The sequence below is a fragment of the Nicotiana sylvestris genome, chromosome 2 (assembly GCF_000393655.2).
Source record: "Nicotiana sylvestris chromosome 2, ASM39365v2, whole genome shotgun sequence".
Taxonomy (NCBI): Eukaryota; Viridiplantae; Streptophyta; class Magnoliopsida; order Solanales; family Solanaceae; genus Nicotiana; species Nicotiana sylvestris.
Genome location: NC_091058.1, coordinates 215760762 through 215832850, shown reverse-complemented (window position 1 = coordinate 215832850; position 72089 = coordinate 215760762). Strand labels below are relative to the sequence as shown.

General features: G+C 35.9%; 6 protein-coding genes across 6 annotated transcripts; 4 read left to right on the top strand and 2 right to left on the bottom strand.

Moving 5' to 3' along the window:
* Nucleotides 1-1001: 1001 nt before the first annotated feature.
* On the bottom strand, nt 1002-2074 carry LOC138886455 (branchpoint-bridging protein-like). Its single transcript, XM_070167568.1, has one exon. It carries the CDS (start codon nt 1900-1902, stop codon nt 1384-1386), a length of 519 nt encoding a protein of 172 aa, XP_070023669.1. The 5' UTR covers nt 1903-2074; the 3' UTR covers nt 1002-1383.
* A 24199-nt stretch (nt 2075-26273) lies between these two features.
* Nucleotides 26274-26927, top strand: LOC104213541 (uncharacterized). Its single transcript, XM_009763056.2, has one exon. The coding sequence runs from the start codon at nt 26398-26400 to the stop codon at nt 26860-26862; it is 465 nt and encodes a 154-aa protein (XP_009761358.1). The 5' UTR covers nt 26274-26397; the 3' UTR covers nt 26863-26927.
* Nucleotides 26928-44993: 18066 nt separating this feature from the next.
* Nucleotides 44994-46078, bottom strand: LOC104246552 (probable galacturonosyltransferase-like 7). Its single transcript, XM_009802363.2, has one exon. The coding sequence runs from the start codon at nt 46067-46069 to the stop codon at nt 45050-45052; it is 1020 nt and encodes a 339-aa protein (XP_009800665.2). The 5' UTR covers nt 46070-46078; the 3' UTR covers nt 44994-45049.
* A 4687-nt stretch (nt 46079-50765) lies between these two features.
* On the top strand, nt 50766-53925 carry LOC104246554 (uncharacterized). The gene is made up of 5 exons (XM_070167350.1): nt 50766-50799; nt 51265-51891; nt 52654-52795; nt 52885-52934; nt 53043-53925. Exons 1-5 carry the CDS (start codon nt 50766-50768, stop codon nt 53060-53062), a joined length of 873 nt encoding a protein of 290 aa, XP_070023451.1. The 3' UTR covers nt 53063-53925.
* Nucleotides 53926-58352: 4427 nt separating this feature from the next.
* Nucleotides 58353-59772, top strand: LOC104246553 (uncharacterized). Its single transcript, XM_009802364.1, has 3 exons — nt 58353-59000; nt 59143-59461; nt 59558-59772. The coding sequence occupies exons 1-3, from the start codon at nt 58353-58355 to the stop codon at nt 59770-59772; spliced, it is 1182 nt and encodes a 393-aa protein (XP_009800666.1).
* A 273-nt stretch (nt 59773-60045) lies between these two features.
* LOC138886281 (uncharacterized) lies at nt 60046-60804 on the top strand. The gene is made up of 2 exons (XM_070167349.1): nt 60046-60395; nt 60729-60804. Exons 1-2 carry the CDS (start codon nt 60046-60048, stop codon nt 60802-60804), a joined length of 426 nt encoding a protein of 141 aa, XP_070023450.1.
* The last annotated feature ends 11285 nt before the right edge of the window (nt 60805-72089 follow it).

The following is a 72089-nucleotide window of genomic DNA, read 5'->3' as shown; positions in this document are numbered from 1 at the left end:
TACAAATAAAAAACGAATTTCCATACTCAAGGGACCATACCTCACACTCCAAAATCATATCACTGCCAAATTTTCCAGCTTCTACTCATCAGTCACCACATGTCCCTAAACTGAATTCCCAGTTTAGTAACTTAATGTTGCCGACACAAACATTGTGGTAGGGCTGAATACCGAATTATCGTATCGAAACCGATAATTTTGGTATTTGGTAATCGATATTTTGATGTTCGGTATAATATTTGATTTAAGTTTTAAAACAAATTGGTATTAGATATGGTATTTGATATTTTAAAATAAAATATCGAAATACCAATACGGTATCAAAATATATATTATATTAGACAATACACATATTATTAATTAACTCTAAGCAAGTAACAAGACATTTCGAATGATCAAATTTATTTCTTTCATCTGCAATTTTCTCTCTTAGGGTTGATACTTGCTGATTTTGGACAAACTTTTTGTCAACAAATGTTTTTGGTTTTGTAAATTTTTAAAATTTTAATTAGAATATTAAAGTCTATGACTCTATGCACCAGTTGGCATTCAAACCGAATAAACCGAATGAATAAACCAAAACCGAAAGAAGAAAAACCAAACAATACCGAATTTAATTAGGTAACGGTATTGGTATAACATTTTAAGAAACCGAATACTGAAAATATCGAACAAAATGTCTAAATATCGTACTGTACCGTACCAACCAACGAACACCATACATTGTGGTAAGATGAATAAACAGAGGTTTCTAGAGGTCTCGAGTTCGAATCTTAGAATTAAAAAAAAACTTCCGATAGGAAGTGCTTCCTCCTTTAATGAATCTTATAAGCACAATCTAAATTAGTTAAGGTCCCAAAATGGATATTTGACCGGGTGAGAAACCAAAAAAAAAAAAAAAAGTTTGCACATATGAACCTTTGGCTTCACAATAAAAAAGAAACAACAATATCATAAGTACATGAATATTAGAGAACTTGGTGTATATTTTGAAGAAATAATGGTGCAAAATAAAACATATATATAGAATGTTTTTCCATCATTAAGTTCATTCTAGATTACATGTATACAACTAAAGAATGTGGCTCAGGAATTCCATAATAATTCTCAAAGCCACTTTATTCTATCACCAACATTTGGAAAAGAAAATAGTAAAGATTACTGCTTTTTTTCAGAAAAATGTCATGTCATCAATCAAGATCCTCCCTTTATGGAAATAATTGGCACCCCAAATTATTACTCCACTACTTCTTGCTCCTCTTCTTTATCTTTTAGCCCTTTCTTCTTGCTATCTGCACATTGTACAAACCTGAAATATAAACTTTAATTTCATAAAAGAAATTATACAACAGTTAATTAGTTCTGACTTTTTTAAGTGTCAAATTAAAGGGAAAAGAAAAATGTAACAGCAAAAATGAGACAAGTGATAAAAGGGTGGTTGTTTAACTGAATGGATTTGGAGTTAGGTGGTGGAGGGCTATGAAAATAAAAAGGAAAATATGGTACAATTGGATTTGGAGGTGGTGGGGTGGGATATCCAAGATTATTGGTTGGTGGAGAATAATTTCCACCACCAATTCCACCGCCGCCACTATTGTCACCGCCATTATCAGGCGATGACACATAAACTGATGGCGGCGGTGGGCAAATATAGCCTGAAGATGAGGGTGGAGGAAGAGATGATGGGGGTGGGGGTGGGGGTGGAAATTTTTGAGGGGGAGGGGGTGGTGGGGATAAAATTGGCTGACAAGGGTTGTCACAAGAAGAGCACATTGTGCAAGAAATTTGGTCTTTGGCCATTGCTGTAATTGTTGACATGGCTTGAGAATTTTTGTTAAGTGAAAGGAAAAGGAGAGTGAAAATGCAGAAAATGAATTGAGTATGTGGGGAAATACTCCCCATTTTCAGAAAGTTATGGGATTTTTTGCTCAAATAAGAGAGTAAGGGAGAAAGAGTTTGGGATAAAGAGAAAGTAGAAGGAGAAGAGCAAAGAGAAGATTAGGTTATGGCTCTAAAAAATGAAGAGGTGAAGGGGTGGTAGAAACAAATCTATAACTTATAAAAGCTGTGGGTGTGCATGAGTGGGTAGAAGAGAATTCTGACTTAAAAAGGTCATGGATACATCAATATAAAAAAAAAATATTAAAAACTTATAATCTTATATTGCTATTACTAGTATATACCGTCAAACTTCTCAATAATAGGTTCGTTCGTTTCTAGTATATACCATCAAACTTCTCAATAATAAGTTCGTTTGTTTCGAATATTTTTGGAAATTAGAGAAAATATATTATAACATAACATAAAAATTGGTTCCGAAAAAGTTTGGCTTTTATAATGAAGTATTATTTTTTTGGTAATTAATCGCTTTTTATATTAATCACCAGTAAAACTGTACAAAACCACAGCATCGCGTTCACAGCTAGCTATCTCATTACAAGCTCTATCTGTTATGTCCTACACTCCTTTATACACTCAAAGAAAAATATAGCTATGAACTAAACTTTGAATACTAGCAGTAGCTCTAATTATTGGTTGAAATTAAAAAAAAAAAGTGAAATTAAAGTTGAAAAAAGTTTTTGGGAGTCAAATTAAAAAAAAAAGTGAAATTTGATGTCAAATTCTCTACTTCAAGTGAAAGTCGATACAATGCAAAAATAGTACAACAAATATTGCTTTGCAAATATTATGTATGTCGAATCGCCGTGGCGAAGCCACATGGGCATAATTGACCTATCTTTGTCAAAAATTACAATATATATATAAGTAAAATATTGCATTTTAGAGGTATATAACATATATTGAACACCCTTTGTCCGATTTTTTTTTAAAATTTTTTCGAATTTGATCACCCTTATCAAAATTCCAAGCTTCGCCACTATGAATCGCCTCTAAATGTGTGTACACTTACTGATTATATATTAGAATATACATTTAGAAACGAATTAACTTTTAAATACTGATAGCGTAAATAATTTTATTAAAATCAATATGTATTATACAACATATCTTATTTTCTAGATTACTAATTTCACTTTTTTATGGTGATCACTTGTAATTTGTTTATATAATTTGATACTCTACTATGAATTTATATTATTAGGGGTCAAAATGAACTCCTGCCTCCATCATATCTTCCAAATTTATGTTCCAATATTTTCTTGTCATTTCTCCCCACAACCTTAAACCCCCCCCCCCCTTTTTTTCTTTTTTTTTTAAAAGGACTCGTCCGCACCTCCTCTGTTGGCATTGGTTCATATTCGATATGGCTCCCGAGGATTTGATTCAATAGAGCGGACGAGGAAAATCCTTTCTCTTTACTTACGCAATTTCGAAAGAGCCTAGTTGATAGGATATTTGAAGACAAGTAATTGTGAGATTAGTTATCCTGGTATTATTTCTTATTGACTGTTTTGCATATCGTATTAATCTTGAGATTGTCAATTTTACTTCTTTATTCTGGGTTCCACCATCTAGCAGGTAATATAAGTTATCCTGATACTATTTTTAATCTTAAGATAACTTATCCTAATATTAGTAACCAAACAAGGGATACGACAGTACAAAAATCTTATCTCAAAGACAAGAGGGGTTGCTCTGATGGTAAGCAACCCCCACTTCCAACCGAGAGGTTGTGAGTTCGAGTCTCCCCAAGAGCAAGATGGGAAGTTCTTGGAGGGAAGGATGTCGGGGGTCTATTTGGAAACAGTCTCTCTACCCTAGGGTAGGGGTAAGGTCTGCGTACACACTACTCTCCTCAGACCCCACTAAATGAGATTGTACTGAGTTGTTGTTGTTGTTTGTTGTTGTTGTATCGTCAAACCACCACTTAATGTATAAAAGTAACCTCAAACAAAAAGTAAGGAGATTGGCAAGAGAAAGTAGTGAAGACAGGCTTTAAAAGGGGAGAACGAAGACAACGGGCGTGATGCATGTACATAGATAGATGACCGCACAATTCCTTGGAGTTTTTCTCTACGCTACCTTTATCAAGGTGACAAATAACAATGCACAGTACAAATTTACAGTTTAATATAGTGATAGGTTGGCAGTTTGTCTCAGGATTTAAAGTTTATGGGTTCAGGATTCTTGATCGTTTAAGTTAATGGGTTCTATATTAGTAATTCATACATATTCAATATCTCTTAAGACAAATATAGGGTTTGAACAAAAACTATTTCGGCTGAACCCGTAACTCGTGCTCTAGCTCCGCCCCTGATTGACACAGAAACTTAGAGTAGTTTATGGTACAGTCATACATCTTTATAGCAGCATCTTTATATAACAATACTTTATTATAAAAATCAAATCAAAACTAACTTTCATATTATTTTATAATATATGTTTTTCATAACAACCAAAAATATATTATAAAGAGATTTGATTGTATTATTAAATAATTACTTTATCAGCGGATAAGTAGTTTTGATCCACCACTTTTGCCTTACACTGGTCAGACAGTCAATAGGCAATGGCCACCTGTCATTGGCAGAATCTAATTTAAAATTTGAAGTATATAATCATATATTGCAATTTCAAATTAATACTTAGTAAATAATATTTATAGATACTTATGAACCCATAATTAATATCCGCCCTTGATTATCCGTCCCTTTTGTTCTGCGCATCATTATTTTTAAATTATTATAAAATAATAAAAGAAGAAGAATATATTGCAGAGAAAAGTAGAGAGAAAATTCTTATTGATTTGGGATGATTTACAATGGAATAAGACCTCTCTATTTATAGGAAAAGAGTGACTTAGACACCAAGTAAAATTCCTAAAATCTCTCTAAAATATAGACATTCACCTTAAATAAACACTCCCCCTTGAATGTCTATTCAACAGATAATGTGTCTCGTTAAAACCTTAATTAAAATAAAATCCAGTGGGAAAAAATTCTAGAGAAGAAAAAAGAGTACACATATCTAACAATACGCCTTTTGGTTGTCGCATTAAAAACCTTATAAGAAAAACCCAATGGGACAAAACCTTGTAAGAAAAAAAAAGTGAAACACGCATTAGCTCCCCCTGATGAGAACATCAATTCACATCCTTGAGCCTTTGCATCCCAATCTTGTACCCTAGCTTCTTGAAGGTTGACGTCGGTAGAGATTTGACGAACAAATCAGCCATATTAACTTGAATGAATATGTTGCACCTTGAAATCATTCCCGATAGTGATGAATTGTCTTCATATGATGTTGTTGGAATCATCATTTCAATATCATCACATAGGGGCAAAAACTCTTGCTATCATATTATCATGCGTGTAATTATAACAGGATATATTTGTGCACAAATTGCACTGAGGATGTGGTACTTAAAGATCAAGAATTGTATATGCTTTAAGCAATTTAAATCTTTTGAGGATTTTCATATAAGTATAGTCAAATAAGCCATTTAAATAGACTTTAGATGCATATCAACTTTTCATGTCATGCTAGACATATAAGATAAATAAAAGTGATTGCACACACCATTAACTTTATACTTTCAAGTGTTTAAACTACATGTACAAAACTACATGTCTTTTATACAAAACCAATTCTACTTGAATTGTTTCTTCAAACTTAAGATCCTCATATATATTTAACGCTATTATAGATGTCGTCAACAAACATTTTATATCGGTTCCAACCTCCTTATTTTTATATAGACATAACATAGAGATCTCTTCATTCATATATTCAGTTACCTGAATCTCTCATGAGATTTTATGAAATGTTATGTCATATGATCTTGTAGATCACTTGCCTCCTTATTAAACGTACTATAGACGTATCGTAAGAGTATTCTAATATGAGCATTTGTAATGAGAATATAGTTACTCCTTTTGGTCAACAAATGCGTCTGGCATTCTTTGCAATATATTGCAGATGAATTATCTTTTAATGAACTTCAAGTTCATATTGTTTTATTCGAGGATCTAGATACAAATGATAATTCATTGCACGTAACTTTTTCTTAATTGTTTATCCTGTCTCCCCCTCATGTTAGAAAAACTGACTTGCTTCCTCAATTTTAAGAACTCATCTTTGTGTGCTATGGTGTTAATCAAGATATACACTGCACATTAATAATAATAAGATGGAATTATTTGGTTCCTGGCCCTGAACCACTTGTGAGGGAAGAATGTAATATACTTTCGTATATAAAATATATCAAATTGATATAGATTGCTTTGTTCTTATAAGCAATAGTTTAGCTATTAAGTAGAGGCACTCAATAAATTATTTTGCTAAACCAACTGCGATATAACCAACTTATCAAGATGAACTGTCTTGAATAAAAAATCTGAAAATTACGCTCTAAGTTAAATTATTGAGCAAGTTACCTCGCAAACATCAGGTTGCGGGTTAATAATAATCGCACATGTAACCATCTCACAGATGCATCTTATGTGGTATACATGGCAGGTGAATGAGCCCATATCACCTTTGATATTTCCAGCATTCATGGGATTCAATCCCAATTTTAGTTGGTCTATTAATTAATGAGAACAAACAATATTAGAGAAATTGTAAAGAACTTTATAGTTCTTTAATATTTACCCATGTGAATTCTCTATTATTTTTGCACATCATACTTAAATTGATATGACTAAACCAATTATGCCAACTGAATAAATTATCAATATTGATAAACTTCAGGTTTACACATGACATGTGCAATTATCAATAAACTCCAAGTTTATTATGATATAAGTTTTTATATCAATAAACATTCACTTTATTATGATATTCTTTTATTTGTATAGTACAAACTAGAGAATAAAGCGGGTAACTTTTCGCATAAATATTACCCCGCTACAAGTTGTAGTAATAGAAGATATTAAATCTTTCCTTTATTTATAGTCTCAATATAACCAACCATTTTCGCAAATATTTTAGAAACTAAATAAGTTTCTTTGAGACGTACTACGACAATACCTTATTGGTAATCAATTTTATTTCTCCAAAATAGTACAATTGCTCTTCTTAGAGTTTTTAATTAATTTTGTACTGCCACATATTCATCAACATACATATGATGAATATCTCTTTCAAAGAGAAAGTTATACCATTATGTCATGGTCAGAATTCTATACAAGATTTGTTCCTTGCATTATTGTTGCCCTTTAATAATCACATCACCAAAATATTTTGGCGTACAATAGGTATGTGACCAATGACCATTGATGTCATAATAATGAAATTATTTTCTTATTTCCTCTCAAACCTCCTTCTAGAGGCGAGTGTGGTATATTCACTACCACTAGCACGTTCATATTCTTCCAAGAATGAATATGTATTCATAAATCACATGTTGTCACATTCACATCATGAATGGACCATAATCATCTATATGTGTTTTACAAAATCTCATGTCAAATCAACGACAAATATTACTTTCACAAAGTGAAGGATTATTTTGAGAATCCTTATTATTCTCACTATCACAATGATGACGATTATAATTTTGTCTATTGCCACGTCCACATCCACTGATACCTTCACGGTAATACTTTTATCTTCTTTCAGACTTATTATATATTGCTATCACATTCTCTTAAGGGGAATGAGAATGAAGCAAATTCAATGGGACGGATTTCCACTTCTTTGCCCACAATCATACATGAATTTGATCATGGCAAGACATAGAAATTTTACCATTTTGGGTGGCTATAATTTCTTACAAACTCCTCTAGAGTTACAATCAAAATTTATTGTTTTGGCTTGTATTTAGAATCAAATTATAGAATATCAAGAATTTAAAAGAGAAAAATAAAGTAAATTATTTACCTTAAATCCAGAATTTAAACATGAAGGAAGTTCATGGAACAATTGACAATTATTATGTCACGACCCTAAAACCGACCTGGTCGTGATGGCGCCTATCGTGAAACTAGGCTAGCCGACACAATTCCCGAATTAACTATTATTCAATAAAAGTCATTTTAAGCCTTTAATTAATCAAATATCTCATAATGTAAGTCTAGATGACAGTGCATAATAAATACACAAGCCCGACATCAGGGTATCACAAGTCACGAGCATCTACTAAGGTCTGAATACAACGAAGAGTCTGAAAATATACCAAAAACAATCTAAGGAAGACAAGAGGGAGAAGAGCAGGGCTACAAACGGCGGCAACTACCTTGCTAACTCCGATGACTCTGCCACTGAGCAATCAACACCCGCTACCGGGTTCAGAAAAACCTGAATCTGCACACAAGGTGCAGGGAGTAATGTGAGTACGCCAAGTCAGTAAGTAATAAAAGTAAATGAAAGCTGAGCAGTAAGAAAACACGTAAACCATGTCATAACGCTACAATAAATGCAGTACATTTCCAAAATAGTACTGAAATCATTTACTTTGTAAATCAAGCTCAGTTTCAGTAAAACCTTTTAAAACAACTTTCAATAGTTTCAAACGAGTGATAAAATAGTGAGTAAAATGACAAAAACGTAAACAACCTCTCGGGCAAAAACATGTACCATAAACTGCCCCTCGAGCATAATATCAACAAAACCAGCCCCTCGGGCTACCTCACAATCACTCGCAATCAGCCCCTCGGTCATAACATAAATCAAGAACCGCCCCTCGGGCAAACATGGATCAAGAACAGCCCCTCGGGCAACAACATGAAACAACAACAGCCCCTCGGGCAATATCATATCTCACACTGGGTACCCACGCTTACTGGGGGTGTGCAGACTTCGTAGGGGATCCTACAACCCAAGCGCTATAACAAGTAATCTCGTGGAATAATTAAACTGGCCTTTGGCCTCATAACAAGCCACCTCGTGGCGTAACAAATCAGGCCCTCTGCCTCATAATTATGAATCAGTACAACACTACTGCAGCGCGTAGCCCAATCTCATAATATCCTCACAACACTAGCCCTCAGTCTCACTCAGTCATAAATCTCTCAAGCTACTCGGGCAACAGTAAAACATGATGCTCGACCCAAAATATCATTTAAAATATCAAAACGGAGTAAATATGGCTGAGTTATGAAAATAATAGAATACAGCATGACCGAGTACAAATATGAAGTCAAAACAGTGAGGAATCATAGTAAAAATCCCCCTAAGGGTCCAAAATAGTTGGCACGAGGTCTAAATATGGCATTCAGCCCAAAACATGATAATACTTTCCAAAACACAATGATATTAAATAGTTTTCAATCAAATACACGACTTAATAGTCATACGGGATGGACTAAGTCACAATCCCCAATGGTGCACGACCCTACGCTCGTCATCTAGTGTGTGCGTCACCTTAAAGTAGCACAACGATGTGAAATCCGGGGTTTCATACCCTCAGGACAACATTTATAATCATTACTTACCTCAATCCGGTCCAAACTCTAGCCCGCGATGCCTTTGCATCACGACTCGACCTTTAAATGCTCCAAATCTAACCAAAAACAGATTCATACCATCAAAATATGCTAAAAAACAAAGCCCACTCGAAAATAACCAATTTACACCAAGAATCCCGAAATTGGCCAAACCCGACCATCGGGCCCACGTCTCGGAATCCAATAAAAATTACATCAATAGAATCCTTATCCTCCCACGAGTCTACCCATAACAAATTCATCAAAATCCGACCTCAATTGCCCATTCAAATCCCCAAAAGAATTCTCAAACATTTCTTCCATTTTTTCCCAATTTTCACTCTAATTCTCAAATTAAATGATGAAATTCAAGACTAAATCATGGAATTAAACCAAATTTGAGTGAAGAATACTTACCCCAATTACTCCAATGAAAATCTCCTCAAATTTCACCTTCTCCCGAGCTCTCTACAGGTTTTTGTGATATTGGACTTAAACCCTCGATTTTTAAATATAATCTGAATGCTCAGTTATTCCTTCTACGCGAATGCGGTGGTCCTCTCGCGTTCATGTAGGCTAATCTCGCCTGCCTCCAAAAATGCCCTTCGCGAACGCGAATCTTCACCAACTCACTCCTTCGCGAACGCGTTCCCTGACACACGAATGCATAGACCAAAGGGACCTGGGGTCCCCAGCTGCCACTACCCTTCACGAACGCGGCCCATTGAGCGCGAACGCATAGAACACTATATTCAACCTCCGCGTTCGCGTCCTTCTCCTCGCGAACGCATAGAATAAATTCCTCATCTTCCCCATTTAGTCTTTGCGAGTGCGGGACCCCCCCGCGAACACGATGAACAAGAATTTTCTACAATAACACCAGAAAATCTGCCAAGTTCAAAGTCCAAAAATTGATCCGTTAACCACCCGAAACATACCCGAGGACCTCAGGACCTCAACCAAACATGCCAACATATCCCATATCATCATTCAAATTTGTTTCAACCTTCAGAACCCTCAAAGCAACACTCAAATCAACCACAGATTCAAGCCTAAGAACTCCAAAACTTCTGAATTCTGATTTCGATCAAAAAGTCTATCAAACCTCGCCCGAGTGACTTGAAATTTTGCACACACGTCCCAAATGACACAACGGACCTACTCCAATTTCCAGAATTCTATTCTGACCCCTATATCAAAATCTCCGCTACCAACCGTAAAGTGCCAAAATTCCAATTTTACCAATTCAAGCATTAATCTACCACGGACCTCCAAAATGCATTCCGGACGCGCTTCTAAGTCCAAAATCACCTAATGGAGCTAACCAAGTCATAAAAATCCAAATCCAAGATTGAAAGTCAAAACTTGGTCAAACTTTTCAAATTTTAAGCTTCAAACTAAGAACTGTTCTTCCCAATCCATTCCAATTACCCTGAAAACCAAAACCGGCGATTTACATAAGTCATTATACATCACACGGGGCTAGTCATGCTTGAGAACTGGCGAGCTAAGTGCACATGCTCAAAACGACCGGCCGGATCATTACATCCTCCCCCACTTAAACATGCGTTCATTCTCGAACGTGCCCAGAATTGTTTCGAAAACTATCAAATAGCTATGTAACCTTACCATGCACATACCCGGGGGTGATCCCACATCACCCTATCTCATGTAGGTCCGACAACACAATGTAACTGAAATTTCGCAATCCAACCTAGCCCATAAACCTTAGAACCACATTTCCACTTCTGAAATCATCCACAAGATCAGAATCTCACATCTATACTCTAAATAAGCCCGAATGATCTGTAACAAACCATACCTGCAGACTCAGATGCAATTACATGATATACCACATAGCTCAAACTCTTGTAGTGATAACTTCTAATCACAGCAGTTGCTCAGAACAACCGAATATCGATAATAAACCTCTTATCAAATAAAGCCTCATTCCAACACTTTTGTATACTGCCAATGATAAATGAAACACGTAGAAAGTCATAACCATTCCTTAGATCAACCATTCGTGAAGCCACTTCTCCTTTGGCAAGGACCATAGCAAATTTCTAAGCCGAACATCGATATTATCCTTCCAACATGCTGAAATCGAATCCGTTTGTATTCATTCTATATCCCAACGATCCTATCTAGTCCAACACAACTACTATGGTGACATGACACATTAATACCATCTAAAGCCACAACTCGTGCAATCCACACACTAATAAGCAACAATCCGAACTTACTCAAATCATGAAAAATGACTCAAATGAGAGAGCTATACTGCAAGCTCACCAGTACCACCACAACACAATGATGAGAACCCATCACACGTTGTAGAACTAGAACACACAAATCTAACCTGAAGGATCATACCTCTACATTCGCTCCAATGCTCGACCTCATCCAAACACTGGTCCACATGAAACACCTCAAGTCACTATGCTCAAAACTGACAACCACGCACAATTTGATGTCTAGAACCACAATAAATTATCACAACCATGGCGAAGCAATTGACATAACATTACACAAACCTAAAAGGACACAACGATACGCCATCCACCGAGCAATACCCAATACTTTTCCCGCTCGAATTCCACTGAGAGACCCCAATAAAATCGTACCACATGTGCCTATAACCAACAAATCCTAATGCCTCGCAACACGGAAAGGTAATTCATAGATCTCCCCAGATCACTAATAAGCTCAATAACAATCGAATCAACACATCTCTCAATAATACAACTCGAAGTCAACCAAACCGACTCGATGTAGAACACACATACATATTGGCCTACCAATGAACCCCTTATCAAGGAGTTCCTGAAGTTGCTCCTTTATCTCCGCCGGTGCCATACGATACGGTATCCGGCACTAAATCAATACCAAAATCAATAACCTTGTCCGGTGACATACCCGGCAGTAAGAAATATATCTAGAAAATCCCTCACCACCGGAACTGAATCAATGGTAGGAGTTTCTGCACTGACATCCATCACGAAGGCCAATTAGAAAGACAACCCTTCCCATGCATCCGCTGGGAATTCAAAATGAAACCACCCTACTGGTAACATAATCCATCGAACCTCGCCACTCAATCCATGGCATTCCCAGCATAGCCAACGTCGCCGTCCTAGCGCAACAAGCCAGAATAACACGACACAGAGACAACTAGTCCATACCTAATATCACACCAAAATCTAGCATACTAAGCAACAAGGATCCACTCGGGTCTCTAAACCTTCAATAGTTACCACATAAGACCGATATACGCGGTCCACAACCATGACCTAACCTGTTTGTGAGAACTCCCAGTCTCCAAATCCATATAGCACATGAATTACCATATCTGATCCCAACTCTACCGTCCAAATATACAACACACCTCTAATACCCAATAATCCTACGAGAGGTACTCATATGATTCTTCTATGCCACCAAGCAAACTCGAATATCAGCAGTGAATCCAACAAGAGAGTGCCGCAATACTAATGACTATCCTCAACTCAAACACATCGCCCTTTCTAAAATGTATACCCTCATCAAGCCACACAAATCAATGATCTCATTTATCTAGTCATCTGAAATTGTTCATGCTACCTAAGAATTTGTGACCTTCCTTTCAAAACTGAATAGTGACCTTACACATGAAATTCTCAATCCTACTCAACATACCGCATATACTATACCATCCTAGGATAAACATGAGAACTTCATATCCATTCCGAGCCACAAGCAAATACGTACTCAACTAGCCAAGAACTTTCCATTGATCCCATCTAGAAGAAAATCACTATACATCCCATGCTCCTCATGCTTGTAGAAAATATACATCTCTAACCGTGGTAGAAACCATCAAGAACTCTCCGAATTCCATTTGCACAAAACTAAACTGTCAGGACTGAATCCTTCTAACACAACCAAGCTACGCAAGCCACTAAAACCCAAGAGCATTTTCGCGAAACACCTGTAGAAACTCATTACCTCGTAAGCACCCAAAGAACAAATCATAACCCTTCCATATCGATCCGACCTACTACCAAGCTGTCCTATTTATCCAAGTTCCTTCTAAATTACCTTCAAATTGATACTTCTCCTTGCCATAATACCGCATTCCTCAACCCAGACTCACCACACGAGACCCAAGCATAAAACCACACCGTCTAAGGCTCATAAGCCGTTGAACACTCTCTTAAATATTCCCAAAAGCACCACATTCAAAACACCTACCCTGAAGAGACTTCCTGCAAATCCAAAGCCATTACTTTCACCTTCCTGATACTGATATATAGAATCCCATAGTTGATGTAGAAATGCCACAAGTCTTGACACCCTACAATGTAAACCTTAGTTTCTAGCCAAATATACAACCTGAAAATCTCCAATTATTACATGTAAAATCTTGAACTCACTAGAACTAGTCTCGAGAGTCATCCACTCTACTCAAACCAAAATTAGACCGATCAAATGGACCGGATGACCTGTGCTCCATTTGCACTTCGACATCGCAGAATGTAACCTCACCTTAATGCAACCAAGCAACTTCCTGTTCTATGCACCGTACATCTTTCACCAATAACAACTCAAGTTATTCCGTGATTCTCACACACCCATAAAGCATAACATAACCTTTATTGAAATTTCCTTTAGTCGAGCCATCCTCGGTCTCAACCTTCGTAAGCCATAATTTATTCACCAGTACGCCTCAAACTAGAACCAACATAGCACATAACCGTGCAATCAACTAATCAATAGCATACTCCCCCAGTTGGCTTAAAGCCATAGACCAAAACACACAATAACTCATAATGCATATACTTTATTACTGCCATAATACCATAGTGAGATTAAACTCAATTCTTCATAAGCTCGTGCAACACAAACCATCTAGTACTTCAAGAAAAAGAAAGAAAAGAAAAGAAAGGAAGAAAAGGAAAGAAAGAAAAGCAAAAGAAAGAAAGAAGAGAAAAACAAAGGAAAAGGAAAAGAAAGAAAAGGAAAAGGAAAAAAGAAAGAGAAAGAAAAGGGAAGAAAGAAAAACACAACAACAAAAGTTAAATACAATGAACGACGTTTGACTTGATCCCGAAAGGGTACGTAGGCAGCCTTACTCCGAGGTTCAGTCATACCAAAATAGAAATCCAAAAATCCCCAAGCAAGAAACTGGGGCAGAAGTTGTGATTTTTGTGAAAATTGGATTCCGAAAGTTGTAATTTAAACCCATTCGAATTGTTTTGAGTCTTTTATACTTTTTTTTCTAACCCAATCCAAAAGTCTACATTACGGTCCAAAGAAAGACCTTTTGATCAATTTCTAAGAAATGCCAGGTCGAGCAGGTGACGGTAATTCGTATCAGTGGCGACACTATGGTTCAAGCAAGAAAGAACGAAAGTAAAATGAGAGAGTCTTATTGGTGAAAACCTTCACGGGCACCGTAAGGCGACGGGAGCTGAGAGAAAATAAATGAGAGAGTCTTATTGGTGAAAACCCTCGCGGGCACCTTGAGGCAAAAGTGAGTTGGAAAATGTTTGAATGGCAAAAGGTATGTGGGTGGAAAAATATTTTGATGTACCGTAGCAAAGCAAAGTTAAGATCTGGGTAATCCAAACAAGTGATGGGAGTTTTGGGCAACAAATTATGGCGATTGAAAGTCAGTTATTTGGACAAATTAGGCCGATCAAGTCAAAATGCATGTCATGACCATTGGTACCAGCTGTCTCGCTCAGATAAGTTTCTTTTCCTTCTCTTTTTGAAATAACCATCTGGTTTTGGATTGTTCTTATCCTTGACTCAAAAATCATCGCATTTCATTTTCTTGTGAGGGTTTTATCTAGTTGAGATGTTTCAGTACTAGTCTTGGTCAATGCAAGCAGAAAGGACTTCAGAGCTTACTACCGGTTTCTAGAATTGTAAAGAACAACGTGGTCAGAGCATGTCAAAAAATAAAGTGATGTCAAGTGGAACATAGGGAATTAACTGAAGTTTCATCGGTGAAATGATTGGGGAACGTCGTGGGAAAGGCAAAAGCTTAAACAAAAGGTCAGAAAATGAAATAACAGCATGGATGTAAAACATTTAGGTCGCCAGATGTTGGGAAATTTAAAAGTTGGTCAGAAAGCCAGGCAGTTCAGGGACAGTGCGTGGAAGGCAGTCAACACAAAGCAAGGCAGTGGTAGGATTTTTCAGCAAGAAGGCCATCAACTAACCACCATTTTAAACTGACGAAATTTTCTTTGATTGTAACAGGGGCAGAAAGTTAGCCGTTGAAAAGGAATTCTCCAAGAAGGAAAACAAACAGTAATCAGGTTTGATCGCAAAGTGCGGTTTGATTAAATACGAGATAATCTTGAAGTGCATAAGGGGAACGGAATTTGATTACAAAGTTGGCATGATTAGAATAAGTGCAAGTTGTCAGGACCTTCCTGGATAATAGGACGTAGTTCATATACCCGAAAGTCAGGAGTCCGCCTGGAAAATAGAGACATACCATTCAGATTTTTAAGCAGTCAGGGGCCCGCCTGAAGAACGGAGGTGATAAAATTCAAGTTTTTAGCTTCCCTTCAATCTCTCTGTTCATCTAGTAATCAGGAGTCCTCCTGAAGAATAGAGACATACAATTTAATTTTGGTAATCAGGAGTCCGCCTGGAGAATAGAGACATACAATTTAATTTTAGCAATCAGGAGTCCGCCTTGATAATAGAGGAGTAGTTTCAATTTTAGGTTCAAAAGTCAGGAGTCCTCCTGGAGAATGGAGACATACAATTTAATTTTAGAAATCAGGAGCCCGCCTGGATAATAGAGTAGTAGTTTCAATTTTAGGTTCAAAAGTCAGGAGCCCGTCTGGAAAATGGAGGTGTTAAATATTTTTAGCAGTCGAAATCAGGAGCCCGCCTGGAGAACAGAGGTGATATAATTCAATTTTAGTTTTCAATCAATCTCTTTGTTTATTTTGAAGACAGGGGCCCGCTTGAAGAATAGAGGCATGCGATTCAAGTTTCGGAGGTCAGGGAATCCGCCTGGAGAATAGAGTTCAAGTTTCAGAAGTCAGGAGCCCGCCTGTATAACAGAGGAATACATACAGTTCAAGTTTCAGAAGTCAGGAGCCCGCCTGTATAACAGAGGAATACATACAGTTCAAATTTCAGAAGTTGGGAGTCCGCCTAAGGGAATAGCGATATGGATTTTATCGAGAAAGAACAAGACAACAAGGCAACAAGGAAGTACAAGAGCAAGTTTGAAGAATTTAGATAGGATTTTTATGATTCATAGAGCATAGTTAGTTTAGCTTCTTTTATCTTTGACATGGTGTAATAAGGGAGGTCAGCAAGCAGTAACAGCAGCAGTAACAACGGCAAGTGTAACACAATCACAGTTCCTGGTAGTCCCAGCTACCAGACATTCCCGAACTACACTGACCTGATTCCTGTTTAGCCCAGGATATGTAGGCAACCTCCGAAGCAGGATGCGGTCAAACTTTTCAAAAATGCTTCACACGGAATTTTCAAACGGGCAAAAATCGCTCGTATTTGCTCACTTATCTTTGCCTGAAAACCCTTCATGTTTCCGAGCAAAGAGGGGCAGCTGTGAGCACGTGATTTTTGCCCTAAATATGATTATTCCCAAAATCCCAAATAAAATAATTTTCCTTTATTTTTACAATTTTTTGTGCATTTTGGTGTCATTTTTTGATAATTGTTGCATTCTATTTGCGCATGTTAATTCTATAAAGTACAAAAATATGCATTTTTGCGCTTAGGTTTTAGTATCAATTAAGGGTTAATTGTTTTAAAAAAACAAAACATGAAAATCACAAAAATTAGTCACTTTCACATTTTAATGATTTTTACTATGAACTTGTCATGAAATAGCTTTTGAACAATTTTAGTAATTAATTAGTCTTTATTTTGAAATATCTAGGATTTCATGTTAGTTTTACATTTCCATAAAAATTAGAAAAATTATAAAAATTGTAAAAGTGGGAAAAGAAAACAAAAAGGAAATAAGAACAGAAATTGGGTCTTAATAAAAGACCCAAATTTGGGCCAAATCAGAAGAATTGTTCAGGCCCAAACGTCTCAACCCATTGTAAATCAGCCCCAGCTCAAGTCCCTAACCCGGTCCGTCCCCCCTTCTAATCAAAACGACTTCGTTTCGTGGCCTCTAAATCAGGACCGCTGGATCTCATCAATCCAACGGTCCGGAACTAACGAGGTTCTTAATATAAAAGGGTCCGAAACTCTCCCCTACCCCTATTTGCCTCATCGTCCTTACCCTACCCCTCCTCAACAAACCCTAATCCGCGCCGCCATCAAACCCCTCGCCGGCGGTGAACACAAACTACGTCGTTCACTCCGAGATTAACACCACAGATCCCCCTCACTCTCCTCTTTCCATTTCACCCACTGGTTCACCTCGAACAAGGCCGGAACTCTTCGAATCTTAGTTTGAAGTTTTCCGGCCAAGTGACAAGTTCATCCAAATCGGCCCAAAATCACACCACATAATCCCCGTTCTTCCCTCAGCCCTAATCCATGGTTATTTTCTTTCAAATCTCTATGAAACGGCCCGAATCTTAGATCTGGGAATTTCTGGCCAAACCCTAAAACCAAATCCTTTTGATTTCGAACCGTAGTATCCTTAACCATGTGTTCTCTTGTAAGAACACATGGTTAGGGATGTTACGCGTCAAAAATCTGAAAGGATTCAGACGTTTCTGACTGGCCGGAGTCCCTTGTGCCTCTGTGAGTTTTTATTGTTTCCTTTTACTCGCATGTTGGAAGTTTTATTTACAGTTTTTGTTTCATTAATTTTTCTGTTAATTTTATGATTTAATTGTATTAGTTTAAGTTTTGTCAATTACTGTTGGTTCTGAGTTTGATATTTGTTTGAATGATTGTAAGTTCATGGTTTAAGAATTAGTTTAAGTTCACTTAATATTGATCATGTTAGCTTAAGCTCAGTTTAATTTCATTTAGCTTGATTGAATTGGTATAATTGACCAAATTGGTTTTGGTCAGTCTGATTAGTTAGTTTCTGAATGCTAATTAATTAATTTCAGTTAGTTTTAGATTAAATTAGGGGATTGGTCATAGTTGTTAAGGATGAGGTTAGGATCAATAACTTTGAGGGGCTTTCAGGGGTAATCTGGGTATGGAAAAGGGTAGTTCTGAGAAGAATAGTAATATCAGGGTATATGGAAGGGCAGTAAAGGTATTGTATGGGTAGAGGAATACCCTAGGGCCTTCTAGAATGGGGTACAAGTGTAGACTTTAATAATTGCAATGCATTTACTTGTTTAGCAAGTTAAGAATAGAGGGACCAAACTGAAAATAGGGAGGGACTGATTGGAAAATCAGAATCTGATCTATTCTCTTTGGGGTTGCCTATAAAAGGGCATGAAATGTCTTGGGAAAGAGGGTTCTTCTCTCGGCTTCTGCCTTCAGCTCTGAGTTTCAATTTCAGCTTTCTTTCCTGCTTTTGATTTCAGTTGGCATTTCAATTCCAAGTTTATTCAGAAAACAAAACATCAAAAAAAAATGAAGCAATCAACAACAATCTTATAGTTTCATTATTAGTTGGATTTCAGCTGGGTTTTGGGTCTAGCATTATCGCAGAGCTGCTTGGGTGCAGCTGTGAGGATTAGGAGTATATTTGAAGTATGTGTTGAATTAATCTGTGGAGACTGCCTGTATTTCTGATTTTCAAAAGTGTTTTCTGGCCTGTCTTGTGGTATATATTGCTGAGTTTGTTGTTGTTGCTGTTGCGAGTAGCTGACTCCTCTCCTTCTCTCTACTTACATTTCAATTTCCAGGTACTTGTTCTGTAGCTCTCAAGTCTATGGAGTTGAAGTAAACATGCTGTCTGAAGTTGATCTCTGAATTCTTCATGTTTTTGTCTAACTTAATGTATAAAACAATTAGCTTACTCATGTCATTTGGGTACTATACTAATACTGGTTTGTATAAATTGGACTGATAAACTGTCAAGCATGAGTTTGTTCATTTCGATTAGTAAGTGGGCATTTGGGTATTTAGATTCATGTATGTAATCAAGGTTGTGGACTGTTTAGACTGTGCATTTCATGTTTATGCAATTGTAGTTTTCAATTTGTTTAAGTTCCACAGTCTGCTGAAGTTAAATCTGCAAAGTTCTAATTGATTTTGAGTTCAATACACATGGCTGCTTTTAATTTTGGTCTAATATGAATTGTACATTTAACAGCTTCATACTGGGCCAGTTTTAGGCCTGGCGTATTAACAGTTGGCCCAGACTTTGGTTAGGTGATAATCGAATTAGGGCCTAGGTGCATCAAGGTTTAAGAATTTAGTTAAATAAAAGGGTGCCCCAAAGGGCTCGATCCCTGGGCTGTGCAACGGCCTGTCAATAAGTTAAAAGTCTGGCCTGCGTTAGGCCTGGTTCTTAGAGCTCTAAGAGCCTGCGCCTGCAGCGTATGTAATGACAATGATTTGGACCTTATGGGCTTAAAGCCCATTTTCTCAACATTTCTGCCTAAATGTTCAAAATTCAAATTTAACGAAATGTTGGCCTTAACCAATTAGGATCCTTAAGTAATTAATAGCATAATTATCTCGTTGTTTAGATTTGGAAAGGTTGTTTAGCGAATTTCACCACCTTCCTCAAAATAACAATACGTTAGAATCTTTAGGCACGATTTTAATTAAAGTACCTTCTTAAACTCGGGTGCGCATTGATGCGACCCAAATCCAAATCTCGATGAAGTCGAAATGTATTGGCAATCACGGGCGCATTGACTGCGACGGGGTTCGAAACGCGTTTTCACGACCTCGTAATTCTTATAAAATAAATAATGATAGAAAAGAGGTTCACGAATTGAGACGAGCCTCACCGAACAAATAAATAAATAAATGAGGGGCCCTCAATAAATGGTTATTAAAAATGATTAGAATTTGGGATGGTCATTTAGCGAACTCCGCGGTCTTTCCCAGAATAATATTGCGCGAGAACCTTTAGGCGCGATTTAATTAAATTACTTCCTTAAACTCGGGTGCGCATTGATGCGACCCAAATCCAAATCTCGACAAAGTCAAAATATGTTGACGACCATGAGTGCATTGATTGTGACGTGGTTTGAGACGTGTTTTCACGATGTTCCAATTCTTTTAAAATAAATAATAATAAAAAGCGGTTTACAAATAAGAAGCACATAAGTTAGCATGTATTAAAATCAAATACAACAGTTAAGCGACCGTGCTAGAACCACGGAGCCCGGGAATGCCTAACACCTTCTCCCGGGTTAACAGAATTCCTTACTCAGATTTCTGGTTCGCAGACTGTTAACAGAGTCATATTTTTCCTTGGTTCGGGATTCAATCGGTGACTTGGGACACCATTAATCTCCCAAGTGGCGACTCTGAATAATTAATAACTAAATCTCGTTCCGATTGTCCTTTAATTGGAAAAACTCCTTTACGCCCCTTCCGGGGGTGTAGGTAAAAAGGAGGTGTGACACCCGTCCAGAGATTAATGAGTTGGGCTAAAAATATTTTAGCTCATGGGTCAATTTGGGCTGAGCTCTATTTTTTATAGCTTATTCCGACCCATTAAGCAGCTCAAATACAACCCATGAAACTCACCCAAAACAAAAGGATCTCAACCTAATTTATCTAGAAATTTACTTAGTTGCCCCAATTTTATTTTATTTTTTCAATTTTCTGTTCTTTTGTTTTTTTGCACTACCCACCCACCTTATCCCCCGGCCTGGAAACCCCCTAAAATGATTTTTTTTACTTTTTTTTGTATTTTTAATTTTTTGTTTTTTTGTTTTTCTACACCATCCCCCCGCGCGCAAACCCCCTCAAAAAAAATTTACTTTTTTTTTTTGTATTTTTAAAATTTTCTATTTTTTTGTTTTTCTGCACCACCACCCACCCACACTACCCTCCTCCCTCTCCCTTCCCGCAAACCCCCTCAAAAAAAATTTACTTTTTTTTTTTAAATTTCTATTTTCTATTTTTTGTTTTTTTCATTTTTCTGCACCACCCACTCACCCCCACCCGCAAAATATTTTTCAACTTACACATTTTAAGGTAAAAGGTTTTTTAATGCAAGATGAGCATGATTCTAAAATATGGGACACGTTGGCGGGTTGGGTTATGACCCATTGTTTAGCTCATCTTAACTCAGCCTATCTTAGCCCAAGTACACTTTGGGTTGGATTGGGCAATGACTCATTTATTGACCCAAACCATCTTGACCCGCCCAAATTCAGCCCAACCTACCCATTTGCCACCCCTAGACACATTTAAGGAGAAATATTACCTATCAATTTTTTTTATATATTCACATGGTTTGGAACCTAAAATTTCAGACTAAAAGATAGAGAGATCTCATTCGTCCCAAAATTTCCAAAAGAAAATGAAAGTACTTTGCAATTTAGTAGTTACGCCCAAATAGTAGTTAATAGGCCTCCAAATCACTTAATATTTTCCTCCCATTCCCTCCATGTTCACTACTCCAAAAACAAATTGAATTTAAACCTTCCATTTTTAAGAGTAACTAACAGCAACAAATCACTCTCCTATTTTAAATCAAATTTGGGCCGTTCATAAAAAAGAAAGTTTACTTTTTACGTGCATGACTTATTACAAGATAGAACTTAAAACATAAGACAAGTTAGTACAGTCTCATATCCAAGGTAAATTGAAATTTATGAGAAATTTTTATTTGTTGACTTATAAAATAGAAATTAAGAATGTAAAATGACAGTGTCGCCTTTCTTTTTTTCGTAATGTAAGTTCATAGCTATAGAATTCTTACAAGACATGATGCCTCTGGCTTCACATGAAACATTTGTTAGTAATATTTAGTTATAATGAGAAAAAATATTTTAAGTTAACGAGATGTCAATCATGTGATTATATTACATTATCTTAAATCTTGTTGTCAAAAATTTTATGTACTATTATGAAGATTTGAATATTTTAATTCAAAGGTCCTAAAATCCAAAGCCATATAAAACTCAAGAAAGTGAAATAAACATCAGTTGCACGTACAACGGCGTCAATGCAGTTATTGAACACATAATTAAGTAAATAGAAGTGTGCTCCCTCTAGCAACTTAAGCTTTTAGATAAGATGATTACAAGCTTCAACAGCAGCGATAGCCGATAAGACAAAACAAGAAGGGAAAAAGGCCATTATTGCCCCTCTACTACTGGCATTTAAGCACGTTTCTCCCTCGGTATACTATACGTTCAATCCTCACCCTACCGTTAACAAAGTAAGCAAAAATACCCCTAACCCTAACGTTTTGACACTGTGGCACCCAGGACCCCAAATAAATTGCCACGTAATAATATATGTCAGCATTTTTGTAGATTCACTACCCAAAAAATTATTTTAATTCCTTTTTCCTTTTTTTCTTTTACTTTCTCTTTCTTCTTTTTTCAACATCAGTTCTTCTGCTTCTCTAACGCCAAATGGGAAAATTATCAACCCTAATTTTAAAGACCCTTCGCTTCTCCTCAATTTTCAGCTCCACAACTCGATTCAATCCGAACCAAATCAGTCCAAATGCTCTCAAACTTCAAAAATAAGTTCTTCTACTCAATACCAAGTATATTTAACAACACACAACTGATTTCAACTATAAAAATTGGAGCTCAATTCAAACCCACTTCAATACTTAAAAGCTGCTTAATAATGGTGGTTTATTCTTGCTCTGATTCGTTTCCCAACAACAACCAAGCATTAAGAACAACTTAGCCCCTCAATTCCAGCTTCAAATCACACAGAAAACCTCCAAATATTTTATGAAGCTCAGATTTCGAAGTTGACATAGTGAAAATGCTGAGGAACTCGATGTCTAAGTAAACTTGTTTTTTTTCTTTCAGATTCGTTGTCAATTTAGCTTCATAGCAACAAATAACGATTAATTCTAGATATACCCATGTTTTTCCCTCACCTTTATAGACATGATAAAAACAAAAGGATCTGAATTTGCTATAGAAATCAAAGTTGATTGGTTGAATTTTGAATTCGGCGGAGAAGATGATAACGCCGGAAACAGAGGAGAAAAGGAGAAGAAAAAGAAAGAGTTAAAAAGTTTAAAATAACACAAGATAAATTTAAGGATTATCTGATTTGGTCGTTGGGTTTGGGATTAAAGGTTAGTGGAAGTCTGAGTTGGCAGCTGACTTGGAAAAAAGAGAGAGGGTCAGCTGCCACATCGATGAGGCGTTAGGGTTAAGGGTATTTTTGCTTACTTTGTTAACAGTAGGGTGGGGATTGAACGTATAGTATTACGAGGGTGAAACGTGCTTAAATGCCAATAGTACAGGGGCGATAATGGCATTTTTCCCAAACAAGAATCATTAAAGACGAAGCGAATTTTATGCTTCTAATCTAAACCTCACAGAATATAATACGTTGATGACAAACTTGAAGAGTTCAATTGCATAATAAATGTTTTTTCAATTGGTGATCACAGAAGTAGTTAGGGAGAGGTTCAGAAATAAATTAAAGGAATTAAAAGTAAGACCCCACATTTAATATTTTATCTATGCTTCAAGATAAGGATATGTCGTTGAAATATTTACTTGCAAATCACATTATTCTGATCTATCTACTTGCAAGTCACCGACAAAATTATAATAGATAAATATATATTTTTAACTGTTTCAAAAAAATAGTTTATATATATACATATATATATATATATATATACTTTTCAGCTAGCAAATACAATTAATTTCAGCGACCGGGCAACATTGTATATTGTCTATCTATAACAAGATGACTTTCTATAGAGCAACTCTATAGTATTACTTTCGGACACCATTGTTATAAAATACATGTTTTGTCATGTGATGACATCAAATTCGTATAACACTATATCTAAGTTTCATTTACGTAATTAGGTAAGATAAATGTATATACTTTAATTGGAAGAAGAGTAATTGGTTTTTTGAACTCTTAGAAAATGTAACATGTAACAACTAGTCAAATTGTATCAATGTATCTCACTCCGGTGCCAAATGCTAATTATTTTGATAAACTAAAATTATTTTAAAATATTTGATATTTTAGGATATTTTTAGTTCTTTTTTTTTCACCCATGTCCAATTAGTGGAACATTCATTAACTACTATATTTACTAATTGTCCACTGTACTAAAAATATGTTTCTATTTGTTCATTTTAGCAAATCTAGAGATACATATCTGATATCCCCCTATTTTACCTTTATATCAAAAATTTATTTCCTATATGATTTCTCGAGACTTTTGAAATATTATCATTATTATGGGTACTATGCTAAAATATATATTTTATTTATTGTCTCTTAAAGGGAGTGCAAAGTCTATTATGGAAAAGTCTATTATGACCCTTGATAGAAAGGTATTAAGTTCGAGGATTAGAGTAGTAGAGTAGGTGTCTAGAGTGTTCATAATAGTAGTATTGGCACGCATCTCGCTTTCTATTGGTAGTAGGTTTTTAGGACTAACCGTTATTTTCTTTCATTGTTGTTCACCTTACTGTCTTGTTGTTTTTATTCTTCTTTTATATGGCTTTTTAGTATTATCCCTTCTTGTCTATATTTTTATTAATATGGTACTTATGCTTTCCTGAGCTGGGGGTCTATTGGAAACAATCTCTTTATCCTCACAAGGTAGAGATGAGGTTTGCGTACACACTATTCTCCCCAAACCCCACAATATAGGATAATACTAGGTATGTTGTTATTATTGTTGTCGCAGTAGTATACAAATATTTTGATGATTAGGGGTGTGTTTGGTATGAAGGAAAATATTTTTCAATTTTCCCATGTTTAGTTTTCCTTACCAATAGAAGGGAAAACATTTTCCAAAACTCCTTCTCAACTTTCCCCACCCTTTCTCTCCAAAAAAGGCTTTTTTCTTTCAAATTTCAGTTTTTCTGTTACCACCCACCCTACTACCCCTCCACCCTACCCCCACACGCTATTTTTTTAGCCTTAATTCTTTTTTTTTGCAATTTCAAATTTCTATTTTTTTATTTTTCTACATCACCCACCCCTACTCTAATTTAAATTTCTGTATTTTTTGTTTTACTGCCCACGAAAAAAAATATTTTTTAAATATATTTTTCAGTTTTAGGTTTTTTATTTATCGGTTTAATGGTTCAAAACTTTATAAGTTCCAAAGTTATGAGTTCAGAGGTTTATGTGTTTGGAAGTTTACGGGTTCGAAATTCCGCGATTTCGAAAGTTTAGCGGTTCAAAAGTTTATGAAATTTGTGGATTCGGAAAGTCGGTTTGAAAGTTTATGGCTTCATGTTTATTATATCTAAATTATTTATAAATACTCTTGAGAAGTCATTTTCCTTAATCTGCGTACCAAACACCTGAAAATAAATAAGATTACTACTTATTTTCCAAGAAAATATTTTCTTGGAAAACATTTTTCGTTATACCAAACACACCCTAGAAGTATCAAATATTTTTCATTTGGAGAGTATAAACGCATTAAAAGACTAATGATATAAACCGGAAGTAGTAATAATTTTCTTAATTTGTCAACAAGTATAATTTAAATCCATGAAACAATTGTAATCTACCTAGGATTATCATATATTAAGGACCATAATGAACTTTAGTTAAAGTAACAATCGAATTAAGGTGACAGTCACTATCTTCTCACAGTACACATAGAAACGAAACCAGAATTTGAAGTTTAACGGTTCAGTTTTCCAATCAGTTAAGGCTACCGGATTTTAAATTAATAATTTACATATATTCAATGAATTTTAAAAATAAATATAAGATTTAAACCAAAACTACTGAGTTCGACCGAACCCGCAACCACAAGGCTAGCTCCGCGTTGAGTACACACAACAATAATGTCTCGTGAAAAATACTGGTAACGGCTAAACCATATGCCTATCGTTACAATTAAAGATTCCCCATTTTTCTACTCACTACCTTCCAACTCCCTTTTATTATAAACCAAAATACAATACTCTTTTTGCTGTACGCATTCAATAAATCCCATTTTCTATCAAAAAACCAAAAAAAAAAAAAAAAAAAAAACAGAGAGAGAAGAAAAATGGAGGGATTATCAGTATCAAGGAATTTATATAGTGGATTAAAGGGGAAAGGCTACGAGAGGCTAAACGGAGCGGGTCGGAGAAGGAAGATCCGGGTCGAATATTTATCCGGCGAAAGTTCTAAATATAAGAGAGGAAGGTTCTGGAAGATAAATCTGAGGCCAAGGCTGAAACTGAAACTGAAACTGAAACGGTTTTCGCCGAAGAAATTGCTGTTAAACATGCGCGATGCGTACGTAAACATGATGTTAAAGATTGCTAATTCAAGGATTATGAGCAGCGGTGGATTAACAGGTGATTATGGAGTTAATGGATTTGGAATGAGGCAATTTAAAGAGTATGATGAGAAGATGATTGTGGAGATTTATAAATCTATGGTTATTGCACAGGGACAGTTGGTTAATCACGATGCTGCTGCTGCTGCTGCTACAAAATTTGGCACTGAGATTATGTGCCAACGGTAATTAATTCGATTAAAAAGTTGGATTACTATGTAAGAATCAATAAATAATTCTCTTTTGGTATCTTATATTTTGACGTCCGACTAATTTGGATTCTAGTTAGGAAGTCTCTTACTTTGAAGGTAAAATGCGCTCTACTTATTTTCAAGAATTTGAACCTGAAATATTTATAGCCAAGTTTCTCCGAGCTAAAAATATTTTTTTGAAAAAATAAATATTTTTTTTAAAGTTGAAGTTTTTCCCCAAACTTTTAGAAGTACAAAATATGTTTTTGAGCAGAAGCAGAAACAGTTTTGAAAAAGCAGAAAAAGTAACTTTTATCAGTAGCATTTTTGAGAAAAATTCACTTATAAGTATTTTTTTAAAAGTTTGGCAAAATATTAATTGTTACTTAGAAGTGCTTATCAAATTAATTAGCCAAACACAGAGTGTTTTTCACCAAAAGTACCTTTTAAAAATACCACTTTTGAAAAAAAAAATCTCAAAATAAGTTGATTTTCTCAGCGTGGCCAAACGGGCTATTAATTAAGGATTAAAAGCTACTTATCGCCTATGGGTAGAATCAATAAATCCTGTCTAAGTCATGTTTTGTTCCTTATTAATTTCCTTAAAAGGAGGGTCAATTTCCTTACTGTTCTAAAGGAAACTTAGTATAATTCCACAAATAAAATATAAAAAGGATAGTATATATATAGACTTTACCTCTATCTCAAAGTTAGAGAGGCAAATATAAGTTGTATAAGTAATAGTATGATTGTGCAAGGTTTTATCCACGAAGATGAAAAGAAAACCTAGTTTAATCTAAGAATTTAAGTATGCAAGAATTTTTTGTCACTCTATTCATTTCATTTCATTGGTGGTGTTTGATTAAGTACAAATTTTAAAAGAACAAAAAAATTCTAAAACTTGTTGTCTTTAACTCTTAAACGTGCCATGATTAAAAGTTTATTCAACATGTCATTTCAGATATTGATATCTTATACTTCCTCGGTTCACTTTTACTTAGATATATTTTGATTTTTCATGTCTCTTACAAAAATAATAAATGAAGTGTATAATTTACCTTGATACTCACATTAATTAATGCATATTTTATTGGATTTGAGAAAATAATTTGAAATGAGTAATAAATACTGTGGGTATAACAAGAAATTTTTTTGTCTTATCTTGATATGCATAAAGTAACAAGTAAAAATAAAAATCTATTTTTAGTATACATGCCAAGTAAAAGTGAACGGAGTACATTTTCAAAAGGGTTTGAAGCTATAAATAGGAAAATTACTGCTCATCTTAAGCTCTAAACTAGTAGAGAACATTCTAGAAAATGTTGTTCCTGTTATAAAATAAAAGCAATGCAGTAAAATATAAACAAAAAGAGATAGAGAGAATGAAGATGTGTTTTCTTCTTTCACTTTGGTGTAATTTTTCATTGCAATTACATGGCCTTTTATAGGCATAGAAAGTAAAGATGATGGACATAAAATAGGAAATTTAATCTTTAAGTTATTCACAACATGGACATCCAATGTAGCATCCAAAGTAGTATCCAATGTACAAACTATTCATAACACTCCCCCTTGGATGTTCATGTAAGATAATGTGCCTCATTAAAAACTTATAAAAAAAATATTAGGATGTACATAGTTATTTATAATATGCATTGTTTGCTGCCTCATTAAAAACCTTACCAGGAAAACCCAGTAGGACAAAACCTTGGCTAAAGAAAAGAGTGCAGCGTGTAGTTACTCCCCCTGATGAAAAATCACTTAATGTCTCGAAGACGACGCATTCCAATCTTATATATCAGCTTTTCAAATATTGAGGTTGGTAATGCCTTAGTGAACAGATCAGCCAAATTATCACTTGAACGAACTTGTTGTACATCTATTTCACCATTCTTCTGAAGATCATGAGTGAAAAAGAATTTCGGTGAAATGTGTTTTGTTCTATCTCCTTTGATATATCCTCCTTTCAATTGAGCTATGCATGCAGCATTGTCTTCATACAATATTGTTGGAATATTCTCTTTCGAAGAAAGACCACATGTTTGCTGAATGTGTTGAGTTATAGATCTTAACCAAACGCATTCTCGACTTGCTTCGTGAATGGCTATTATCTCTGCATGATTTGAAGAAGTAGCAACCATAGTTTGTTTTGTCGAACGCCATGATATGGCTGTACCTCCACTTGTAAATAAATAGCCTGTCTGAGATCGACCTTTGTGTGGATCAGACAAATATCCTGCATCTGCATAACCAATCAATGATGGCTTGGATTCATTTGAATAAAATAAACCCATATCAATGGTCTCTTGGAGGTATCTGAATATATGTTTAATACCATTCCAGTATCTTTGTGTTGGCGAAGTACTAAATCTTGCCAATAAGCTTACCGAGAAAGCTATATCTGGTCGGAAATTATTGGCAAGATACATTAATGCCCCAATTTCACTAAGATATGGTACTTCGGCACCAAGAAGCTCTTCATCATTTTCATGAAGTCGAAATGGATCTTTCTTTATATCAAGTGATCTCACAACCATCGGGGTACTCAATGGATGTGCTTTATCCATATAGAATCGCTTCAAAATCTTTTCGGTGTATGTCGATTGATGGACAAATATTCCATCTTTCATATACTCAATTTGTAGACCAAGACAAAATTTTGTCTTTCCAAGATCTTTTATTTCAAATTCTTTCTTCAAACAGTCTACTGTTTTTGGAAGCTCCCCAGGAGTTCCAATGATATTTAAATCATCAACATACACGATGATTATAACAAATTCAGATCCAGACCTTTTTATAAAGACACAGGGACAAATTGGATCATTCTTGTACCCTTCTTTCAACAGGTATTCACTCAGGCGATTGTACCACATACGTCCTGATTGTTTCAATCCGTATAAAGATTTCTGAAGCTTTATTGAACAAGTTTCTCGAAAATTTTTATATGCTTCTGGCACTTTAAATCCCTCAGGTACTTTCATAAAAATTTCGTTGTCTAATGATCCATACAAATAGGCTGTAACAACATCCATTAGATGCATATCAAGTTTTTCTTGCACTGCCATATTTATGAGATACCTGAAGGTGATAGCATCCACTACAGGAGAATATGTCTCCATATAATCAATTCCAGGCCTTTGGGAAAACCCTTGTGCCACAAGTCGTGCTTTATATCTAACGACTTCATTTTTATCATTTCGTTTTCGCACAAAAACCCATTTATACCCTACTGGCTTTATGCCTTCAGGTGTTCGAACTATGGGTCCGAAGACTTCACGTTTTCCAAGTGAAGTTAACTCTGCCTGGATAGCGTCTTTCCATTTTGGCCAATCATTTCTCTGTCTACATTCATTGACAGATTTTGGTTCAAGATCCTCATCTTGTTGCATTATTTCAACAGCAACATTATAAGCAAAAATGTTATCGATAACAATATTATTTCGGTTCCATCTTTTCCCGGTTGAGACGTAACTTATTGATATCTCTTCATTTTCATTATTTTTAGGTACCTGGACCTCCCCTAAGGTCTTATCATTTGTTACGTCTTGGGGCTCTTCTTGAGCCACTACCTCTGTGTTATGTTCACTTTGATCACTTGCTCCTTTTCTTCTTCGAGGATTTTTATCTTTAGAACCGATTGGTCTACCACGTTTCAAGCATGACTTAGACTCATTTGCTTTAATTAATTGTTCTGTCGGGATATCAACTCGAATTGGAGCATTAGCAGCTGGAATATGTGACTTAGTCACCCTTGGTAGGTTAGTGAATGCATCTGGCAATTGATTTGCAATATTTTGTAAATGAATAATCTTTTGAACCTCTTGTTCACATTGATTTGTTCGAGGATCTAAATGAGACAGTGATAATGCATTCCAATCTATCTTCTTTTTCAGCTGCTTATTTTCTCCCCCTAATGTTGGATATACTGATTCATTAAAATGGCAATCAGAAAATCTTGCCGTAAATAAATCTCCAGTCATCGGCTCTAGATATTTTATAATAGAAGGAGATTCATATCCAACATATATCCCCAACCTTCTTTGAGGACCCATCTTTGTGCGTTGTGGTGGAGCAATTGGAACATATATCGCACAACCAAAGATCCTAAGATGGGAAATATTTGGCTCCTGACCAAAAGCCAATTGCAATGGGGAGACTTTATGATAACTTGTGGGCCTTATCCGCACAAGTGCTGCTGCGTGCAAAATAGCATGACCCCATACTGAAATGGGAAGTTTTGTTCTCATAAGCATTGGTCTAGCAATTAATTGGAGGCGTTTGATCAATGATTCTGCTAGACCATTTTGTGTATGAACATGAGCAACCGGATGCTCAATTGTTATCCCAGTTGAAATACAATAATCATTAAAGGCTTGGGATGTAAACTCACCGGCATTATCAAGACGAATTGTCTTAATTGCATAATCTGGAAATTGTGCTCTTAGCTTTATTATTTGAGCCAATAATCTCGCAAATGTCATATTGCGAGTTGATAGTAAGCACACATGTGATCTTGTAGATGCATCTACCAAAACCATATAATATTTGAATGGTCCACATGGAGGGTGAATGGGCCCACATATATCACCCTGTATACGTTCCAGAAATGCAGGGGATTCCATCCTAACTTTAATAGTTGATGGTCTAATAATTAATTTTCCTTGAGAACACGCAGCACAAGAGAATTCCTTAAATTGAAGAATCTTCTGATTCTTCATTGCATGTCCATGTGAATTCTCAATTATTTTACGCATCATATTAGAACCAGGATGGCCCAACCGGTCATGCCAAATAATAAAATTATCTTGATTAGTAAACTTCTCGTTTACTACGACATGTGTTTCAATCCTGCTAATACTTGTGTAGTATAAGCCGGAGGAAAGAGCAGGTAACATTTCAAGCACATATTTCTTACCGGACATTATTGTAGTAATATAAAGATATTCAATCTTTTCATCATTTGTAGTCTCAATATGATAGCCATTTTGGCGAATATCTTTGAAACTTAATAAGTTTCTTTGAGATTTACTACAATATAGTGCTTCATCAATAGCCAAATTTGTTCCTCCTGGTAGTAATAAATTGGCTCTTCCAGAACCTTCAATTAATCTTGTACTACCGGATATTGTATTAACATTCGCTCAAGAAAAATAAACTAGTTGCAAACATAAACATAACAACTTTTATAGCTTCATTCCCCAGTAAGATGATTAGTTCTTCAGTCAATATCCTCAAAGAAGTCCCCAACTTCTAAATGAGTAATATTTGTTAGGCCTTCAAAATCATCATCTTTATATGCAAGATGTGCCTTAGAATCATATTTATTTGAGGGACCTGCTTCATCATCATTATTTTGAAAGGTCAAGTGTGCCTCCACATTATTTTCTTTTTTCTTGAGGGAGGCTTGATAAAGTTTGACAAAATGTTCTGGCGTACGACAAATGCGTGCCCAATGACCTCTCATACCACATCGGTGACACATACTAGCTTTACCTTTTGAATGATTAATTTGAGAACCCTTATTGTTCTCCAATTTATTTCCACCATAATGACGATAATTGTTTCTCCCCCTGCCATGTCCACGTTTACGACCATGTCCACGACCACGGTAATTATTTTATTTTCTTTCAAACTTATCATATGTTGCTACAGCATTCACTTTCGGAAATGGAGCTGACCCAGTGGGACGGGCTTCATGATTTTTCATTAATAGAGTATTATTTTGCTCAGCCACAAGTAGGCATGTGATTAACTCAGAATATTTCTTAAAACCTTTTTCACGGTATTGTTGTTGTAGCACCACATTTGAAGCGTGAAAAGTAGAAAATATTTTTTCCAATAAGTCCTCATCTGTGATAGTGTCTCCACATAATTTTAATAGAGAACTTACTTTAAAGATAGCAGAATTATACTCACTTACGGTTTTAAAGTCTTGCAACCTTAAATGTATCCACTCATACCGAGCTTTCGGTAATACCGTAAGTTTTAGGTGGTCATATCGATCCTTCAAATTAATCCATAATTCAAGTGGATCTTTTACGGTTAAATATTCAGTTTTTAACCCTTCATGTAGATGATGACGAAGGAAAATCATGGTCTTCGCTTTATCCTGATTTGATGCTTCATTTCCTTGTATAATAGTATTTCCAAGACCTTTAGCGTCAAGGTGAATTTCAGCATCAAGAACCCATGATAAATAGTTCCTCCCGGTGATGTCAAGTGCCACAAATTCAAGTTTTGATAAATTTGACATAGTGAAAACTATCATAAAAGATGAATAAGTTAGAGAAATAATTATAATAATAAACAATTAATGAAAACAAAACGATTAAGGTAAAAGAAATGAAAATAGAGCTATATCATGTTAACAATCTACTATTTCATTTTATTCTTGCCATAAAGTAGAAATTACATACTTGTTTCATTTCACTTTATATTATTGATATATATGTGTTAATAGAACTGAACGTGACTAACATTATTTATATGTTCCAATAAATATAAAGTAATTAAACTATAAAATTATTGCTTGTCAATTTATTTCTCACAGTTCTTCAAAATGCCTTAAAGATATGTTTTGATCTAGGGAGTCCATGAATATTATAAGTATGACATTAGTGCATAGCTAGTTTGATGACTTTGAGGTCCTCTAAGAGTTGAGCACGGAAGGAAATAGTTATTTTATCACTGCAATGTACTTAAACTATTTAAGATGCCCAAGCACACAAGTAATCTGCAAACAATGAGCATATGATATGTACTGCCATAAATAAAATGATTATAATGATACATACCTTAATAAAATATGGCTCAACTTAGCGGGAGTTAAGAATAAAATTAGAGCTTCGTGCTGATAACGTGTTATAAAATAAAAGCAATGCAGTAAAATGTAAACAAGAAGAGATAGAGAGAATGGAGAAGTGTTTTCTTCTTTCACTTTGGTGTAGTTTTTCATTGCAATTACATGGCCTTTTATAGGCATAGAAAGTAAAGATGATGGACATAAAATAGGAAATTTAATTTTTAAGTTATTCACAACATGAGCATCAAATGTAGTATCCAATGTAGTATCCAAAGTAGTATCTAATGTACAAACTATTCATAACAGTCCCAGAATTATTCTTTTGAACTCAAATTTAAATTAGCTGGATAAATACATTAAGTATGGCGTCGCTCCATCAGGTGAAGCTATAAATAAACAAAAAAGGACTATATATGTCCCTCTACTATCGCATAATAGTTATTTATATCCTTCCTTATACTATTCGATGTTTCTTACCCCTGCCGTTAGGGCTGCTTATCAGGCGAATTGGACGGTTATTTACTCTTAACGATTTGGCTTATCGGTTATCGGCTTTTAAATGTATTAATCCGCTAGCCAACCGATAAGATATCAGGCGGATTAGTATCGATTTAGCTCTTATTGGGCAGTTATCAGGCGGTTTATCGGCCTAATTCAATCTATATTCAATCAGAATTACTAGAAAATATGCACTTACAAACAGAGTACTAATTAAGAACCCATATGGGAGTGTAGCTCCCTTACAAATTGAAAACTCACTTAGTTCATGTTTACGACTAAGATTTCAGGCGCATCACCTTTCATCAGGTGTCCATAATATTCATTGTTAATGCCTGAAAAAGACATCTCTACGCCCTCACCTATATCGTATAACTGATGCATTGGCTAACTTATCTTGTCCAGTTCAGTGTTGTTGCATCCTTTATGCATTATGCCTGAGAAAGACTTGTTTATAATGTAATACTACTTCATCTGTATGAGTATTCCAAATATTTGTATGCTTGAATTTGATTATGAACTTTCTGCCTTTAAAAAGTAATTAACAAGGATTATATTACATATTTTTTATAATTCTGATTATTTAGGAATTAGGCGTTAGAACTTAGAGATAGAGTACCAGAAGAGTGGAAGACTGAAGTGGAAGGGTTTTTGATATTTAATATATATATATATATATATATATATATATATATATATATATTTAATATATATATGGATAAAAATAAATTATATATATTCTTAACGGGTTAACGGATTATCCGTTAAGAAAATTGAATAATCCGCCCCCAAACCGATAAGCCATAAATAAAAAAAATTTAATTCGTTTCCCGTCCGTTAAACCGTTAACCCGATACCAATAAGCCATTAAGCTTCGATTTCGGTTTCGGTTCGATTTTGAACACCCGTACTCGCCGTTAGCCTTTTTAACAAATCTACCCCTCCGATTAACGGACCCCGTCTGTACGTACACGTGGCACATTTTTTAGATCCTTAGACCTTTATATATCAATAATAAGAAGCCGTCTTCTTTTCTTCTCAAAAATTAGGATTTAGACTCCATCTTCATAGTACATCTATGCGTATATCTGTTCCTAAGGATCAGATTGTTACATTTCCTTTTAGCTTTGAATTAAATTAACAGTTCCTTTGTTTCTGAATCAATTTTCTGTAAGATTGGCAAGAAAAAAATGATTTCAAAATGAAGGGGAAAAAACAAGAGAAAGAAACGTTCTCTATTTTTTCGTTTCCCAGTAACAATTTTACAGGACTATAATTTCATGAACAATTTTGTAAAACAAGAGAACCAACAGACATTCGAATAGGAAATCAGAACAGAATAAAAGAAAAACAGTAAAAATAAAAGAACCTGAGTAATTTTTGAGAAGAAAAGAAGATGGTTTCTTATTATTGATATATGGGTTTAATACATTTTCGGGTATGGATCTGGGTTGGGAAAAGAAAAAGGTTCTAGGAATCTAAAAATGCGCCACGTGTCTGCATAGATTGGGCCCATTAATCGGAGGGGTAGATTTGTTAAAAAAGCTAACGGTAGGAATAAGAAACGCCGAATAATATAACGGAGGATATAAATAACTAATATCCGACAGTAAAGGAACATACATAGCCCTTTTCCGACAAATAAAAGTTCAATAGTTGATTAATACTAGTGACGTCTGATTTGAATTTTATTTAAGCACCATTTCAAAAGGCAAAGCTCTACTCTTTATTATCAAAGGTAAAATTTATTGTTGATGACAATATTGTAATTTAAATATTCGGATTAAATTTGGATTTACATCTAAGATCGTACATAAGACTCTCTAACAAAAGCGATTTTATACCTGAGGCTCGAACAGAATACCTCTGGTTAATGATGAATGAATCATTTCTATTTTAACACGACGAAATGTTACCATAACTAGGAAAATTTCTTTACCTAAATGCAATTGCCATGAAGTTTAAATCCCTTTTCCAATGGCTACCTTGATCTATCCTATCATTATAATTCCATCAAAATCTGGAATCTGCATTTTGCAATCCTTTGCTATCAGTACTATTATTTTAATTGTTGATTATTGGATCAACTTATAGGGTTTGATTTGATTTGTAATTTCAGGAAAATCTGTTTACCTTGAAAATGGTATTTACAATTATATTTGATTTGTGATTCTAAAAATACGCGATTTATCTTAATACTAGTTGTTAGGTGAATAATGCTAAGTGTAAATGAGCAAGAAATTATAAGCAAACCCGTGTGGTCACAAGGTTGAGGGCCTCGAGCTCTGCGCTGTGGGACCTCGAGGACAACCTTTAATAGATTGATGATGAGCAATAAATGAAGAACAATATATGAACAAATGATGAACAATAAATGAACACAATAAATGAGGAGCAATAAAGCTATAGAGTAATTGTTGAGCACGTTTTAGCAAGATGAGCAGAGAATGTTCTCTTGTATTCAATGTTGTATTGTCCGGTGAAAAAAGTCCTCATACAAGAATGTTTGGGTCCCCTTTATATAGGAGGGGTGAATCCCAACATAGTACATGTCTAATAACAACAAGGAAATGCTATTGGTACAACTGTATAATGGCTTAGTACGGATTTGTACTATTCTTACAGACCCGGTCAGTTCTAACCACGTATATTTGGGAGTTTTTCAGCGTATCCATGACGACCATCGATTGTACTACTCCGAGATCGATCGTAGTGAGCTTTCGATGTATTCCCTCGAGGGACACACCTCTGGGTCGCACCTCACGCTCTGCTTCGGGCTTCTTCGAGGTTAGGTGTGGAGCAGCATAATAGCCCCAAAGTTGAACTCCCCAATTTTGACCGTATACAGATAGTCCCTACGTTTCTTAGAATGAAATGATAAGAAACGATCTTGAATTCTTATCTCTTTGATACCCCCATTATGACGTCAGCCACGTGAGATCATTGAATGGCATGACAGAAAAGTTGTACAGGGGTCTTGCCAAGCAACTCCTCCAATTTCACTTAGATGACTTATAAATACTCTAATTCCCTATCTTTTAAACCTTTGCAACACCTTTAGATCTTCAAATCTTTGCAAATAGTTTCCTATTTTCTCATTTCTTCTGCGTTCACTTCTTCGTTAGTTTGCTTTGAGACTTCGTTATAACCATGGCCAAAACTTCTAAGACAGTACCTCAAAAAGGGGAAGCCCCTTCTTCGTTGAGCTCGTCTAAGAGCAAAAGGGTAGTGCCCATCAGCGTCGAGGAGTGTGTTTCTGGGACCTTCGATACAGCCTCCAATTTCAAAATTGATAAACCTTCTTCGGTACCGGGCCGATGCGAACTCATGTCTCGCTATATTAGTCTAATAACTGACATAAAAAAGGTGAAAATAGATTGCCGTTGGGGAAAGACGGTACAAGTAGAGAACCCTTCTCCGGAAGAGGATATAACTACACATAAACCTGGTTTCCTCGGCGTGTATACGTATCCCTTTACCTTGGGTCCTTTCAGTTCTTCTTCTCCATCGATAGACCTGGTGATCCTTGATTTTTGTCAAGAATATAGAGTGACGCTTGGTTAGATTTATTCCTCTTTTTGGAGAATCGTCTATTTGGTTAGAAATTTCTCGAACATGGCCGAGTGGATGTCTTTCACCCTCGATCACCTGATCAGATTGTATAGTCCTCGTCTCTATAGAGGGGGCCAAGTCAAACTGCGGTATCGATCCTCCAAAGCTGTTTTTGCCAACAACGATGAGGATAAAGACCGGGGTGGATGAGCCACTTCGTTCGAGTCAGAACTTCAGACCTCATCCCTGCCGAGAAGATGCCATTCCCCGAGGAATGGAATATGAGGCGTAAGTATTGTTACACCAAGTATATTTTATCATCTGAATGTCCTCTTTTCCTCTTTCGATTTAACTCCTTTGTTGTTTGAATTGATTTTTCTCTGGTTTCTTAGCTACCGTATGGTTCCCCGGAGCGGTCAATGACCTCTCGGGTTAGGTTAGACTTTTAGACTCTGCCTCTTCATATGACAAGCGTGTTTGGAGTGATCTGGCCAAGACTCGATGAGAGGCCAAAAATCATGGTACACCCTCACCATTATCACTTCCAAATCCCTTATGAATGGATTTCTTGGCGGTATGTTTAACATTTTACGCCTTTGCAGGCCTGAGGGAGGCCATTTTAATGAGACCACCTCCTCTTGGCGAAGAGGAGACCCAAAGTCCCGCCAAAGATAGAAAGAGAAAGAAGGAGACGCTGGTGGAGTCCCCCAAACCAAAGAGAGCCAAGGCTTGAAAATCCAGGATCGATGCAATTGTCCTAACTTCGGCAGCTGCTGAGAGTCTTCATGCTGAAGACGAAGATGATGACGGTTGCCCACTGGTGCATAGGGCAAGACGAAACACTAATGCTTCAAAGGTCGTTGGGCAGAAGACTACCAAGTCAGAAGTGGCTGATACGGTCCCACCTTGTACTAAGGAGACCCTCGAGGAGGGTTTGGATGCAGTCCTCGATTCGACCATTGAACAGGATACAACTTGTGCCGATGATCACTTGGTTGGAGCAATCAGAAGATCCCTCTTTGAGGCCCTTCGAGGGAGAGAGGAAGCCTCGATAGAAGTTGATGTCATAGGCGGTCTTCAATCGGGCCCGTCGTTTTCCCTAGGCAAATACAGGACACCTAGAGCAGGGAAATTCCCGATGTGGGGACATCCCAAGGAGTGGATGAGATGTTTGGAGATTTTTTTGCCGGTGTGGAAGAGGACGCTGATCTCGATGCTCCAATCATTCTCGAAAAGGCCACAAAACTCCAAAATAGGTGATTTTTGACATAACCTTGCACCTTGAGTTTTGATCTTTGTTTTTCTAAATTCTTTCCTTCGTGCAATAGGTCACGATGCTATATAACCAGGCCTTCTCCAAGTAAAGAGCTGAGCTGACTCATAGTGAGGAGGAGTTCGAGAAGCTTGCCACGGAATCAAAAGAGCTAAAAACTTTATACGCCCGAAGGGATGAGGAACTGAATAGCCTTCGAGCAAGTTCGGAGAAAGTGATCTAAGAGCGGGCCAACTTCATTGAGCAGGTAGTTCGGTATTTATGAGCTTGCTTGTTGTTTTCATAACTTGGTGTTTACTATCTCGGCTCAGTATTTTGCAGATCGAGCGAAAGGATGCCCTAGCGGAGCAGTTTCGAGAAGAGATTGTGGCCAAAGATGCCAAGATACTTGAGCTGAAGAAGTGCTGGGATAGCACGGTCTTGGAAAGGGATACTCTCCGAGGGGAGTTGGCCTCGACCAGGGTTTTCTTCAAGGTGCTAAGGAGGAGGCTCATAAATTCTAGGTGCTTCATGCTAAGTCGGCTGCCGCATTATCCATGCTTAAGTCTGAAGCCGATGCACTCTTATCCTCATATCGGGATGATGCTGCTGCAGCAAATACTCGAGCCAGGGAGATATCTGAAGAGTCCGAGCTCAAACTGGCTCGCGCCCTTGCACATGCTCAGTTAGAGGCTTGGAGAAAGGTCTTACGTATTTGATTTTTCGATGTCTCGATGAGCTGACTGTCGGTGACAGTCTCTGAGTGTTCAAGAGTTTTTTGGCTCTCGAGCCATCTTGTGAGAAAATAGTGAATTTCTTTGAGGCACAAAGTATTTTGATAAGCAAAAAGGCTTCCTCAATTATTTGATATATTCATACATGTTTTTTTTTGCCTTTGGAGGCTCAATTATTCCAGATGGACACGTTTCATTTGACCGTTTGGCCCAATACAACATTCTTCTATCGAGGTCCTCCTAGGCATAGTTCGGTTTCTTCCAAGGGGTGGCCTCCTGGGGTGATGCCCCCAGTATTTGAGGTTGATTGAAGAGAATCCTTGAATACTTGATGAGTTCTCCTTGGGTAGCATATGGATGTTGCCTCGTTAAAAAGCTCACCGGTAAAACCGGTTCGGGATAAAATCCGGTCTAAGGGAAAAAGAGCGCAACACATGCTTTAAAACCCAAGGTCTTTGAGCTGGAGGGATCTTCAATTCCTTTCAATCAAAAACCTGCAGTAAGTTAGTATAAAACATAAATGAAAAGGGAGAATGTCGTACCTTAGCATTGATAGCGTTAGAGCCTCGATCCGTTTTAATTGCTTGCTCCGAGGACACTGCACGATCCTTTATTCACTCATTCGGGTGGAGCCGAGAATGTAGGTTGTGGTTGTTATTTGGCCGTTTGCTTGTATTTTGGCTTCTTTGATGTTGAGGGCATTGATGTCGGTGCTACGTCATGCACCGCGAACATCTCTCTTTCTGCGTGCTGCTCCTCGTACACTACTTTTATTCCATCTTTGGTTGGATACTTCATCATTTGATGAAGACTTGATGGCACTATCCTCATATTGTGTCTCCACGGCCTTCCAAGTAAGGCATTGTACCTCATGTCACCTTCGATGACATGAAACTTGGTATCTTGGATTGTACCGGCCATATCGACCGGGAGGATGATCTCTCCTTTCATTGTCTCGCTCGCCATGTTGAATCCATTGAGGACTCGAGAGGCGGGTACAATCTGATCGAGCAGTCCGAGTTGCTCCACCACCCTCGACCTGATTATGTTGGCCGAGCTACCTGGATCCACGAGCACACATTTAATTTGAAACTTATCCAAAAGAAAAGAAGTTACAAATGTGTCATTATGAGGGTGAGACAAGGTCTCAATGTCCCCTTCGCTGAATGTGAGAGCATCCTCTAATATGTAACTCCGAGTTCACTTTTCCCTGGTGATGGATATTTTCGTTTGCTTGACAACATGTCCATCTGGGGCGTTGACCCCGCTAATGATCATGTGGATAATGTGTTGTGGTTCTTCTGGTTCATTTTTCCTGTTTGCCTCTCTTTCCCGAAATTGGTTTTTGGCTCGATCGCTAAGGAAATCACGAAGGTGCCCTTCGCTGATTAGTCGGGCTACCTCTTCCCAAAGCTCTCTACAATCTTCAGCCCTATGACCGTGGGTGCCATGATATTTGCATACAAGTTAGGGTTCCTCTATGAAGGATCTGACAGTATAGGTTTTGGCCAGCTGGTATCTTTGATTTTACCTATGACCGATATGATGTCCGAGGCATCAATGTTGAAGTTATACTCGGATAAATGGGGTGCCTATACCGGCCCAGTATGCCTGTCGAACCCTTCTTTACTCATGAGTACCTGGAGCTTTTACCTCGATCTGTCCTTCGATCGACTCGAGGTATATTATGCCTTGGGGCGTTTCTTCAATCTTCTATATACGGCTGGTATCTTTCCTTGTTTGGCCTAGACTCCCTTTCGGTAAACATTTGTTCCTTCGTTAATAGCCTGCTACGATATACTGAGCCCGAGGGGGCTCCTATTTGGTCGTCTTCGACCCTGATCTTTGATTGATGCTTATTGTGCACATCCGCCAGGTTGCGGCGGGATATTCGATCAAATTTTATTTTAGCTACTTCGAGGCTACCGAGCTTCGTTTGTTCAAACCTTGAGTGAAGGCCTGTACTGCCCAGTCATCGTAGAATGGTGGTAATTCTATTCGTTCCATTTGAAAGCGAGATACAAATTCCCTTATCATCTCGCTTTCTCTTTATTTGATTTTGAAGACATCGAACTTTCTGGTGGCGACCTTGATGGCAGCAGCGTGTGCTCTCACAAAAGAGTCTGCCAATATGGCAAATGAATCTATTGAATTTGAGGGTAGGTTATGATACTACATCATAGCCCCTTTTGATAGTGTTTCTCCAAATTTCTTCAACAAGACGGACTCAATTTCGTCATCCTTCAAGTCGTTCCCTTATACTGCACAAGTATAAGCGGTAACATGCTCATTGGGGTCCGTGGTCCCGTTATATTTCAGGACATCGGTCATTCTGAATTTCTTCGGGATGGGCTTCGGAGCTGCACTTGGTGGGAATGGTTTCTGTATGAACTTTTTTGAATCTACGCCTTTCAGAATCGGGGGTGTGCCCGAGATCTGATCGACCCTCGAATTATAATCGTTAGCCTCTATCTTCTTTTCTCCTGATTCAATCCTTTTAGTGAGGTCCTTGAGCATCTTCATAATAGTGGGGTCCGTTGCTGACCAGTGGTTACTCGATCTCTCTGGTGTCTGCTAGACTCGAGGAGCCGTTTTTGGTGCTGCTGCGCTTGAAGTTTTTTGTTGACTTTGCAGCCGAGCAATAGCCACTTGTTGTGCTTGCAACATTTCAAAAATGACTTGGAGGCTGACTCCTCCTTCTTCCATCCCTCGTGCTTCTTGGCCTCCAGCCTGGGCTTCCCTGAGTCGGTTCCTTACGGGGTCTACGCTTGCTTCCATGTTTAGAATGTTGTGGGAGCTAATATCGACTGGCTCCACGTTTGGTACTCCCTCAGGGTTTACAGGTGGTATACCCAACCCTGTATCGCTATTTTCTCCAAGTCTTTCGTTGTCGTGAAGAGGTGTATTTTGTGTGTTAGACATGATTAAGCCTGAAATCAAAGAATATTTTACAAGAAAAAGTGTGAAGAGTAACGTGTGTTATCAGAAAACTAGCACCAAAATAATCACTATTATTTTTAGCCCCACGGTGGGCGCCAAACTGTTTACCTTGAAAATGATATTTACAATTATATTTGATTTGTGGTTCTAAAAATACGCGATTCATCTTAATACTCGTTGTTAGGTGAATAATGCTAAGTGTAAATGAGCAAGAAATGATAAGCAAACCCGTGTGGTCGCAAGGTTGAGGGCCTCGGGCTCTGCGGTGTGGGACCTCGAGGGCAGCCTTTAATAGATTGATGATGAACAATAAATGAAGAACAATATATGAACAAATAAATGAACACAACAAATGATGAGCAATAAAGCTATAGAGTAATTGTTGAGCACATTTTAGCAAGATGAGCAGAGAATGTTCTCTTGTATTCAATGTTGTATTGTCTAGTGAAAAAAGTCCTCCTACAAGAATGTTTTGGTCCCCTTTATATAGGAGGAGCGAATCTCAACATAGTACATGTCTAATAACAACAAAGAAATTTTATTGGTACAACTGTATAATGGCTTAATGCGGATTTGTGCTATTCTTGCAGACCTGGTCAACTCTAACCACGTATATTTGGGAGTTTTCCCGTCTATCCATGACGACCATCGATTATACTACTCCGAGATCGATCGTAGTGAGCTTTCGATGTGCTCCCTCGAGGGACACACCTCGGGGTCGCACCTCACGCTCTGCTTCGGACTTCTTCGAAGTTAGGCGTGGAGCGGCATAATAGCCCTAAAGTCGAACTCTCCAATTTTGACCGTATACAAAATCAAAGTGAAATTTTTATAATCCAAACCGAACTGCCTGACGCCACTACTATAGCCAACAATTCGGTTTTGTGAAAGGGAAATGTTCTTCAAGAGATTTCTTCCACAAGTGGTATCGTCGTATCCGGCATGTAAAAAGTTTAAAACCTTAAAGTGATATCATTTCTGTTACTTCTTCTCCTTTTAAAAGAGAGTAATTTTACACAAATTCTCTACTGGTTTATAAAATACCACAAGAAACTTAAGAGTAGTTAGGTAATATATTTCCCTTTGACCGACGGAGCTAGGCGAAATCAGAAATTTCACTAGGAACTTATATGACTTAAAGTATATGTACATAAAGTAATATTTAACTTATATACGGTATAATGTTTTAGCAAAAGATATTTAATTAACTAAAGATATAGGCACCCAAAGATTGTATTTGGATTATGAACTCCCTACAAGGAAGAATCAGATCAAAGAAGCAAATATAAAAAGTTTTTCACTCTCATTTCACTCAGTTTGAACTACTTGGAAGTTGAAATAAAAAGAAATAAAAAGGAAAATCAGACTATTAATCATCTTTAAAATTGAATACTTGAAATAGTGTCTTGACCTTATAAAGAAGACACTTGGCTTAAAAGCATTGATAAAGATTTATTAGTGGTACAAGAAACTTGTTGGTATCATCTTGTAAATTATTGTTTTGAGCAGAAGTTTTGATAATATCTTTTACTAATATAAAGTAGTAATATCCCTTCATAAAATCCCAAATAAAAGACAAAGGACAAAATCTGCAAAACAATTTAGAAATGATGAGTTAAAATTAAGAGCCCGTTTGAATATAAGAATTTTTTTCACTTTTTTTCGAAACCAGTTTTTTGCAATATAATTTCTAATTTTTACTTGAAGATAAATTTTGAATTTTTTTGAAAATTTGAAAAACTCAAAAAAGTTGTTTTCCAAAATTTTCACTCAAATTACTCACAAAAATTTAAAAACAACCCAAAATTATATTGATATCCAAACACAACTTTAATTTTCAAATTTTATTTTTACTTGAAAAATAATTTCACTTTTTTCTTTGAAATTTACAATTCTTATGTCCAAACGCCCACTAAGAATCACACAGAGACATAGTGGGATAGATTAGAAAGGTTTCTCAATCATAAATTTTTGGTTTAAGCGCACTTCCCTTTTAAATGAATCTTACGCCATATAAATCTAAATTAATCGGCTCAATTCATACCAAATAAATGTTGCATAAGCTATGCGTTTCGCAACTTGTGATAAGTTCCTTATAATTATATTAGTATTTTTTTAACTCCTATCGTTAGCGTTACCAACTCAATCATATTAGTGTCACGTAAGCTCGATCAATATTAGAGATGTTTAAAATACATATTTTGGTCTAATTACGATATCTAAACGAACTCCCGTAAAGTAAGGAGAACGAGATGTCAAATCGGTATAAATACGAATGTATATTAGCCCATTTAACCTGCTAAATATACCTTCTGAACAAGCAAAAATGTACGATAAAATTGACTCAAACATTGCTATAATATTTTCCTTTATTTCAAGCATATGATTTTTACAATTCTGTCCATATTCAAGTCTCATGTTTATACAAATCATAGGATGCCCATACAAAATCAATAGCACAAGCATTCTTCGAGTCGAACCTGACCCACGGCTTACCCGACCCGCTCCAGTGAAGCAGACTCGTTAGACCAGGGTGCGGTATCCGGCAGCTTCCCTTCACATTATCACCGCCCAAACCGTGCTGGTTCCATCTATGGTCAACATGCGCCACGTCACCAGCAAATACCAGTAGAAACGGCGGCAAAGATCCGAGTTCATAGATCCGATTCGTCTTCTGGATATCCATCCATTTCTCGATCCGTTTCGTGTACCCGACCCGCCTCCATTTCACTAAATCTACAACCATAACACCTGTATTAAAGTAACACGGCTTCCTTTTCCGTCCGGCGAATACGCTGGAAAATCTCCCGTCCGACCAGAACCTCGCCGTGAAATACGTCGTGAAGTTAGCGTGACAATATTCCGGCGCTCCGATTGCCTTTTCCCCCAAGTTTGTGCTCCACAGCTTGAAAATATCTTCAATTACAATTATATCCGAATCTAAGTATATAACTCTGTGAATCGAAGGTTCTAGAAGGTCAGCCAAGTAATTTCTCGCATAATTGAGAGGATGTTCAAGTGCTTCTCGTATGGAAGTTGAAATCAAGGTTTTTACTCTTTTCGAATCAAAGTAATATACATTGAATTTCAATTCAGGAAAAATGTACTGAATTACGGTTTTGAGATTCGTATCTGAGACTAAAAAGTGGAAAAATACATTCTCTGGACATCTACAATGGCGTAGAATTGAATGAACGGCTGCAATTGATCCACGTAGATACTGATTATCAAGAGTCATCGCTACATGAACAAATTTTGAATATTCAATTTTCTCAAATTTTGTTCTATCAGCACTAAAGCTGCAATCAGGTGTATTGCGGAACACGGAAGCTTTATGATACGAGAACTGAGATGATTGAAATGGTGAAATGATGATGATTAACATTGCAACAGCGAAAATGCATGAAAATCTCATAATCCGTACCATTTTCACTGGGTAAACTTCTTTCCTCTGCTTAATATTCTTCTTCATTTTCTTTTTCAACGTTGAAAAATGCGTAAAAATCTTTATTTGTTTGAGTTATATAACTGAACTAGAGAGAAGGAATTTGTAGTTATTTTTGGAGGCAAAATATTAATATATGAATTATTTTGTGTTTAATACTATAAACTAAATATTTGGGTAAATTATTCGAATTGCAGCTAGCTTAAATTCAGTTTTAATAGCAGTGACTGGTAAGTTGAGTAGTTAGGGGCGGTTACAAACTTCGTTAGGAAGTTAGTTACTTGAGCTGAAGTTAAAGCAGTCGCATTGTTTTTCAGAGGCGGATCCAGAATTTTAAGCTTATGGGTTCCTACAACAATTTCAAGTTAATCTACATGATAATTGGATCAACGAATTGGGTTCCAAGCTAAATATTCTAATACTTTTAATAAATTTTTTAGTACAAATACAGGGTTTATGCAAAAGTTACTGGATTCACGGGAACCCGTATCCTTTTCTCTGGATCCGCCCCTGTTGTTTTTTCAGCTTTATTAGCTCAAGAACTATCAACTGTATTTATATATAAAACTATGTAAGTAACTTAATATACCCAGGGGTGGAGCTAGAAGCTCAAAAACGGATTTGGCTGCACCTAATAAATTTTGTTCAAACAGTATATTTGTACTAAAAAAATTTATTAAATATATATATATACAAATATTAAATTTAAAATTCAGTTAATAACACTTAAAATTATCGTTGAAATCTAGAACTCATAAAATTAAAATCCTGTCTCCGCTTCTGAATATATTGATTTGGCTCTCAGGGGGTATCATAGTTGCTTATTCAGTAGAATAGTCATTAATTTGAGGGAAAGGATAGATTGTTAGTATGAGCAATTTAGGAGGACAAAATTAAAATTCTCCGTATTTTGCTTTGAAGAGGACTCGAACCTTCACGTTCGTTAGCACGAGAATTTGAGTCCAACATATCTACCATATATACCGCCATTTTGATTTGAATTATATTTTATATTTCATATCTCTTATACTGTTGTTATTTTATTACGCATTTTTATGGTACTAATATATCGGCTCCTGTTGCTTTTTGAGCCGAGGGTCTCCTGGAAACAGCCTCTCTACCCTTCGGGGTAGGGGTAAGGTCTGCGTACATATTACCCTCCCCAGACCCCACTTGTGGGATTATACTGGGTCGTCGTTGTTGTTGTTGTTTTGATTTGAATCACTTGATGAGCAATTAGTTTTGACAAATTTTGCCGCTCATATATATGTTGCTATCAACACCAATTATCTACATTTTGCATAGCATTTTTTTCCGGAGGGGGGCTGCTTTTGTATCTATATACTACCGTTAGGAGTGGCAAACGGGCGGGTAGGGGCGAATATGGTTCGGGTCGAAAACGAGTAATGAAAAAACGGATAAATTATTCGACCCGACCTGACTCATATTTAATATGGATAAAAAACAGGTTAACCGACGGATAATATGAGTAACCATATTATCCGTGACTTCTTGCATATGATCACTTTTGGGATAATTCTTAATCTCTCTAACTTGAGGAACCCCCAAGTGCAAGTTGAGGCTTTACAAATGCAAAAGTTAGACCCATTGGTTATCCATTTTCTGAATGGATAATATAGTTCTTATCCATATTTGACTCGTTTTTAAAAAGTTTATTATCCAACCTATTTTTTAGTGGATAATATGAGTGGTTAATTGTTTTCTTTTAACTATTTTGCCACCCCTAACTATAGTCAAACCTCTCTATAACAATCCTGTTCGTTTTGATATCCTTTAGTTGTTATTGTGAAGTGCAGTTATAGAGGACATATACTATAACATAACATAAAAATCGATTTAAAGAAAAATTTAACTCTTATAGTAAATAACTATTATAAATGAGGATGTTGCTATAGAGATAGACCGACTGTATATACTATTTCAGGCAATCAATTCTAAAGCTCATTACGACTTGCTAAGTGGTAAGACTCTCCCAAACTCCAAATTGAACGAGTGAAATAATCATTATAGTAATTCCGAGCGTGACAGCTATTTTACGACTACTTATAGTTGTACTAGACAAGAGGGATTGCTCTGATCGTAAGCAACCTTTACTTTCAACTAAGAGGTTGTGAGTTCGAATCATCCCAAGAGCAAGGTGGGGAGTTCTTGGAGGGAAGGATGTCGAGGTTCTATTTGGAAACAGCCTCTCTACCCCAAGGTAGGGATAAGGTTTGTGTACACACTACCCTCCTCAGACCCCACTAGTGAGATTATACTGGGTTGTTGTTATTGTTGTATCACTTTTTTGCTCTACTGGAAAGAGAAATTTTAAAGAGCATGCAGATCCAATTTCATAAAAATTGGACTTGGGATATAAAAGAAATAAATCTTAAAGAATAAAAGAAAATAATGTAGAGTACATAAGAAAGAAACAAGGAATTTTGTCCCTCACATGAAAGATAATTTCTACAAAAACACTAAACTATTTCAACTCTAATCGGCTAAATTTTTGTTTAACATATGCAAACTCTTTTTTAATGTTGTAACAATATCGGAATTATTAACCGCAAAATAACATATTTGTCAATTTTCAAAGTTTTTCCGAATTTTAAAAAAAAAGTTTTTTACCAACGTAAGTGTTTGATAGAAGTCCTAAAGAGCTACTCATACTTCTCAAGATGATGCCATAAATTTAATATTGTCCTCATAAAAATTCAATCTTGGCTAAATATAAAAGGTTTTTCCTTTGTAAAGCTTGTATTGTGTTGCTCTGCCCAAGAAAAGTCAAACCCTAGATTTAATTTGTTTCCTTGAGCCTCTTTTTAAATTTAATTAAATCTAGCTCAAATCTACTTCATATTTAGGTTTTAAACTCCTCTTAATATTTTCAACCGGTTGGAACAACACCCATTCCAAATAACGAACAAATTCGAAAAAACTAGATCTGAAATTTAACTCAAATTTACTTCAAATTTAAGTTTTAAACTCGTCTTGATGTTTCTAATCGATTGGAACAACACCAAATTCAAACAATTAAGAGCCCGTTTGGACAGATAATTTTTTTTTCATTTTTCCAAAAGAAAATTTACTTTTTTTCGAATGCAACGTTTGTTCATGAAATTTCAAATTTTCACCTAAGATGCATTTTGAAAATTTTCAAAAATTTGAAAAACTCCAAAAAAGCTATTTTTCAAAATTTTCACTCAAATCACTCACAAAACTTTAAAAATAACCCAAACTGAAATTTATTCCCAAACACAACTCTAAATTTCAAATACCATTTTCACTTGAAAATATTTTTCACCATTTTTTGGAATTTTATAATTCTTATGTCCAAACGCCTACTAAGTAATTCGAAAAATCCAATTTTTGAAACTAACTTCGAACGGCCTGTAATGATAGACTTCTATTTTTCAAGTTTTCAATCAACCATAGTAAAGAGAAGATCGACTTCAACTCAAAAAGAACGTAGCTCAAATATTCAAACTTTAGATTTAACTTCTTTTTTTTTAAAAAAAATCGATTTCGAATCTAGCTAACTCATCCGCTTATATTATATCAAGTAAGACCCTTTTGCAGTTTACTCGCTAGTGTCATCACTCACTTGACGGTTTTGTAACCAAGTTTTTCTTTCTTACTCCTTATGTACCTTTTTTTTTTTTTTTACTTCATCCATATTTTCTTACTTTTTATGAAGTGTGGGGCAAATGACGCCCTCTACTTCGACTTCTAACTACTTGCAAACAGCTGGCATTGTAAGCAAATAGAAAGCCATGTTTGAGCCGGAAAGCATACCGACTATTTGAGTCGCGAAAGTGCCACTTGCTTAATATTATTTATATATAATAATAATAAATATATAATATTATATTATATATCTATCTATAAAAATAAAAAAAACGAAACAATTACCTCCTAGTGTGGAGGTTCCTATTGTATTATATTCCTAGTTAAGGTTGTTTACCCTTAAAAATGGATAACAATTGAATTTATATGCGTTTTTAAGGATATGTAGGCTAATTCAATACAAGTGATTAGCAGCGTTAAATGATTCAAATTAAAGATAGAATAAATGGCCAAACCAGTAATAGTGTCAAGTTCGGGCTCGGTTGCGAGCCAAACAATTAGCCTGTCATCAATTCGGAATCAAACACTTATGAAGGGCTATGAACAAAATTGAGAACTTTTAATAACCTCTGAAAGCAGAGAAAACAAATATATATTGCCTTGATATGCGTGTTACAGTGTGTTTAGTGAATAATCAGTTTCTCCTTTATATAGTAGGAGAGTTTTACCCTAAGTACAATTCTAGAAAAAGGTAAAAATCTTCCTTTTCGCTAATCATTGATCTACGTGCATTACGGACCGAGACTCACGCCGTGATATCCGTTTGGGCACGGATATCACGGCCCTTTCTTAATCGTGCGCGGTCATTTGGTAATGCGTTTCGAGGTCTTGGAACTCGAACCGGACCCGAGGGCGCTGTCTCGATGACTCCAAGGGCAAGTGTTTTGCTTGGGCCTTCATAGGAGAGGCTCCTGGCTTCGATTCCGATTTCTTACAGTCATGTCCTTGCTTCGTTTGACTCACCGAGAAATCGGGGTGCTCATTAGCCTTGGTTTTACCCGTATACAGATAGTCCCCTCGTTTCGCAGAGGGTAGGTTTGCCGAAATGATGGAAACGATAGATGTCTCCGGTTCTTTCCTCTGTACGTTACAACGAAGGAGCTGAAACGTCCCATCAGTCGCGTCGTTTTGACTTCGGACATGTGTCGATCATTGGCTGGTTGCCTCCGAATACGAAGCGTCACCTACTTCCCTATAAAAGCTTCTATCCTTTATTCTTTATCTACTTTTCGATCAAGCTTTTACCTTCGAGCTTTCCGTCTATAATCAACTTCCTTCAAACCTTTGTACCTTCACCTTTTGATCTTCAAATCTTCATAATTGCTCTTAGATTCTTGCCCACATCTTCTTAAATTTTTCATACCCCGATGTTTAGCCTTCAAACTTGTTCTTCCAAACCTCCATAATTCTTCAAATCTTTAATATACAAATTTTATATATTTTTTTGGCTATTATTTTTACGGCTGTTAAACAATGTCATTTTTTCTCATTTTTCGCAACCCGAGTCATATGCAAACACCAAACGACACAAATTCAATTTTTTTGAGGCGGACTCCATCTCCGTGGTACCAAGACCATTTCTTCTATTTTCCTCTTCTTTATTTTCTCTACTCTCTACTATTCCCCCCTTTTCTATTTCTTTCTCTGTTTCAATTCCACTGCAATCACCGACTTGACCGAGTCTAGCAGCAGTAGTGAGCCGCCGTATCCATACGCTTATCACTATTCCGATGGCCTTCTCAGCTTCATCGAGTTCAGTGATGGTTCTGTTCAAGCACCATATGCTTATCATTATGATATTAACACTCTAGGCCCCTATTGTGTCGAGTTGAAAGATGGGTCTATTTTGTCAGCAACTGTGTGGTCACCATACATCCTGCTAAACCGTAGCTTTGAATCCGTTGAACAGATAGAAAATGCCTTTAATAGTAATTTCAACTGTTTTCAGTTCACTTCCTCATCAGACGTGTCATTTGGTTGTAACAATTGGGAGGATGATTTTCATGAAGATGGAGTTTGTTTCAACTGGGACGAGGATTTTCCCGAACTTGGAGGAGTTTCTTTCAGTTGGGACGAGGATTTTCCGGAACTCAAAGTTGGTGAAAACGCAGAGAACAATAATGTGGTTCAAGTGTTTGATGAAAGTCCTGAAAGAGCTTCTGATACTTCTCAAGGTAAAAAATACCACAAAGTTTGAATTGTTCTCATAAAATTTCAATCTTGGCTAAAGAATATAAGGACATTTCTTATCTATATCTCTTATCTGTTTGGTAAAGCTTGTATCTTGTTGCTTTGCCCCAGAAAAAGTAAACCCTAGATTTAATTTTTGTGTGTGGTAGAAGTCCTCAAAGAGCTACTCCTACTAGTCAAGGTAATAATAACACAAGTTTAATATTGTGCTCATAAAAATCCAACCTTGGCTCAAAAAAGGTCTTTTTCTATTTTTATCTCGTGTCTGTTTGGTAAAGCTTGTATCTGGTTATTTTGCTCCAAAGAAAATGTAAATCCTAGATTTAAGTTGTGTGTTTAATACAAGTCCTCAAAGAGCTATTCATACTTGTCAAGTTAAAAATACCACAAATTTTAATTTTGTCCTCAGAAAGTCTTTTTTAACTCTACCTCTTGTTTGTTTGGTAAAGCTTGTGTCTTGTCGCTTTGCCCGCAATGCGTAACAGCTACGAGTAGTAAATACTACAACAACTACTCTTCAATCCCAAATTAGTTGAGTCCATCATATGAATTCTTAATATCCTTTCTGTTTGATTTGGACCTATTCGAATTCTGATATTCAATAATCTGAGACAATTATTTAGGGTTCTCTAGATTTTCTACGTGAAAATTATACACCTCTGCACCTAATGTTAAGTGTACCAATAAGACAAGTTTAATCTCAACATGTTACCATATTAAATAACTTCTGTTTCACCATCTAGCAGAAACAAAGCCAAAATCCACTGGAAAAGGAGATAAGGAAGGAGTTGAAGTGTCAGAAGAACAGGGCTCTTTTGTTTCGTCTTCTAGTTCAGCCAGTCTGTGCATGGATCGATTTCGTGAAGAGCTTTCTTGTGCTATAAGAGTGTCAGCTCAACATTTTCTCTCTCAGTAAAGGGATCCTTTTTTTATGCTGGTTCCAATTTCATATTAGAGTTGTTCATTTGTATTTGCAGATTTGTTTGGAGATTTGTTATGAACCCAGTACCACTTCTTGTGGACACAGGTACAATCTAAATGGACATCCTCATTAACTCAAATTCATAACGCAAATACCATTTAGAGGTTCTCAATAATTGGTTATTTTACTTATTTGGTTCAATCATGTCTATAGTTTCTGTGAGAAGTGTCTGAGATCTGCTGCTGATATATGCGGGACACGATACCCCAAGTGCAGGCAGCTTATCAGGTTTTTCTAAAAAATTTACCAAAGCTGGAGTAGAGAAAGGATTACACTTTGTACTTCTAGTTGAGTTGGGTGAATTGCCTCATCGAAAATTTTAAGTTTTTTAGAAAAGGTTTTTATTTGAGGATTGATCATCTTGCGCTTGATTTTGCAGCAATGGAAATTCTTGCACTGTAAAAACAGGCCTTTGGAATACAATTCAACTACTATTTCCTAAAGAAGTAGAAGCACGAAAAGCAGGTGGAGAAGCTGAGCATCAAAGTTCAGTAAGAACTGCTAGTTATTCTAATATTTCAAGAAGCGGAACAGCATATAGCGTTCGAACTCTACGAAGAAGGAATTTTCATTCTTTGAGAAGACAAAGTTCAGTAAGTTTCAGGACAAGGAGAGAGTTACCAAGCCAGGATGACGATGCTGCATTGGCATGGCGACTGCAGAGATAGGAGTATGTAGAACTTTAGGACGCAAAATTTGAGGGTCATGGCTCTTGAGGTTTCTAAATTTTCTTATACTTCAAATGAAACGAACCTCAGAGTCGTGTGACCAGTCCCGGAGAATCCGAATAAGCAGTGGATTTCTTGTGAAACTTTTCCCCTTAATTTTGACTCCTCATCTCTGTTGCTTGCGGCTTTAGGTGGCGATCCCTTCCTTCTGTCTTTTTATTTGGGATTTTGTGAATGGATATTACTAGTAAAAAGATATTATCAAACTAAGCCTCTTCTTGCTTAGTTTGATCAACGCTTTCCTGCTAAACTGCTCTAAACAATTTTTTAGAGGATGATTTGATACGAGCAAGAAGTTTCTTGTACTACAGTTAGACCTCTCTATAGCAACATCCTTATATAACAACACTTCACTATAAAAGCCAAGCTTTTCCAGAACCAGTTTTCATGTTATATTATAATATATGTTTTCTATAACAGTACTTCACTATAAGATCCAAAAATATTCGGAACAAATGAGGTTGTTATAAAGAGGTTTGACTGTAGTAATAAGTTTTGACAGCAGAGTTGGTGGATGAAGGAGGATTCTTTGAAGGGATCTCTTGTCATTCATTCTTGTGGCGATGCTCCAGCTATATAGGCTGCTAACACCAATAAACATTTATGGTTTTGCTTAGCTGTTCTTTTTATTTATTTATTATTATTTGTGAATATTTCTACACAGATTGAATATTGGAGAAACTCTCTAGCCAATTTCGTTTTTTTATTTTTTAGATTTTGACATAACACAGAATTCACATGCATGTTGCCTCCATATGAAAAAGTTCCAGTCCAAACATGTCGACAAATAGCTAATGCAAGGTGCTGTTTTTGACTTGCTAACAAAAATAAGGGAAAAGGGCCAAAATTGCCGCTCGGTGATTTCGTTCCATTCGCCCAAACCATAAGTCGTGCTAATGGAATGGTTGAGCATGCAAGTTGGCCTAGAAAATACAATTATTAAAAGAAAAATGCAATTTATATTATGCACTGGACACATGTCAAAACAACACATGTAAATGTTAGATAACTAACTCTGCATATTTCTCTGCTCATATGAATAACAAGAACACTTTGAATGGAATACATGCTCTCATGACTGATCTAGGGGTGCAGATACATATAGAGGAGGAAATAGAGGCAGAAATACTTGGATACTATAAACAATTGCTAGGGTCAAATGCTCCTGCAATCCCAGCAATAGATCCAAATGTAATGCAAAGAGGGACAATGCTCAAAAGAGAACAACAAGTTAAATTGATTCAGCTTGTCACAAGGCAAGAGATATGGGAAGCTCTAGAAGATATAAATGACTTGAAGGCCCCAGGATATGATGGGCTCAATGCAGGTTTTTTCAAGAAGTCATGGCATATCATAGAGGAGGAGGTAACACAAGCTGTGTTGGATTTCTTTCAGACATCACAAATATTTAAGCCAGTTAACTGCATATTAATAACTCTAATTCCTAACGTCAGAAATCCTGCTACCATCAAGGAGTATAGACCTATTTCATGCTGCACCATAATTAACAAAATCATCTCAAAGGTCTTGACCAGTGGATTACAAGGAGTCATGGATGATCTAATAGATAAGACTCAATATGCTTTTGTCCCTCGAAGAGTCATTATTGATAATATCATTCTAAGCCATGAGTTAGTAAAAGGGTATGGAAGGAAAGGAGTGTCACCTCGATGCATGATCAAAACTGGACATGCAAAAAGCATATGATTCACTTGAATGGCCTTTTCTTGAGTAGGTTTTGAATGCATTAGAATTTCCAGAGCAGTTTGTGAAATGGATAATGACTTGTGTACAAAGTGTTACTATCATCTTGAATGGTTCACCAACTCAGCCATTTGAAGCCAGGAAAGGACTTAGACAAGGTGGATCCACTATCCCCATTTCTTTTTGTGCTGGCAATGGAATATTTTACAAGAAGATTGAAGGCATTGCACCACATCCCGGATTTCAACTATCATCCTAAATGTGCAAGGATGCAGATCATGCAACTTGGTTTTGCAGATGATCTTTTGTTGTTTTGCAGGGGAGACATTGGTTCAATTCAACTGCTATACAACTGCTTTCTGAACTTCTCAAAAGCATCAGGATTGGAAATTAACAAGCAGAAAAGTTACATCTTCTCTAGTGGAGTATCATAAGATGTTCAAAAAGACATACTAGAGTTCCTTGGAATCCAAAGAGGGAAGCTGCCACTAAGATATCTTGGAGTACCTTTAAGCTCTAAAAGGGTCTCACTAATACAATGTCAACCTCTAATTGACAAGCTAGTGAGAAGAATCATATCCTGAGGGATAGCCAAGCTATTTGCGGGGCGACTACAACATATCAAAAGTGTCTTGTTCTCTATTCAAACTTATTGGGCTCAAATTTTTATGCTACCAAAAAAGATTACCAAGCTGATTGAGGCAATTTGCAGAAGCTTCTTATGGACAAGAGATAGCAACATTTCAAAGAAAGCTTTACTTGCTAGGGAGAAAGTATGCCAACCCAGGTCAGCATGAGGTTTCAAATGGATATTGGTCTATGGAAAAAAGCAGCTGTCAGCAAACAATTCTGGAATCTATGCAAAGAAAAGAATATGTTATGGGTACAATGAGTGCAATGTTACTACATAAAGAGCAAACACGTATGAGAGGTGCAAATAATCCAAGCATCATGGATCATGAGGAAGATATTGAAAGCCAAAGAAAACTTTGAGAAAGTAGGATACAATTATAAAGATCTCACGAAGATGCATACTTGCTCTATAAAGCACATATACCATAAGCTGCGAGGAGACTTTAACAAAGTAAGTTGGAGGAAATTGGTATGCAACAATGCAGGATGTCCTAGGTGGATATTCACATTAACTTTGATGGCAAATGGCAGGTTGTACACAAAGGATAGATTGCTAGAGTGGGGTATTCAATATGATCAAACATGTCCTTTATGTTCACATGCAAATGAATCTATACAACATCTATTCTTTGAATGTCAACATGTTGTTGAGCTATGGAAAAGGATGCTCAACTAGCAAGGTATCAGCAGGAACATCTATGGCTGGTCTGAGAAATTGCAATGGGCAGAAAACTGGACAAGAAACAGAAGTGCAAAAACAAAGTTGTTCAAGATTGTATTAGCAAGTTGTGTATATTTTGTGTGGCAGGAAAGGAATGCTAGACTATTTCAAGCCAAATCGAGGAACTGTGAGATTCTTAGCAAGCTAATTGCACAAGAAGTGCATTATAGAAGCAATAGGAAAATAGAAAAAGTTCTAAGTAGACTGGATTACTATCCAACGTAATAGCTAGAGTAGTAGAAGCAGAGGCGGACCTACACTAGGCTTTGAGGGGTCATGTGAACCCGTTAACCTCGGCAAAAATCCTGTATATATATTGTATGTATAGCTGTATATATTTTAGGGGCCCCTTAAATATTTTTCTTGGCCCCCTTATAATTGAAATGCTGCTTGGAGCAATGGTCCGCCTGTCTCAGTAGTGTTTCCCTTCGTTTTGCTACGAAGGACTGGGGTTCGAAATCCCCTTTCCACAAATATTTCTTTTTTAGTTTCTTTCACTTTTTATAACTGGAATAATCAATTATATATTAGTACAATAGTACTATTTATTAGTCACTAGTCAACAGTTGACTAATTTATAATTTTTTATTTTACCTTTTCTCAATTTTATTATATTTTAATAGTTATAGATAATAGTCAATTTTATTATTTAGTTCTTCTACAAAAGACCCAAAATATTAAATCCCTAAACCTTTCTTAGTTCTTCCTCGATCAAACGCAGAAGCTCCCCAGTCGGCCAGTCCCCTCCGTCAAACTCAAAAGCTTCTCTCCTTCAAACTCAGTCTTCACTCCTCAGCCATCACTTCTCACTCCAAAATAGAGAATCATTCTTCCTCAATCTCAATTTCTCTCATTACTTTGAAAAAGTAGCGGGCATCGAATTTCTGGTTAGTGCTTCTCTTACTTTGAAACTTAGTTTTTATTTATAAATTGTAAGAGCATGGAGAATTGGGGATGGATTTTATATGATTTTATTTAGGTTTAAAATTTTTGGTTCAAGAATCCCCAAAATTTTGGTTTGCCACTGGTAATTAAATCAAATTTTCTCTAATGTTATAAATAAATAAATAAAAATACGCCCGCATTCTAATTATAAAATGATGAATACGTACATCTATTAACTTCGTTGATTGTAATTGGCCTTGTTGATGATTACGGGCCTTTAAAAGTCAGAATCGCAGCCATTTTATTTTTGCTAACTTTTCAATAAATTAATCACTGTCATATGATACTTAGCTCTGCTAACATCCAATTACTTATGGATGAAATCTCTGTATATTGGGTTTCTGCTTTGCTTTGCTATGGTTTCTGCTTGAAATTTTTGCTTTGCTGTGGTTTCTGCTTTGACCCTTTTTGCATTTGATGAATTTCTATTCTTGATAGACTATTAAATTTATTGAACTCATTTTTTGTAGGAAGTTCTTGTTCTTGTGAATTGAGATGGACGTATGTTTGACGAAGTTTAATTCTTCTCAACCAAGTTCTAGTCTTAGAAACAATTCCTCTCATCTTATAGATGAGTTTGATGAGAAATTACTCAATCCCGACCCTAGAGAGAGAGTACCCATTGATAAATATAGTCTTAGAATACGGGATGGCGTAAGAAGACACTACATTCAAAATGAACCTTGCCAACCGGTTGATCATAAATTTCCTAAAACTTTATTCGAGAATAAAATGCGTCAATTTAGTTCGGGTTGGTTTAAATGTTCCTATTCTAGATGGTTGGAGTATAGTGTGAAGAAAGATGCTGCATTTTGTTTATGTTGTTATTTATTCAAAAATGATTATGTTCATGGAAGCACGGGTGACTCTTTCACAAAAACGGGCTTTAAGGCTTGGAATAAAGCTTCGGAAAGACTTGATTTACATGTTGGTAAAGTAAATAGCCTCCACCACAAGTGTTTCAACAAGATGCTAGACTTATCAAATCAATCCCAATCAATTCAAGTTGCTTTTGATAAGCAATCTGAGAAACAAAGAAATGAGCACCGAATTCGTTTAAATGTATCAATCAATGTTGTAAGGTTTCTCTTGTATTTTGGATTGTCTTTTCGAGGTCATGATGAAAATGATTCTTCAAAAAACAAAGGCCTTTTTCTAGGGCTTTTAGTATGGCTTGCAAAGAGGCTCCCTGAAGTAGATAGAGTCATATTGAAACATGCTCCAAAAAATGATATGATGACTTCGCCAAAAATTCAAAAGGACGTTGTGAGTGCTTGTGCACAAGAAACCGTGAAAGCTATAATCAATGATTTGGATGGGGATTATTTCGGGATATTAGTTGATGAGTCCAAGGATATTACAAATGGCCCTTTCTTTGCGGTATGTTGACAAAAAAGTCCAAGTGAACAAGCCATTTATTGGTCTTGTTCGTGTTCATGATACCTTCGCAAAGTCGTTGAAGGAAGCAATACTTTCTTTGCTTATGAAACACTCATTAAATCCATTCAAAATACGTGGACAGGGCTATGATGGAGCTAGTAATATGCAAGGAAAAATGAATGGTCTTAAAGCTTTAATTTTGCAAGAAACTCCTTCGGCACATTGCATTCATTGTTTCGCTCATCAATTACAGTTGACGCTTGTAGCGGTTGTTAAAAAATATAAGGAGGTGGAGACTTTCTTTGCTATAGTTGCTAATGTTTTGAATGTGATTGGAGCATCCTTTAAACGTATAGATCAACTTCGGGATCATCATGCCAAATTATTGGAGCAATTGCTAGAGAGTGGTGAAGTTCAAAGTGGGAAAGGATTAAATCAAGAGCGAGAGCTTCAAAGGCCAAGTGACACTTGTTGAGGATCACATTGTAAAATATTAGATAACTTTGTTGTTTTATTTGCATCTATTGTTCATGTGCTTGGGGTGATTGAATATGAAGATCAAGAAGCTAATGATAGATTGCAAGCAGAAGCTTTTTTGAGTAAAATCAATTCATTTGAATTTGTGTTCTTGCTTCACTTGATGTTGAAGGTATTGTTGATGTCTAACGAGCTGAGTAAAGCTTTATACAAGAAAGAGCAAGATATTTTCAATGCCATGTTATTTCTTGACCTTACAAAGGAAAGGTTGCAACAAATGAGAGATGAAGGATGAAAACCATTAATGGATGAAGTATATTTGTTTTGTACTAAACATGACATTTTGGTGCCTAATATGGAAGAATTCTATATTCCTGGAAAGTCGAAGCGTAGGTCTTCTAGTGTTACTTATTCACATCACTTACGTGTTGAGATTTTTTATACAGTGATCGATTTGCAAGTTCAGGAGCTTAACTGTCATTTTGATGTTGTTAGTGGTAACTTGCTTCTTGATATGGCTAGCTTGAATCTGGCTAACTCGTTTGCTAATTTTGATAAATAAAGAATAATGACCTTGGCCAAGTATTATCCAGATGAGTTTGGCGAATTGAAGCTTCGAGATCTTAGTCACCAACTTGACACTTTCATATTGCACATGCAACATGATGACCCTAGATTCTCAGATTTGAAAGGAATTAGTGACTTGGCAAAAGCGTTGGTTGAGACAAATCTTGTGGAGACATATTCACTTGTTTATTTACTTGTGAAGTTGACTCTAATTTTACCTGTTGCGACTGCAACGGTAGAAAGAGCATTCTCATCCATGAAGTACATCAAAGATGAATTGCATAGTAGTATTGGTGATGCATTTTTAAATGATTTTTATTTTGTTACTTTGAAAAAGAAGTATTTACAAATGTAAGCAATGATGCTATTATTGACCGTTTTCAGAGTATGAAAAAGCGTCGAGTTCAAGTATAAGTGGATGATGTACTTTTGTTATATTAGTATCAATTAAAGATATACTATAACATTGAAGTTTGTCTTTTGATGTAAATTGTGTCTTCTTTAGTTCTCATTTTTGGATAACAGTAGATATTACTATTAGTATGTCAGGAATTGTTATTAAGGCCACTACGCTTGTTTTATATTTTAAAGTTTATTCCAGTTTAGTCCATGTGTGCGCAAGGATGTGCAAGAAGTTGTTTATTTTCTTGGAATGCTTTTTTTTTTTAAAAAAAAAATTCGCAGATCAATTGGGGAGTCTGATGAAATCGAAGTTTGTGTTCACGGGTCAATTGGGGAGTATGATGAAATCAAAGCATAAGCTCTTCTTACTTTATTTTAGTTTTTTTGCTTAGCAAGTTTATATTATATAGTGGATTGTGCTGCTTATTTACTGATCTATCATAGAGTTTATATGTATTTTTTTATTGGCTTTGGGTAATTTACTCTAATGACAATGGTGCCCCCGTTATACTCAAATCTTGGGTCCGCCTCTGAGCAGAAAGATAGCAATAGTGTGTACAGGGGATGGAGGAAAGTATAGAAAACTTTGTAAGGGTTCTGCATTGAGTAAATATTTTCCCTGATATATATAAAAGTTTTATTACTAAAAAAAATGTTGGATAACATTCTCTATAGTTTATACATAAAGATTAATGCATCACATGTCCTTGTACAATAACTCCTAATAAATCTTTCTTAATTGATAATATAGCTAATCCACTTAATCTTTATTGAGACATTGTTGATCTTAAGTGAGATTTTATCAATTTTAATTTGAAAATTTCTTTCCGCTGAAATGACGGAAACAAGAGTTATTAACATTATTCCATAAGTAATATAGGCATTGGAAAAAGAATCAATTTTTTTTTATTTGATCGAATATATCAATTAAACTGTTATCTTCTAATTGTACTATTTTTTTAATATTTTTAATTCCCAAAATAAATTTAACTATCAATATCGAATTGATTATTATGCTTTAAGGAACATTCAACATTAAGGCAATATTTTTTCGAGTTTTCATCATCTAGTGATCTTAGTTTTTATCTCTAAATAGAAAACCAAAAATATTTTCATATGCTTCGAATTATTCAAATCTATTTTGAAGTAAAAAAATAGCCTTATCTACTATGTATAAATTAATCAACTCCAAAGGACTCCTCGAAAGATAGATTTTATTATAGCCAAGGCTATCGATATTCTTTTTCCGGTATTTTCATCTTAGCTCTTTTAGTCTTGTATTTTTTAAACATATTTTCAAAACACTTTTCTTGAATCGAAGATCTATAGAAAACAAATCCTTTTACCAGATACAAGGTAAGTATAAGATATGCGTACACTAGGGTATGTTGTTGTTATTGTATTATCTTAGTGCTACAGCAAAACATAGTTCTCATTTATGATATGTATATCTTTGAGGCTTATAACTCTTATGTTAAACTTATTCGTTTTGTTTATTTATTGATGATAAGTAATGACATAAGTCATTATCTGAATAAGTTGAGTGTTGGCATAATATTCTCATCAAGGTCAATCAATCTATTAACCTTCAAAGACAATAAGAATTTATTACTCTAGGTTAACAATCAGCAGAAAATTAATATAACAAAACAAAAAACAACAACCCAATATAATCTCACTAGTGAGATCAGGAGAAGATAGTCAGAGGCGGATTTAGGGGGACGGAAGGGGTTCACCCGAACCCCCTTGGCCGAAAAATTACACTGTATATAAGGCAAAATTATTTTTTACCTCTATATATTAAGTTTTGAACCCCCTTAACTCAATGCAAAAGTGTAGTTTAGTGGTCAAGGGGGTTTAAAACCTTCATAAAGTCATATGTTCAATTCTCACTAGCTACAAAAAATATTTTTTGAACCTCCTTCGTGGAGATCCTGCCTCAGCCACTAAGGATAATGTGTACGTAGACCTTACCCCTACCCCACTCTTGTTACTAGCGTAATATTAATATAACTCTAATAAATTTGCTTTAAATATGTAATTTTGTATCAATTTTTATATATATATATATATATATATATATATATATATATATATATATATATATATATATATATATATATATATATATATATATTTATATATATTTGATCTAATAACTAAAACGAGCTATCGGTCGTAAACTCAAATTTCGCTCACCTATACTATAAAAGCATTCCAGAATAAAAGCAACATGGATACAAAAGCTCATATACTTAAAAATAATTAACTTATATAAGACTGAGACATCGTTAATTGATTTCATTGATCTTCTTGATATGATTCACTTGGCCAGTCTCTTCAATACTTAGTCTAAATAATGTTTTATTTCCCTCCTATCTGGTTCTATCCTGGCCGAGAGTTACTCCTAGATGAGTATAAAAGCATTTTTACGCTATTCATCATCTAAAAGATAATTACAAATCATTATCCATAAAAAATGGGACCCGTAGTCTAAAAAGAATATAACTTTTATATACCGATTAATATAAATAAATTCTTACACTATCATGTCACCAAAAAGATATCTACTAACAACCCTTTACAAAAAGTAAGATTTGTAATCTTAAAAATGTAGGTTAGCTACTATTGTAAGTAGAAGTGATTTAAGAGAGTAACATTCTTTACATTGTCGGTGAATATTAGTTAAATTCTCTTGAAACAGTATGTATGCAGACTTTACCTCTACCCCGAAGGGTAGAGAGGCTGTTTCCAGGAGACCCTCGGCTCAAAAAGCAACAGGAGCCGATATATTAGTACCATAAAAATGCATAATAAAATAACAGCAGTACAAGAGATATGAAATATGAAATACAGAATACGAAATACGAAATAGATGGCTGGTATAGTAAAACTAGCAGGTAAAGCCCTGCATCAATAGACGACCAATGACATTCTTAGTCTAACTCCTAATTGGTTAGTCTCTCTCTATTGTGTTTGTAAGCACGTGATTTTTGCCCTATATGAGAATTACTCCCAAAAAATTCAAAAAATAAAATGATTTTTCTTGGTGTGCCATTTTGTGATATTTTGTGACATTTTGAATAATTATTTGTATTTGTCTGTGCATGTTTATTTGCTAAATTAATAAATAATACAAAAATATGTCGCATTTTTGCATATAGGATTTAATTCTACAATTGTAAGTGATTAAATTTGTTTTACAAAAATTAAAATTACAAAAATAGGCATCATTTGCATTTTTAGCATTTAATGTCCAAATATACAATTTTATGCTTATTTAATACTTAATTGTGCGTTAATTGTTATTGAGAGTTAATTTGCGCTTTTATAACTTAATTTAGTTCTTAATAATAGTTTAAGTATTTTTATAATTTAGTTTTAGAAAAAATAAAAGAAGAAAAGAGAGCGAAAATATAAAGAAAGTCGGAATTAGGCCTCTTCTTCAATTTCAAGACATAGGCCCAAAAAATGGCCCAATCTTCCCTACGACCCAGTCCATTTCGAACTGGGTCGACCCAGTCCATAACCCAAAAGACCCAATACCCCTATCTTGCATTTCAAAGACACAAAACAAAACAAAACAAAAAAAAAAACCAAAAACCCTAAAAATGACCTAAGTCATCCGCCCCCCCCCATCATTCTTCTTCTTCTTTTCTTCTTTCTTCTCAAAACTCTAAAACACACATCCATGGCTGCCATGGCTAAGCTCCAGAAGCTTAATCTCCTTCGACACAAGCGCACACACCACCAAGAAGCCCATCTTCTCCATGTCAAGCTTAAAAGGCACGTCCATGGCTGCGTCTTCGTCGTCAACCCATCGCCATGTTTGTTGCTTTTTCTTGCTGCCTCTGCGTCCTCCATGGCTTCCCGAATTTCTGCTCCATTTTCTCCATAAGCTGCTGAACGCAGCAGCAGTAGACGACCAGCTGCTGCCCGTGTCCAGCTGCGACGAGCAGCCATGGCTATCCGCGACGCTGCCGCTGCTCCTCCTTCCTCCGCCGCTGCTTCTACTTCTTCTTCGTCTTCGTCGTCCTTCGTTCGAGCTTTGGTCGAGGCTTGGACAGATTTGTTTACAATCAAAGTTCGTCGTTGATTCATCTCCGGTTAGTTGTTTTTGAGTTTTATTTTTGTTCATATTTTGTTTGATATTTTCCGGATCCAAAATCGTTAAATGATTTAATCCTTGTTTTGTTCGTTGTTCATCTTTGAAATAATTTTCTATTGTGTTCATGTTGTTTGTTAAATTAATTTTCAGATTTCAAAATAGAAGTTTAATTAGTTGTTTTCATGTTTATTTCATGTTTGTATTATTGTTTAAGTAAGTATTTGTTAGTTTGATGTTTGTTAGATTCAAATTGAAATTTAATCAACTATTTCTTCAATTTGTTTCATGTGTTTATGTATTGTTAGAAATTGTTAATATTGTTAAGTTCAAGTTTAAGTTCATAATTGTTTCTTCGTCGATCTTGTTATTTGTTTAAAGAATTTAGTTGTATTAAAGGAATATATTGTTTTAATCGTTTAATCCGTCATGTTTGTTGTCTTAAAATAGATTCATTCATGTTCATACTTTGTTTGGATGATCTTGAATCCGAATTTTGTATAGTTTGATTTCTTGTTTACCATTTATTATTATTGCTTGAATTGTTCTCATAATCTTGTTTAAAGTTTAATATAAGAATTGTTTGTTGTAATGTTGTTAGAGTTGATTTTAAGTTCAATATGATTGAATTTAGAAATCTTCATACTTTGTTTGTTGTTGTTGTTGAATCCGAAAATAGGATTGTTTGTTGCTAAAATATTGTTCAATCAAATTTTAGTTATTCTTGGTTGTTCAATTTATGTTCATATGATTTGTTGTTGAAATGTTGTTAAAATCATGTTCATGTGATATTGTTGTTATGATGTTCATCCATGTTCATATTGTTGTTTGAACATTGTTAGAAATTGATCATATTGTCTATATTTTGGTTAAGTTTGATTAATTGATGTGTTATAGCTGATGGGTAGTTTGGTAAATTTGTAGTACGTTTAGGGGTAGTTTGGTAATTTCAGTAAGGTCGGAAGGGGTAGTTTAGGAATTGTACATTTTGTAATTGTTTATTTGAAGCATGGGGGACAAAATGAAATGGGGTGGGTTGTGATATGATTATTTAATATAAAGGGGGGACAAGATTTAAATTAAAGGGGAATCTTGTATTATTTTAAATAAAGCATGGGGGACAAAATATAATGGGGTGGTGTGATATATTTATTTAATGTAATGGGGATGAGTGGGAAGATAATGGGTTTGGTAGAGAAAGGGATTGATTTTAATTGATTTATGGGATGGGATATATATATGTGAAGTCTTGAACACAAAAGGGGGGGAGAAATACAGACAGAAAAAAAAAAGATTTCAAGAAAAGAAAAACATACAAAGAAAAAAAAATTGAAAATTAGAAGAGAAAGTAGTACACACCTGATAAATATTCTGGTATACAGGTGTAGAAATTAAGGGTTGAAGATTAACTAGCCTGTCAAAAATCTGAAAATTTCCCTTGGTTTCTGTCCGTTATTTTCGGCATTCCTGGATTTTATTTTGAATTTTTCAAAGCTGTCACTGGGATTTTCGTTGACTGGTTATTGCTGGTTATTGTTGCTGTTGCTGTGTTACGTATTACGTTGCTGACTTTCTTCTTCTTATATTGACAATATCAGGTACACAACTGTAATTTTGGCATTTTGTAAGCTGAAATGAAGAATGGAGTGTTAAATTTTTAATTTAGTTTAATTTAATTTTTTGTATTGTATTTAGGTTATTCATGTATTATTATTCCGTAAATCACTGTCATCGGCATAACTAGGCATATTATAGCGACATATTAAATAACGTCTTTACCAGATTATTAGGAAATATATTTAAACCTGATTATTAATTAAAATTGTTTAAATAAAAAAAATAGAAGAAATAACGTAAAAATGGCGTTATTGAATCAGTTTGGCAAAAATTAACTAAGTTCCTTATTCATAAGGTTTTTCGTCAACGATAAGTTAATCCGAATCATGTAGTCAATTTCAGTTATAACATGAATTAGTTTGCAAACAAGTATTAGGACATGATGAATTAAAACAAAGTTAATTAATGTTAAATTGTTTAATTTTTTAGAAATATGATTTAGTACTCAAGTTTTTATTTTTATTTCTTTCAATTTTCAGTATTTGTAAATAATTAGTTTCAATAAGCTTAAGTCTTACTAATAATTTGAATTTTAATCCAACTATGGGATAATTAGTTTTTTTTTATTTTTATTTTTTACTTTTCGATAATTCCATGTTGTATCTATGATTATAATTTTATTACTTTCTGCTAATATTTGTTTTTCTCTTCTATTTAATATGTCATTTTCAAGAATGTAGATATTGATTTTATATTTATAAAAAAAACTTAGTAATAATAAAAAGGTAGTCATTAAAGGATATTATTAAAGGATTTCGCTAAAAATAAATAGATGTAAATAATACAAGTGTATAGGATTCTCCAATCTCATTTATTTATTTAATTATTTAAAAAAAAATTACTTAGAATTTGGGATGGATTGTTTAGTGAATTTCACTTCCTTCCCCAAAGATAATGACGCGTTAAACTCTTTAGGCGCGATTTAATTAATTTTACCTTCTTAAACTCGGATGCGCATTTCATGCGACCCAAATCTAAATCCTAAAACATCAAATAAAATATGTTTCGTATTGTGGGTGCATTTCATGTGACACAATCCAAAGATATGTTTTAAGCGATGTTCATATTCCTAAAAAATAATAATTATAATAATAAGGCGGTAAAAGATAAAATTTGCACATGGTTCATAATTGTATTAAAAATCAGATAAATAAGCCGAATATAACAGTTGAGCGACCGTGCTAGAACCACGGAACTCGGGAATGCCTAACACCTTCTCCCGGGTTAACAGAATTCCTTATCCGGATTTCTGGTATGCAGACTGTAATATAGAGTCATTCTTTTCCTCGATTCGGGATTAAAAATTGGTGACTTGGGACACCCTAAATCTCTCAAGTGGCGACTCTGAAATAATTAAACCAATCCCGTTTCGACTGTCCTTTAATTGGAAAAAACTCCCTACGCACCTCGCGGTGCCGGAAAAAGGAGGTGTGACAGCTCTGGCGACTCTGCTGGGGACTTAACCCAGAACCAGTGGTTCAGGGTTAGAAATTCGAGCTCATATAAATTGTTATATTTGGTTTTATCTGATTTTTACATGATTGAGCCTAATGTGCTAAATGCTGCTTTTACCGCTTTGATATTACGTGAACTGTGTATAAACTGTGCCGAAACCCATCTCCTCTCTGAGTCTTCTAAATCATGAAGAAGGGTGTACTTCGTACGACTTCTTTTCTGTATAGTGTCAAATCCCAATTTAGAACGAGGTTCGGACAAGTTGCTAAGCCGGTGAAGCTTCTGTATTCCCGGTACGCTACCCCCCCTCGGCTCGAGCTGTCCGCTCGGGTAAGCCAGGTCTAGAACAAACACCCAGGTTCTGAACCTAGTATAACAAAACCACATGTCGGATCCCTAGTAGGAACGTTTGTTTGCATCACGTGCATCTGACTTTGGAGGCTCAACACAGGGGTTGGGTCTGTCTAGGACAGGTGCACCAAAAATGAAAATGACCATCCTGATGCATCTTATTTGTTTTATGTGCATTTATTTGCTCGGTCTTGCATGTTGACCGGCTTCTGAGTCTCGGGAGTGTAAAAAATAAATTAAAATAAAAATAGCAAGTGAAAAGTTATTTGATTAATTTAGAAAAAATCAGTGTCCAAGTACTGTCGAAGTACTGCCGAATTTTTTAAAAAAAACATATATATATTTTTACTTTTAGAATTGTTGGTTTGCCTAGAAAGCAGAAAGTGTGTAGGAATAAGTCTTTTATTTTAATTTGCTTTATAAAAAAAAAAATGAAAAAGGAAAATAGTTTTTTTTTGATATAAAAGGAAAAGGAAAATTTGTTTGTTTTCAAAAAAAAAAAAAAAAAAAAAAATAGTTAGTTTATAGCCTGAACTATGCGGGTATGATTCTCACCGGATGTGAGATCAGAGACAAACCTCTTTGGTTTCGGCTCACCATATTCAAAAAAAAAAAAATCCAAAAATATTTAACATTACTCTCTTCTTTAGAAAGTTTTTCTTTTAGACCTCAAATTTTTTTTTTAAAAAAAAAAAATATATTTCCTTTTAATCTCAAAATCCCAATTATTTGTTTAAAAGATATTCAAAATAAAATTCAAAAATATTTTTTTCTGTAGTATTTCTTTCATAAATTCAGAATATTGGTTCAAAAATATTTCCTTTCTCCTTAAAAGTTTTTTTTTTCAAGAAAAAAAAATTATTAAAATCCAAAAAATATTTCTTTAGAATATAGATAGTTTTTAAGTCAAATAAAAGTTTTTCCTTCTTTAATCACTATAATAAATGTGCAGGATGAGCACAAGTCAAAATGAACCATTCTCAGTGTGTAGCGAGGTCCCTTCGCAACTCCACATGTGGTGGAATGATATGGGAAAGGATAGTATAAAGATAGTGGAAAGAGTTTTGGGAGGTTTTGTCGATCTGTTGAATATCAAGCCAAGGACAGATATCATCGAGGCTCTAATACCGTTCTGGGATCCAACACGCAACGTGTTTCGTTTTGCTGACTTTGAACTTTCACCTACACTAGAGGAAGTCGCCGGATATGCGGGGTTGAATGGGAAACTAAGAGGGCAGTATTTACTTTCACCAAGACCAGTATCTCCGCACGCGTTCTTGGATTTGCTAAGCATTAGTCGGAAGGTACAGAATGATGATTTGTCGAAGGGATGTTGTACTCTCCAATTCTTGTATCAACGGTACGGAATTCCTCAGGGTTTGGAAGAACCAAACCTCGGATTAATTCACACTGGGAACAGAATCAAGTGGGAAGCAAGACGTACTTTGGCATTTATCACAGCATTTCTGGGAGTTGTGGTCTGTCCCCGCAAAGATAAAAAAATAGAGATAGGCCTTGTAGGGATGGCCGATGTTGCAATCAAAAGAACCGACAGTACTGTGGTTCCTTTGATTTTGTCTGAAATCTACCGAGCTTTAACTATATGCCGAGAAGGAGGCAAGTTCTTTCAGGGATGCAATCTGTTACTCCAGCTGTGGATGCAAGAACACCTCCATCACCGAGTGGGATACATGAACCACGGGTTGACTGAGAAAAACTGCATTAGCGGCTTTGAGAAACGAATGACAGGCGTCATATTTCCCGAAGGCGTCGAAGCATGGCTTGCACAATTGAGGTCAACAACAGCCGACCAAGTTGAATGGGCATTTGGGTGGTTGAATGATACTGAGGTAATATACATGGCGGCCGAGGAATGTCATGTTCTTTTAATGGGACTTCGTAGCATCCAACCATATGCTCCTCATCGGGTACTGCGCCAACTAGGAAGATTTCAGGTAATTCCCACTGATGAGGATCTAAGCAAGCACGCCATTGAGTTGAGTCCAGGAGTCGTGTTCCCCGAAGGAAAAATTAGAAAGTTGTGGCACGAATGTAGATTCCTTGAACCCAAGACTATGGTTCGAGAGCTGGCTAAGGGTGAGGTAGACCCAAAATACGATGTTTGGTTCGGGAAAAGGTTCCAGATTCGTCAGAGGCCTGCCAAAAGAGCTCACGTCCAACAATTTACGGATGATTCGCAGGAACAGTGGGGCTGGTTAGTGAGAGAGGAAGGCTACCGGGTTGAAATCGGGCAGCTGAAGCGACAAATTGAAAGGCTTATGTTTGAAAACAACGTTCAAGTAGCCTCAGAGCAGGGTGAGAAGAACAAATTAGCCAAAGAAAACCAGGCACTGAAAGCCCGAATTCGCCGAGTCAGTAAGAGTGATAGCGACCGACAGAAACGTCTATCTGATGAAAGGTTGATAGCGGAATTGAGAAATCAAGTCAGCCAAAGCCGAGAAGACTTGGAGAGATCCCAGGCTTGTATAACAAGAATGCGGGTCAGATGGGCTACAGTTACAACATCACGGAGAGAGCACCTATGGCAAGTAAAAAGGGACTACGAAATGAGTGTTGCGACATTGAGAGAGATAAACACCATTCTCAATAATCGGGTCCTCAAACAAGCCCAGGATGCTAGAACATATAGAGAACACTACCATGAGTCGATAGCCCGGATGGAAGAACAAATGGAGAGGTTCCAAGAGCAGCTCATTGACAATACTCGAATATTGGGACTAAAGAATCAACGGATAGAACAACTGTGCATAGAGAGGGATAGAATCAGGGGTAGGATCAATGATATAGGGCGCTATATCACCACAAAGTGCCTAACATGTGAAGAGATGCCTCGTGATGTCCTATTTGCCTCAATCATGGGCTATGTCCATCAGATCATGGAGGAACTAAAAAGCTTGCAAAGAAGCCTGGCCCCCAAGCCCGCGGAAAGGCCGAATGATGCCTCGCGGGCACCAAAATTCAAAGCTTTAATGTATCCCTAGTTCAATCTTGCACTTGTTTGTTTTTCGAGTCTGTTGTCTACCCATATGTTTTTTCCTTTTCTTCAAACATTCTCAAAAAAAAAAAAAAAAAATATATATATATATATATATATATATATATATATATATATATATATATATATATATATAAAGTCTGTATTTTTTGTTTTTTTCTGTGATGGCTTGTAATAGCATTATTTTTGAGTAATATAAAAAAAAATAAAATATATTTGGTCTTATAGCACGAACTACGCTTGGTCTGATTCGTGCGGGGTCACGATACGTAGGCAATCTCTATAGGATTCGACCGTAATTAAAAAGAAAAAAAAGAAAAAAAAAGAGGAAGAATATATATTTGTCAGAGCAAAAATAAGCCGGGATGATGCATGCGGTCGGAGCAAAAGCATGTTAGAAATGATTAACTGCCTAGGAGCATTGCATCCCCCTAACGTGCAATTACAATATCTGTTAAGACTCTACCACTGACAAGTTTGTTGTTTTTCCAATCAATATCAGTTAGTTGTTAGAGCGTACTGGCACCGTACCATTATCAGACAAGATCAAAAGGTCCTATACCAGAAAGCATGACTGGGTCAGACAACAGCGTTGAGTCAGAAAAAACGGCCAACCAGATGCTGAAAGAAGCCCTGGAGAAAATGGAAAAAATGAGGCTAGAAATGAATGAAATGCAGATAGCCTTAGCTAGAGCCCAGAAGGGGCAAGAACTACCCGTTACTCCTACCCTCCAACCAACACACACGCCGGAATACCCTTCTCCCGGTCCTTCAACAAGTTTCCCAAGCCATCATTATTATCAGGGAAGAGAGGCTTATGATTCCCAAGCTCCACCACCCACTCAAAACCCTCCTCCACCAAATGTTCCCGTCTTTGTGGCACCTCCCCCAGCCCCATTGCACAGATCATCTAGTGAGCCACTGTTTCAGGCTCACGATACACAATACTACCCCCCTGAACTCACATTCAAAGCACCCGAGCCACATACCTATAATCCCCACTTTGAGGTCCCGGCGGAGATTGAAAAGCCGGCTAAGAGCCCAGAGCAGGACGAGGTGATGCGGAAATTTAAAAGCCTGGAGCAATCCTTCAGGAACA

Coding starts and splice junctions, on each gene's coding strand:
- LOC104246554 (XM_070167350.1), top strand. CDS start 50,766: ATGGAAACGATAGATGTCTCCGGTTCTTTCCTCT. Junction 51,892..52,653: donor AGCTTCTGATACTTCTCAAG/GTAAAAAATACC, acceptor ACCATCTAGCAG/AAACAAAGCCAAAATCCACT. Junction 52,935..53,042: donor ACCACTTCTTGTGGACACAG/GTACAATCTAAA, acceptor TCATGTCTATAG/TTTCTGTGAGAAGTGTCTGA.
- LOC104213541 (XM_009763056.2), top strand. CDS start 26,398: ATGGAGGGATTATCAGTATCAAGGAATTTATATAGTGGATTAAAGGGG.
- LOC104246552 (XM_009802363.2), bottom strand. CDS start 46,069: ATGGTACGGATTATGAGATTTTCATGCATTTTCGCTGTTGCAATGTTA.
- LOC104246553 (XM_009802364.1), top strand. CDS start 58,353: ATGCGTCAATTTAGTTCGGGTTGGTTTAAATGTTCCTATTCTAGATGG. Junction 59,001..59,142: donor CAAATGGCCCTTTCTTTGCG/GTATGTTGACAA, acceptor ATACGTGGACAG/GGCTATGATGGAGCTAGTAA. Junction 59,462..59,557: donor GCGAGAGCTTCAAAGGCCAA/GTGACACTTGTT, acceptor TTGAATATGAAG/ATCAAGAAGCTAATGATAGA.
- LOC138886455 (XM_070167568.1), bottom strand. CDS start 1,902: ATGGGGAGTATTTCCCCACATACTCAATTCATTTTCTGCATTTTCACT.
- LOC138886281 (XM_070167349.1), top strand. CDS start 60,046: ATGACCTTGGCCAAGTATTATCCAGATGAGTTTGGCGAATTGAAGCTT. Junction 60,396..60,728: donor AAAAAGAAGTATTTACAAAT/GTAAGCAATGAT, acceptor AAAAATTCGCAG/ATCAATTGGGGAGTCTGATG.